General features: G+C 41.2%; 1 protein-coding gene and 1 non-coding gene across 2 annotated transcripts; both read right to left on the minus strand.

Annotated features, from left to right (window-relative positions):
- Positions 1 to 11766: 11766 nt before the first annotated feature.
- Positions 11767 to 53778, minus strand: ELOVL2 (ELOVL fatty acid elongase 2). Its single transcript, XM_060183940.1, has 8 exons — positions 53662 to 53778; positions 32270 to 32333; positions 29970 to 30157; positions 24601 to 24678; positions 22017 to 22188; positions 20624 to 20748; positions 19901 to 20035; positions 11767 to 14596 (listed from the first exon to the last, which is right to left on the minus strand). The coding sequence occupies exons 1-8, from the start codon at positions 53662 to 53664 to the stop codon at positions 14474 to 14476; spliced, it is 888 nt and encodes a 295-aa protein (XP_060039923.1). The 5' UTR covers positions 53665 to 53778; the 3' UTR covers positions 11767 to 14473.
- On the minus strand, positions 34696 to 34830 carry LOC132536317 (small nucleolar RNA SNORA68). The gene has a single exon (XR_009547944.1). It is a non-coding gene; the product is annotated as a small nucleolar RNA SNORA68 (small nucleolar RNA).
- Positions 53779 to 72089: the final 18311 nt, after the last annotated feature.

Consider the following 72089-nt stretch of genomic DNA (forward strand, 5'->3'; position numbering starts at 1 on the left):
ACCTGCTTCACTGCTTGTGTGACCCTCTGCAGGTGGTGAGCTGGGAGAAGAACTGGGATCCTTGTGTGGGTCCTTGTGCTACGTACTATGTGCATTTAACCTGGTGCGTCACCACCCAGCCCCCTGCAGTATTGTTTTGTGTTTGGAAATCTCTCTAGTGTCTAAAATACTAGGTTTTGTCTAAAATCACCGGTTTCTGAGTTTAGTCATGATGTTACTGCATCAGGCAGCCTCTGGAAAACTCCAGTTTAAATCTAGGAGAGAATAAGATAATGAAAAATTAAGGAGTTGTACAATTGGCATTATTATCAAATGGTTTTAACTTCACAGAACCTTTCCAAGCTTAGTTTCCTTGAGAGAAGGGGTCTCCAGCTGCACTTTGAAAACTGCTGCTATATAAGGCACAGCTATAGTGAGCATGAGAGAAGATTGCACTCCTTAGTCTCCTGAAGTCTGGAGAATTTACTCATTTTGACCAAACCGTAATATTCTTCAACTTGTACAAACTACACTGTAAGATGTTACTACTTGCACTCATACCCCTTGACAGCAGGCTCCTGTGTAAATTTAGGATTCCTCAAAGAGCAGCCATTCCTCCTAAGCACACATGAGGACTTCGAATTTGTTCTCCTTCAATGTTCAGAAAGGAGACACCACCGTGTGAGTTCTGATAAGCAGTTCTTTTAGCTGGTATGGGGTGTCTGTAGGGTTCCTGGCTCTGGAAGAAGTGCTTTAAGTGCTCTGAGACCTACTGGCTAATTGCTTTGATTGGGATCACACTGGTTTCCAATGTCCTTTTGTCATGTTTTCATATCATATCAGTGATGTTTTAACATTTGTGAGATGAGGAGATGGTTCCTAAGAACAGATTATTGGGAACAGTGCTTCAAGAAGGCAGGGCCTTGATGCTCTAAATGTAGACATGAAATTCCTCTTCATGTGTTGTGAGCTGTTGGTATTAACAGATGACATATGAAGTCGAGCCAAGGGGAAATAGTCATCTCCCATGTTGGCATTGACCCTCATTGGTCAGCATCACATAATGAGAATATTGTCAGAGAAGGGTGTCAGAGTGGAGAAAAGGGCTAGAAAGTTGGATTAGGGAAGGGAGTAGCTCCCATTCTTATAAAAACAAATTTTGTGGCTAAGATTAACTGTTTACCTCCATCCATCTGCTCCAGGACCCATATGTAAATGCATATTTATGTTTAATGCCAGAGCCTGTGTAACCTCTAAGTTCCTATTGGCCTGAGCTTATAGCTTATGGTCACATCTGAGGAACATTGCAGACTGCACTCATTTCAGGACCATTTTTTTTTCAACTGGCAGGGTAGGATACCCCTAGCCTTACTTCAGAGACTGGGGTTATCCCTACCATCATTGCTTTATAGTAGAGTCAAGGTCCTAGGAGGGCCAACAAGATGCCGTTCCTTGTGGACACAACCAGTGGTGGTGGAGAGAGGGACCCTATAGAGGTCTAGGACCATCATCTGTGTATGGGAATCCAAGGATTCCCTAACTAGAACTCCAGATGATCAGATGGTGTGATATTGACCAAACAGGCCATTATTAAGTGAGCCAATCTCTTGCCCTTACCCAACTTTTGTAGTCCTTTCTTTATCTGATTATCTTAGATTTTCTCTCAGTTGTGTAGGTGTTTGTAGTTAGTATCATTTGTTGAGTCCAGCCAGAGTTAGGTTTGGGGGAAATCTGTCTTCTTTGGGCCTTTCTGCTAGGCTGTCCTGCTAATTTGGTTTAAATCCAATCAATTACAGAACTTATGATGCCTTCTCTAGGCACTTCAACCATTACTAAGCACTTTGACTTTGAGTTATATGATTGCCCCTTGCTTATAGATACGTGTACAACTGTATCCATTGCCCTAAACCCTAGCCTAATCTGGTATCTGTTACTTAGTTAAATAACGTGCCATCTAACTTGGATCTAGGTAGTTCCATGTGTTAGGAAAGGTCTCACCAGATTTGAAGAGTTGTGAGGTTGACTTCTCAGGCTGGTATCTCTGGTTACAGTCCACAGTAGGATTTCAATAGCAGCATAATGCAGCCACCCCAGTATTTTCCTCTATACTTCGCAGTAATGGTTAAGTAATGATTAATGATTAAGAATGATTCTTTCAGATTTGGGTCACTCTACTCCTCAGTAAAGATAAGTAATTGATCTACATTAAGAACTGTGTGAATATGGAGTTACACACAGACGTGTGCTTTTTAAAAAAAAACCCAGAAAAAAGACAATAGTTATAAGTTCACTAGGTGCTTTGAGGGAGCCTCTTGAGAGCTTTGGCAGGACGGATACAGTGCAGCACTTTCAGACAGGTTGGTTGTAGGAGGTTGTTTTGAAGAGGTGACATTTGAGAGGAAGCAAGAGTTAAACACAGCATGGTTGGGCACAGCAGGGCTAACCTCTGAGAAACTGAAAGCTTGTGGGTCACAGTAATGTTGGAGAGCAGTTATGTGAAGAATTTCAATGTATACACTCGAAAATAGGATTAGTGAGGAGTAAAAGAAGCTTGCCTGTACTGTTGGTGGGGAGTATAAATTGTGCAGCCTCTATGGAAAACAACATGGAAGGTCCTCAAAAAAACTATAAACTAGTCTACCAGTTTCACTCTTAGGTATCTGAAGAATACAAAAACACTAAACTAAAAACAAAAAAAGAAAAAAGAAAATGCTTTCTTATGTGTATGGTAGTGCTAGTTGCACTAGCTAAGATACAGAAACAATTGAAATGCCTAGTAAAGAGGATCTTTAACTCTCTCAATTGTAAAAAAAAAAAAAAAAAAAAAAACCTTCCTTTTGTAATATGGATATGTATATTTTAATTTTTTCTTTAATATTTATCTTCTTTTTGTTGCTCTTGTTGTTTTTTGTTATTATAGTTATTATTGTTGTTATTGATGTTGTTGTTGTTGGATAGGAAAGAGAGAAATGGAGAGAGGAGGGGAAGACAAAGTGGGCGAGAAAGACACCTGCAGACCTACTTCACCGCTGGTGAAGCGACCCTCCTGCAGGTGGGGAGCCTTATGCCAGTCATTTGCACCACATGTAATATGGATATAATTGGAGAGAAGTCATGCTAATTGAAATAAATCAGGAGACATATACAGGATTTCATTCACATGTTCTGGAGAAAAACAGACCCGGGTTAAACAAACCCTTCAGCTCCGATCACATAATAGCTTGTTCAAGGATAAAGAGGACCTGGTGAGCTGTGGTGGAATGATATTGATACTTTGGTGGTGGACCTGGTGTGCTATAATATATTTGAAGAGGTACAATCTATACTCCTAAAACACTCTGTTTTCTAAATGCCAGTTGTCACTTGATGGAGACGAGGAAATAAACCTTCCTAAATGATTACTAATTCCATCACGAGGGTTCCACTTTCATGACCTCATATAACTCCTGATTACCTCCCAAAGACTCCACTTGTTAATACTATCACGGGGAATGAGGGGATAGTCTCAGCATAGGAATCTGGAGAGAGAATCAGTCAATGACATAGGTCAGTGGGCTTATAGTCTCAGGAGGAGCAAAAGTTGTAATAGCCGCTGCAAGAGAATGTGAAGCTCTTTTCTCCAAAAAAAAAAGGGGGTGGGGGCAACAAACTAGCCTGTTGTGTTAGACTGTTAAGAGGTGATATGATATGTAATGCCTTCAAAGTGATACAGGTTTAAGACATTCTGGAGGGTGATTTTTTTTTTGTTGTTGTTGTTGTTGTAGGCAGTTTCACAGCACACAGATGAACACAGTCCATGTAAGATGCAGCTTCACTGGCCAGGCTAGGGATGTAGCTTTATAAGAAAGAAGTGTAATTCTTCCTTTTTTTTTTGTTTTTTTAAAGGATGTATTCATTTTGAAGTAGAGAAAGAAACTGGAGCGCTGCTCACCTCTGACATAGGTGGTATCAGAGATTGAACCTGCAGTCTCTGGAGCCCTATGCATGCAAGATTGTGCTCTCAACAGACTGAACTATCTCCCTGCCTCTGGAAGTGACACTTTTATTTGCCCACTGATTTCTGAGCCCTCGAGAGGAGATGGTACAAAAGGATGAATTAATCTCCTCCCCTTTCTACTAGTTTGAACCACTGAAAGAATATAAGGACTTGGATACACATGGGACCTTAGTGCTCTGCACATAGTCACTGTGCTTCACTCCAGATGGAATTCTGGAGAACTGCTAGGTTGGACTATTATAGATTATATTGGACATTTGCAATTCTGCTATTGTTCCTTTGTTCATCAAAGTTAACCTTTTGTATTTACATGTAACCAGACAATAGGAATCTCAGGATGTTAGCAACTTGGAATAGCGTTGCTAGTTAAAAAAAAAATCCATTAAAAGTAAACTTGGTGTTCTTAATGAATGTCTTTAAGTTTTGCCTGGGGTGGTAGTGAGGGGAAATCTCAGAGGCATCTGCACTATTACTTTATTTTCTTGAAGTAGAGTTTAATTTGAATGTGATAAAAAAAAAAGCTTCCAAGAAAATGGGGCTGTATTTTGAAATACTTAATACTTCATTTGATTTGCAAATAGTCTAGTCTCTCCAGCTCCTTAACAAAGCTTCCAAATGTAACAGGAGAAACTATCCCATCATGTGAAACTTTCTAAATGCTTTAGTGAATTCTGTGTGTGTGTGAGAGAAACTGCATAGATAGGTGAGTGTTTGGATTCACTGTTAGAAAAATGAATCCCGTATCATTTAAGGTGTTCTGCAAAGTAACTTTGATCACTCCTGAATAAAAGAAGAGATTGTGGGCTACAGATTACTCATTATTTAATGTATCATAGTAATTTATTTTACATAGATTAGTTATAGTTTAATCTGCCTAAAAGCAAGGCTTGCACTCCCACCTCATATGTTTTACTGTAGAATCTTTAAATCAGCCAGGATTTAGCATGTTTTGTGAACTTGTAGTCCTCTGACTGTCCTTCCACTCTCCTAGTGTACAGGCATTCTTCTGAGGAGTGAGATAAAGCCTGATAGTGTTGCATTTATATGCTTCCCCCCGCCCGTCCCTTTTGTCTGGCAACTAAACTTATATTTTCCCTTCCCCTTTACTTTTGATAATTTTACAATGCCATGCTTTGGTGTAGGTAGTTTTAAACACAGGAATTTTGAGTATATTCAAATTCAAATTTGAGTATATTCTTTGGGAGCATCTGTGGTTTGACCATTTATAAGATTTGGAAAATTTACAGGTATGTCCCTGAATCTTTCCTTTCACCATTCCTATTACCTTAATATTTATTTTCTAGTTGAGTCTAATGTTTTTCATAGGGGGTACATAATATAAGGTTTATGCAGAGAGTCTATGCCTGAGGCTCCAAAGTCCCAGGTTTAATCCCTTCCACCACCATTAGCCAGAGCTGAGCAGTTCTCTGGGGGGAAAGGTTTTTCATGGAGTCGCTACATTTTCCCCCAAACCTTATTTCTCCAATTTAAAAATGATTTGAGGGGGCCAGGTGGTGGAACACCTAGTCGAGCACACATGTTACAATGTACAAGGACCTAGATTCTAGCCCCTGGTTCCTACTTGAAGGAGGAAAGCTTTGTGAAGCTGTGCTGCAGGTCTCTCTCTCTTTAAAATCTTGTTTATTTTACCAGAGCACTGCTCAGTTGTAGTTTATGGTGGTTCTGGGGATTGAACCTGGGACTTTGGTGCCTCAGGCATGAAAGGCTCTTTGGTGTTGTCTCCCCTGCCTGTGCAGGTGTCTCTCTGTTGCCCTCTCTATCTGCCCCCTCCCTCTTGATTTCTGGATGTTTCTAATAGAGATAATTAAAAAAAATAAAAAGCAGAAAAATTATGTAAAAACAATGATTTGAGCAGTTTTGGCCTTGAGCACTGTAATGTGCACTCAACCAGGTGCGCCACCACTTGGCCCCGGGTTGACAGTTTCTGGTGACATTGAATTTTATAATTATTTTTTAATTTTTTATTTATAAAAAGGAAACACTGACAAAAACCATAGGATAAGAGGGATACAATTCTCACCACCAGAACTCTGTATCCCATCCCCTCTCCTGATAGCTTTCCTATTCTTTGTCCCTCTGGGAGTATGGACCAAGGGACATTATTGGGTGCAGAAAATGGAAAGTCTGGCTTCTGTAATTGTTTCCCTGCTGAACATGGGCGTTGGCAGGTCGATCCATACTCCGAGCCTCTCTCCTCTCTTTCCCTAGTGGGGCAGGGCTCTGGGGAAATGGGGCTCCAGGACACATTGGTGGGGTCGTCTGCTCAGGGAAGTCCAGTTGGTATCACGGTAGCATCTGGAACCTGGTGGCTGAAAGACGAGTTAACATATAAAGCCAAACAAATTGTTGACTAATCATGAACCTAAAGGCTGGAATCTTGCAGATGAAGATTTGGGGGTCTCCGTTTTGTAGATAGTAAACAGAATGTGAGCTCAGATCTACAGGGATGCAGAGGTCACATAGGCTCCTAGGCTGAATATGGGCCCGAGATCACATCAAATTGATGGAGTTTACAGTCAACAATATTTATACACCTTTCCCATATTTGGGAGCTATTCTTTTCCCTGATCCAGCTTTCTGGCCCTTTTTCCAGCCATGACATCATCTCCTCAGACTATAATTTGGGTCCACCTGCATATTAGATGTCAGGCTCAGGAAAAAAAAAATTTGTATCATCATGGGCCCTTTGGAATATAACCAAAATAGGCCTACTAACTATGTACAAAACGGAGTTTTATAATTTTTAGGACCACTCCATGGCAGGACTTCACTAAAGGAAATATTCAGCATATCTATGACTTTTAATGATGAGTGAGCACTTAATTTGGAGACTGTTTTCTGTGTGGCCCTGCGTTAGCTCACCTGGAGGGTGTGGGGAGGGATCAGATATGGTCTTCATTGTAGAGAGGAAGGGGAGATACCCAGGTAACTGAAAATCTCAATGTTTACAAAAGTGCCACAAATTGTGTACACTGGATGATATTAAAATGAAAACAGAGGTTATTGGGTGGGGAGGGTAATCAGGGCTGTTTCCTTCAGGGAGTACCACTTGAGAGATTTTGGAGGGAGGAGAAGCGTTTCCTTTGATGAATGAAGAAAGAGGGACTAACATGAAGAAAGGAACAAGGAGAACAATGCATAAGTCGTTTTGAGGCCATGATACTATGGAGTTAGTGGCAATTCAGTTTGGCTTAGGCTCAGGAAGAGGTGACTTTACTGCCTTAATCACAAGGACTTGACTCTGTAGGTGAGAATGAGCCTCTGATGGCTCCATCAGGAACAATACAGTGAACACAGTGGTTTAGGCACATGAGCCTGGTAGTAGCGTGAAGACTGTATTCTTTGTAGCAGGCTAAACTACATTAAAAGCTCATTCATGGCAAGATACAGATTTGAGATTTTGCAGAACACCTCTTTGGGACGATCTACCAGAGAATCTTCAGCATTGCTTGTGCTGCAGATTCCTACTGAGTTCTTACTGTGTGCCAAGAGCTGTGCTTGGCACTAGGGGCTCACTGCCTGCCTCCTGGAGCTACAGTCTGATGGAGAGACAGTTACACAAAGAAACTCCGTCAACAACTTGAGGGCTGTGCCCTCTGAAGAGGTGAGAGGCTGGTGGCACAAGGTATATATGCATTTGGGCTTCATGAGGGAGACTGGACAAGAGATTTCCTGGGGTCAACAGGGAATTGAGGGGAATAACCCTACTCAACCCTAACCCTTTGTATCACCTCAGGGTCCATCCCCAGGCCTGGATCAAAGCTCACTGTTTATTTTTTTGCTTTTAGCCTGAACATTGGCTATTGATGGTGCTGGAAAAACACTCTGGGATCTCTTGCATGTAAGTCCTGGATGCCTCCTCTCTATCTCCAAAGCTCACTTTACTGGAACAGCCTACTCCATCTGTCCAGTACTCCTGTGTTCTTACCTGTCCTCCATGGTAGCTAGGCCCAAGATTTACTTCCATTTACTTCCATTCATGTTCTTTCCACACTAGGTTGTCTCCTGCCTTTGTGCTTTAAAATATAAGCCATGGTATGAACACCCTGCCCACCAATTGACTTCTTCCTTACCCTTCGTTTCCCTTGACAGGAAGAAAGCTGTCCATACTTTTCAGGGTTCAAGGTCTTAACAGGCTTCCTTCAAAGCAGGATTTGTTCAAGGCCATCAGAAGACCATGGGCTATCTACCCACAATACCAGGCTAACTCATCACTGCTCTCTGAGTTCCACTGTGGCTGCATCCATGTGGGTTCAGGCTCATCTTCTCTTCCAGCCTCTGATCCCTAGACTGAAGCTGCCTCCTCTTTTTGATTGGAAACTTCTGGAATGTTTTATGATAGAACTGTCACATCTTAACACTGCCATCTCTTCTGGACACACACTTCACTCAGTTCTTCTCTTAGTGAAACCCCACATGTGTTTCCAGGCTGCCCTTATTCTATTTCCTTGGTGAGGTCCTCCCCATCCCCACTACCCTACCCCCCTGGGGTTAGGTCACAGTGAGCTAGTCCTTCTTTGGGCTTTATGAAGTAACCACACTCTTTTCTTACTCACAGGTGTGCTGGCTGTGGTCTTCCTGCTTTGCATGTATTTTTTCAAGCTGTGCTCACTTGTGCCTCAGCAGAAAGGAAAGATGACTTATTTGCACCTCAGGCAGCTCTCCTGGGGGTGGGGGGCTTCTACAAGATCTCAACACCCAAGGACCAGCGCATTTTGAGAATGAGACTGGGAGCCCTGTCATGTGGGAATGAAGTCACTCAAGAAAGGTAAGAGTTACTTGGGGTCTTGATCATTTACCAAGAAAGCATGTGATGATCCATCTTAGGCATCAGTCTCCTGGACTATGGTCTCTTGTTTGGTCAAAAACTATTCTAGCCATTTCTGCAAAGGTATTTATAGAGGGGATTAACATTTACACCAGCAGACCTTCTCAACAAAGTAGACTGCCCAACTAGTGGGTGGGCCTCATTCAATCAACTGAAGGTCTTAAGTGACTGAGGTTTTCTAGACAATTAGTGATGTCTCCAGTCATTGTTATCTTTTCTAGCACCAGGGCCTCACACATCTGCAATTTCACCATCAAGCCAACACGTTTTATCTTCTAAGTAACAGACAGAGATAGATGGAGATACACCAAAGCACTGAGTTCACCCAGGTACTGTGGCACTTCATATGGTGCTGGGATGCAAACTTTGGCCACATACTTATAAAGGCACATGCCTTCTAGAGTGGTCTCCCTGGGCCCCCCAGTCTGTCATTTTTTTTTAAATCCAGGACTGTTTTGAGCAGCACAGTACTTTCCTACGCAACGTGTCACTGTCCACTTCCCCGCTAGGAAATGTCTATTAGCTCCTTAGAAGAGGCCAGTTTTCTTTACACAGGGCCTGGCACATGGGAAGCATTTTAAGAAATATTTATGAAAGGTGAGTCCTGTGGAATCTTGAGTGTAACCTCTGAACTTTTCCTTGAACAAAGCTCTCTCCTTGTCCATTTGGTGAACTCTTCACCTATCAAAACTTGCTTGGCAGCCATTGTCCCCTTTTGGAAAGTTTCCTCAGTGATCTATTCTTTTTATAACAAAAGACTCTTCCAACTACTTGAGCAGAGTCTGAACTCTTAAGGGCAGAATTCCATTTGGGTCACTGATGTGTCTCTAGCATGGTGCACAGCCTATGACAAAGCAGTTGAACATCTCTGGTTCCCAAGCCTGCAGGACTAAAACTAGATCTAAAAAATTTTTTAAAAAAGATTTAATTAATTAATTAATTATTCCTCCAGGGTTATTGCTGGGCTCGGTGTCTGCACCATGAATCCACCGCTCCTGGAGGCCATTTTTCCCCCTTTGTGTTGCCCTAGTTGTTGCAGCCTCATTGCGATTATTGCCATTGTTGACGTTGCTTTGTTGTTGGATAGGACAGAGAGAAATGGAGAGAGGAGGGGAAGACAGAGAGAGAGGGGGAGAGAAAGATAGACACCTGCAGACCTGCTTCACCACCTGTGAAGCGACTCCCCTGCAGGTGGGGAGCTGGGGGCTCGAACTGGGATCCTTACGCCGGTCCCTGAGCATTGCGCCACGTGCGCTTAACCCACTGCGCCACCGCCCGACCCCCAAGATTTTATTTATTAATGAGAAACATAGGTGCAAAGAGAAAGAACCAGGCATCACCCTGGTATATGTGCTGTCAGGAATTGAACTCAGGACCTCATGCTTGAGAGTCCTATGCTTTATCCACTGCGCCACCTCCCAGACCACTAGATCTAAAAATTGTATACAATCATCCTGTAGGGGCTGTCATGTCATATGCTCTGAGATGACTGCATTGATAGATTGCTCAGTAAGAGGTAGATGTCGGGTTTACTTGCCCTCTGGGTGTTATTCCAGTGTTCCCTCAGTGCAATTTAGGAAGGACAAATGATCTCCAATCAATAGCTTTTATTCTCCCTCCACTCACTGCAGTTTTGTTTTACTGAGCTCAAGGATGTTCTGGCTGACTATAGTTAATTTGGGGCAGCACACACTACTTTTATACAAGTGACACATTCCTTAAACATCAGAATGTGGTTTGGTTCTGGTAATAACCACCACACACTGAACTTATATTTATATAAACTAAAAAATATTGTTTACCATGTATACATATTGTCTTAATTTGTTAAAATAGTCATTAGGCCTTGCCATAGGAACATAGGAATATATATATATATATATATATATATATATATATATATATATATATGTATAATTTTACTATTTTTTATTTTCCCTTTTGTTGCCCTTTTTTATTGTAGTTATTGTTGTTGTCATTGTTAGATAGGACAGAGAGAAATGGAGAGGAGGGGAAGATAGAGAGGGGTAGAAAAAGATAAGACACCTGCAGACCTGCTTCACCGCTTGTGAAGCAACTTCCCTGCAGGTAGGGAGCTTGGGGGTTTGAACTGGGATCCTTGTGCTTTGCACCACCTGTGCTTTAACCCACTCCGCTACTGCCTGACTCCAGGATTATCTTATTTTTAAGCGTGGATTTTTACCAAGTTGGTCCCTCTCTCACTGTTTAAAAGCCATGATGGCATCTTGGGAGGTTCAAAGGAGATTCTTTAAGATGTGCAAATCCCCTCTGCACCTCAAACCATCACCCTCAGTGAGAAAATTTCTGTTCAGTGTCCACTCTCAATTCTATTTTCTTTTCCTATTCTCTTTCCCTCTCCTCCTACCTTCCCTTAATATATTTTTTGCCTATCCTTGTTACAATTCAGTAACTTAAGTAACATCATAAGCTTACTTCGAACAAATTTCTGTTACTTTCTTTTGGAATATTTTGTTCTCCTTAACGTCACACTGATACAGCCCCAGTCTGTGATCGACCCATGACCTTGACCTAAGTCTCTCCAGGTTCACTGTGGCCAGGCCAGCACAGGTGTCCATGTCTCTCCTAGCAGAGCACTGCAGTACTGCTTTGGCTGCCAATCCACATTCCTCCTTTGCTTCATCTTCAGTGATTTGTTAGTCTTTGCTTATTTAACTGGCATTACATATATATATATATTTTTTTCTTGTGAATAACCATTTTCTGAAGTAGTTTAACTTGGTATATGAGTGTTTTGCACAGGTAGTAACACTACATAAAAATCTACTTACCAAAATAACTGTCTAAAAAACTAGTTGCTAAAATACTACTTTATTAAGAAATTCCTGAGTAAGACATCATTTAGAATACCACACCATATGCTTTAACCCTGTTGAACCAAGTAAGACAAGTTACAAGATGCTGTAGTGTAAAAATCAATTTATTATAGAACAGTCACACAAAATGCTTTTTAATGGTTTTACTTATTTATTATTGGATAGAGAAAGAGAGGAATTGAGAGAAGAGGGAGAGACACCTACAGCCCTGCTCCACTGCTTGTGAAGATTTTCCCCAGCAGGTGGGGGCCAAGGGCTTGAACCTGCAACCTTGCAACACTGCAGCGTGTATGCTTAACCAGGTATGCCACTGCCTGGCCACTCAAAATGCTTTTTCTGTCTACCAAAAAAAAAAAAAAAAAAAAAAAAAACACAAAAACTTTCTCCTGTCTCCCTCTCCTATGATCTTAAGATACAAGAAATTTCAAAGGGAATAAAAAAGTGACATCCGTATTTTTCATAAAAGATACGGGAATACTGGAAAGAACTAGAATGGTCTCTTATACACAAAATGCTGCCCTACTCCTCACAGTAAATAGAATCTTACCTTAAAATAAAAATGCATGTATCACACACGAGTAGGGAAGATTTTATCCAAATAGCCTGAATAGTTGAGCACATCACTCTGATGGTCAAAACTGTATGTTGACTTTCACTAGGTAAATGTTCTATTTTGTTAGTTTTAAAAGTTGAGGGTGTTTTTATTCATATGGCTAAGATAAAAATTTAGCTGGAAAAAACATTTTACATCTTTTTTTTAAAGAGTTTGCTATAAGCCATTACCCGTTTTGTTCACTGACATGTTAAAATATTTACCTGATTCAATGAATGTCTGTAGCAAGATTTCACAGCTCTGTTTCTACCAGCCCTTGAATGTCTTAAGGCTATTCGTGTTACATTCAACTTCAATAGAATTAAATACCAAATTGCAAATAGACATTCTGAGTCTTCTGAGGAAACTGGCCTTGCAAGTGTAAACTGTGCAGGATTTTTTTTTTTTCCACTTTGATTTGAGGTTTCAAGCTGCTTGTAGTTCTGCTGAGAATGTTCCCTCTTTGTTGTGTACCTAAGAACCCCTGAATGCTCCCAAAACTGCAGGTAGGGGTAGGAGGCTGCCTTGGTGACAGTTAAGGATAAGCTGGACTTAGTGACCAGTAGTATGTGTCTTTTTTTAGCTTCCGTCTGAGTTGATAATGCACACTGGTAACAGATTTTCGCTCCAGTGTTGAGTTCAAATGTGTTTTATCAGAAGCAGTACTAGTCAGCCTCAAAGCTAGCCCTTGTTTTAAAATACATCTCTGGGGGCAGAACAATGCTTATTAATAGTTATGCGATGGAAGTGTGGGGACCGAGCACCTGAGAGCCTAAGTCTTAACACTGGTTTAGAAAAATCAACCCAAGGACAAAACTGTTGAACAGAACTGGATCTACTCTAGAGAAGACCTACTGGAGGGCAACACACATTCACCAAGGGCAGTCTCTCTTTAAAAAGCAGGCCAGCTTCTGAAAGGGTACTTTACACAAAACATCAGAAACACAGTACCAAAAGTCAGTGTTTTTCTTTAAACAGGGAATAGAATTAAAAAATGACTGTTAAGGGGGTGAATGTGGGAAAAATAAAAAGGCACTTTCAAACAGACTGACTTGCTGGTGGCATGATGTACATACCTTCCTAGCACTTAAACATCTGATGTCAACATTAAGACTTAAAAAAAAAAGTTGATGTGTATCAAGTGCCCATGTCGGCAAGCTTGTTTAAAGGATACTGGCAATTTCAGTTTCATAGGGTGTGTGTGACCTTTCAACAGACTCTTCAAAGATTGTTCTTTTCACAGTTTTGGACCATTAGTATTCACACCAACTTAGGGAGAGAGAAGGTACACACTGAGGCTTCCCCCTGCTTTTTGTGTTTGACCCTAGTTTGCTCTACTGACATTTTTCTTCATGGACTCTTTCCATGCCCTCCCTCTTTGAAAAACTTTAATTTGCAGAGAGTGATAGGTATTTGGGGGCAGTACTAACAGGTAGGCACACAAGAAAATGCTGGCAGATTCAAGGTCCAATTTGCCCCTTTCTATTGGTTCTGATTTGCAAATATGGTTCCCAAGAATACAGCAACGTGGACTGGCATCCTTGTTGAGAAAATGGGCAGCCACTTCAGATGCTACTTTTAATATGAAATGTGGGAATACATGCGTAATTAGGGGAGACATTAAAACTGAGGAATAACTTTGCAAGCCCCTGAGCCATGAGGATTTGACATTTATTTTCTAAATAAAAATGGGTATTCCATGAACAGACTCTAGCTTCAAGTTCTGCTTGCTGTTTCTTTCACTTACAAACCTCTTCCAGTAATTTCTGGGGTTGTTCCTAAATGAACTCACTACTTCATACACAGGCAGTTATTGCTTTAGTATTAATTAGAACCTAGTCTATTTAGATGGTAATTAACATTTTATTTTCAACATTTTAATCTGAAGGAGACTAACTTTTCTTGAGGGAAAACTACTTATGAAAAACAACGCTCTTATATTCCTGGCTCTGTGTGTATATAAGGCATTATAAAGAGATTCTGGTGAGGGGTTCAGTCTGTGCTGGGAGGAGGAGCTGAGGAAGCGTTCGGCTAACAGAGTAACCTAATAGCAATATATTAACACATCCCAGATACAAATGACTTATAGACACAAAAGAAGTTAGTTTATGCTAATATATATATAAAACTTTCAATTCAGTCTTTGCTTTAAAACAAGCGAATCTGTTATACAGTTATGTGCTTTTTCTATTACTGGATGTTCATTGAGCTTTCTTGTCTAGTCCATTAGCTGCAGTGAGATAAGCTTTGGCAAAGCCATTCTTAACTTCTTTTCCCACAGATGCTTCTTCTGTAACTTTCTTCATTGGCTTTTTTCGGTATGTCTGGAGGAAGTGTTCAGATTGGAGACAAAACCAAAAAATTACTCTTTAATATAACCATGTATCTATTATGGCATAGTCAAACACAACTGATGATTTTATCAGGCATTTAATTTCCTAATAGTTCTCGTTCAAAATATGACAACTGTTAGATGTTTGGAGGAAAAATAAACAGGGTAAAAAAGAGATAAATACATGAATTTCACTGAAGATTGCTTCATCTACACTAGGTTCCCTTCACAATACGTAGTTAGCATTCAAATATTTTCTGACTTAGTTGCTTCCAAATAGGATATAGTACTTGTAAAAAAAAAAGCTATATTGAAAATATGGGTACTTGGGATTCTGGCTTGATTTTTTTTTTTTTTTTTTTTGCTATTTCTTTTCTATGCTGACACAATACCCAATCTTTATCTCATCTTTCTCTCTTTTAAAACAATGGTATAGACAAGGATTAAGACTGAAATTATCTGCTCAGTGACCAGTTTTAAAGACCCAAGTTTCCATCTGAACCAACAGTAAGGTTAAGAAGCAGTTTACTGGTCAGCTTCCCACCCTGGCAATGAAACTGCTCCCCAAGTTTCACACCCAACACACTGTCCAAGGCCTTCCATTATAACACTTGGCTTTTTGTTGGGAGGACAGGAGTGACTGTTTGATTTCTTCAGTGGGTATATTTGCTTTGACACTATCTACAGAAATATTTCTTGATAAGAGTTGAGGCCGCCTAGTCTAATTTCAGGAATCAAGGAGCTCAGTTCCCTGTTACATTTTTGTCCAACTCTACTTTTAGCAAAAGAAAGCTAAAAATAAAAAGATTTCTTGTTTGAAGAGGAAAAAAGTAACAGGAGTATACTTCTAAAAACTACAGTTTAAATATGATGGCTCTTTACATTTTCAGGATGTTCTCTATTTTCCCTCTCAAACACCAGGGGCCTGTTACTTTAGGTGAGTCAACTTCTTGCTTGTTGCTCTGGGACTGCATCTAAAATCTTCTATTTAAATTGTTCATTAAGAAGAAGATTAGTTAAGTGAAAAACTTCCTACTCCAGTCTGCCTTAAAAGATTTTATTTTTCCCCAAAGAGTTTTCATCAAAGCAGCTGATAATGGATTTTTTAAAAAAAATATCAAAATCAACTTCGGCCTGAGAGTGAGATCATCCCCCCATTCACTCTCAGGCCGAAGTTGAAAAACAAGATTAGAAAAGAAAACACAAGTCGAACCTGAAATGGAATTGGAGTATTACACCAAAGTAAAAGACTCTGGGGTGGGTGGGTGGGTGGGGAGAATACAGGTCCATGAAAAATGATGAATTAAATAGTGGGGGTTGTATTGTTAAATGGGAATCTGGGGAATGTTATGCATGTAAAAAAAAAAAAAAAAGAAGTAGAAACGCAAAGCAGAAATTGACTGAGTTTGGAGTATGGCACCAAAGTAAGAAAGCAGAAGTACACTAGAGTTTGCAGTGAGTACCTCCCTAATACTTCCTCTCCACTTTTCCAAGCTTTGGGTCCAGGATTGCTCAACAATTTGTTTGGCTTTGTATGTTAACTCTCTCTTCAGTCACCAGGTTCCAGATGCCATCAGGATGCCGGCCAGACTTCCCTGGATTGAAGACCCCACCAATGTGTCCTGGAGCTCAGCTTCCCCAGAGCCCCACCCTACTAGGGAAAGAGAGAGGCAGACTGGGAGTATGGACCGACCAGTCAACACCCATGTTCAGCGGGGAAGCAATTACAGAAGCCAGACCTTCCACCTTCTGCAACCCTCAATGACCCTGGGTCCATGCTCCCAGAGGGATAGAGAATAGGAAAGCTATCAGGGGAGGGGGTGGGATATGGAGATTGGGCGGTGGGAATTGTGTGGAGTTGTACCCCTCCTACCCTATGGTTTTGTTAATTAATCCTTTCTTAAATAAAAAAATTTTAAAAAAAATCAAAATCAGGGAGTTCTTTTCCTGTTCGTATAAATTCATTCTTAACTTCCTTCTTCTAGGAAGTTTTACAGTAAGTCCTTTGCCATAAAAATCATGAAACACTTTTCTTTTTAACTAAAATGTTTTTCTTTCTTTCAGCATATTTTATTAGAAAGGGAGGAGGAGAGAAAAGACCCAGACATCACTCTGGTACATGTGCTGCCGGGGATCAAACTCTGGAGCCCATGGCTTGACAGTCCGAAGCTTTATCCACTGCACCACCTCCCAGACCACGAATGTTTTTCTTCTTAAGAGAGGTGCCAATTTCCAAATATGAAGATGTGCCTTTGTAGTAGCTCATTATCAAGGTGGGAGAGCCTTTTGAACTGTTTTGACAGACAAGGACTGCTGTCGCTCACAGTTGTCTGTGACATATGTTATCAGTGGTACATATGAGCATGCTAAGTTCTTCTATTCCACTACATTATCGAGTCCAAATCCTGTCTGTACCACCCTCTCCACTAAACAGCAAAGAAGTTTCCACCATATGCAGCTATCAAGAACAATGAACCCACCTTCTCTGACCCATCTTGGACAGAGCTAGAAGGAATTATGTTAAGTGAGCTAACTCAGAAAGATAAAGATGAGTATGGGATGATCCCACTCATCAACAGAAGTTGAGAAAGAAGATCTGAAAGGGAAACTAAAAGCAGGACCTGATCAAATTCTAAGTAGGGCACCAAAGTAAAAACCCTGTGGTGAGGGGTAGACATGCAGCTTCCTGGGCCAGTGGGGGGTGGGAGTGGGTGGGAGGGATGGGTCACAGTCTTTTGGTGGTGGGAATGGTGTTTATGTACACTCCTAGTAAAATGTAGTCATATAAATCACTAGTTAATTAATATGAGAGGGGGAAGATTAATTGTATGTCTCGAAGTTTTTCAAAACACAAACTGAATCTTTTCAATATATAGGCTGTGTAATTGATATGCAGACTCTCTCAAAAGCCTAGACCAAGTAGATCAGAAGCATCCAATAGCACAGCTATATACAAGATACTGGGTACTGTACAGTAAACCCTAACAAAAGGACTTTTCAAAGTTAACCCAATTACCAAATAATGTGATGATAACATTAACTATCCATTGTCTTTTTGAACCCTAAGACAGCAGGAACCTCACATCTCCACTATAGAGCCTCTACTTCCCCCAGTCCTGGAACCATTGGATAGGGCCCACTTGCCCGTATGCCTCTCCCAATCCATATCAAATAATATTGCATCTGCCGATCACAACCTAACCAACACAACGATTGCCACCTCAACATGCTTCACTTCAGACTGTGTCCAGAGACTTCAGCCATGGAATGACAACCCTTCAGCTTCATTACTCGGGTGAGACCTTTCCTTTCATAGTATACTCTAATTTCATCTCAGGTAGTTCACTTTCTAACAAAGTCCCAAAACCTAGATATACACCAGTTTCTGTGAGAGAGAGCTTATGTGCACACGTATCCATAAACTACTGCAAAATATATACCTGAAAGCAGAAGTACACTAGAGTTTTCAGTGAGTACCCCCCTAACACTTCCTCTCCACTATTCCAAGCTTGCGATCCATGATTGCTCAACAATTTGTTTGGCTTCGTATGTTAACTCTCTTTTCAGTCACCAGGTTCCAGATGTCATCAGGATGCCAGCCAGGCTTCCCTGGACTGAAGACTCCACCAATGTGTCCTGGAGCTCCGCTTCCCCAGAGACCCACCCCACTAGGGAAAGAGAGAGGCAGACTGGGAGTATGGACTGACCAGTCAACGCCCATGTTCAGCAGGGAAGCAATTACAGAAGCCAGACCTTCTACCTTCTGCAACCCACAATGACCCTGGGTCCATGCTCCCAGAGGGATAGAGAATGGGAAAGCTATCAGGGGAGGGGGTGGGATATGGAGATTGGGTGGTGGGAACTGTGTGGAATTGTACCCCTCCTACCCTATGGTTTTGTTAATTAATCCTTTCTTAAATAATAATAAAAAAAAAGTTTCCACCATTTTCAAGAAACTTGTCAGGAATCATATAGCCCTTCCCTCCATGGGGACAGAAAGAACATGACTTCTTCCTACCAATTTCTTTTCTTTTCTCTCTTTCTTTAAGATATTCTTTGTTTTATTTATTCCCTTTTGTTGCCCTTGTTGCTTTATTGTTGTAGTTATTATTGTTGTCGTTGTTGGATAGGACAGAGAAATGGAGAGAAGAGGGGAAGACAGAGAAGAGGAGAGAAGGATAGACACCTGCAGATCTGCTTCACCGCTTGTGAGGTGACTCCCCTGCAGGTGGGGAGCCAAGGGCTCAAACTGGGATCCTTCTGGTCCTTAGCTTTGCGCCATGTGTGCTTAACCCGCTGTGCTACTGCCTGACTCCCTTCCTACCAATTTCTAACATCTGTTACATTTAGCAGGGAACACACAGTTCTATATAAACTGGCTACAGAATTGATGGCTTCTTGAAGACTGCTAGATGACTAGCCCCGCTTTCAGACTTGCCACACTTGGAAGGAGGGACAAGTGAGCTCTGTGACGGATCTGCACACCAGCATGCCATTGGTCTACCAAAGCGTGCAACCTGGCTTTACACTGGCAGTAAATTTTATCAGATTTTTCTGTCAAGCCATTTGCATATTGCTATCATCATTTTAAGACCACCATGTCTATTTCTCATTGTGTAGACCAAACACTGTTAACCAGATAATTTCTCACTTTTTTTTTCTTTCTTCCTTTGGCCAAAGAGTTAAGTGGCAAGAAAAAAAAAAAAGAAAAAAAAATGCTGCAGAAAAATCTTCTGGTAAGAGCCCTGCCCTACTAGGGCCTATAGGCTGGGAGTATGGATCGACCTGTCAATGCCCATGTCCAGTGGAGAAGCAACTACAGAAGCCAGACCTCCCACCTTCGGCACTCCATAAAGATCTCTGGTCCATACTCCCAGAGGGATAAAGAATAGAGAAGCTTCCAGTGAAGGGAATGGGGTAAGGAACTCTGCTGGTTGGGAATTTATGGAATTGTATCCCTCTTATCCCACAATCTTGTTTATCACTATTAAATCACTAATAAAAGGGGGAAAAAGAAATAAAGACCAGTAATTTTGATGTAAAAAAAATATTCTGGTGAATCTACTAGACTGTGTTTAGTGTCTTACAGTGTGTGTCAAATGCCAGGCTTTAGCGGCATGATGCACACACATGACACAATGTCTGTTTCTGGATGTTCATGCACTGCAGTGTTTATCACACCACCCACTAGACTATTAATGATGGTTCTCCTTGGAGGAACAGGAGAGGCGTGTGCTTCTATACTACTTAAGTGTACAGTTGATAGTAATCACCAAATAATGTACATTTTACTTACCTGAACATAAAAATTTAGAAACAAGAAGACTAATGTGAGCATGTAAGAAGACTGGAAGATGAGGCAGCCGAAGGGGAAGCCACAGGGTTTCACGACAGCGCTCAAGGTGTGTGTGATGGTGAGCACGAACTGCACCTGCAAGGGCAGGTACCCATGAGAAACTGTCCACTATTGATCTGATTCAGAAATTAAGTATGGATAGTTGTTATACTGTCATGGAAGAATAGCAGCTGAAATTATTTAAATAAAATGTTCTAACGTACACGTTAATTTTTTAGAAGTATTTACCTACTTTTTAAAGCATGGCATTTTTTTCCCCCTTAGCATGACATCTTTTAAAAGTTAAAATCATAAATTGTGGGAATATAGATTTACAAGCTCACAGTTGTCTCTGGAATACACTTCCACGCCTTCCAAAAATACATTAGCACACCTCACCCTCTATCAGAAGGCAGTGGACCCCTACTTCTCCATGCCTGCCCCCTTTAGTAGTCTCAGATCTGCAGGCTTACTGTCTTTTCCTTCACAGCAAGGCATTTATGCACAAAGAAAATTTTGACACACATGACTTAAATCTGTAAAAGGCAATTTTAGAGAAAAAACAGGCAGTCTCAGCACATGGAAAAGCCTTTGATCTCTAAGGCTGAGGTTCCCAATCCCTTTCCCCACGCAAGAATGTTTAGTTGTTTCCATGGAAAAGAACTGAGAGGAGGAATAACATACCAGCTGAGCCTGTGTGAGGTACTTCTTCCACCAGAGATACTTGTGCATGGAAGGAAACACTGAAAGCCCATAGTAGGAATACATGAGGATGTGAATAAAGCTGTTCAGTGTCGGACCGAAGAAACCTGTGGGAAGGCAGCAGAAAAAAATCACAGCACTTCTAGCAAGTAGAAAAGTTCACTTTCGGGCAAAAGAGATTTTCCTGTGCATTATGTACTGAAGATGGACACTAAGCAGCTGCTATCAGATTACTGTGCCTTTACCCTAGGACACAGCAACATCTTCTTGGTGGAGAAACTACACTGGCATGATTTCTCAGTGCAACAAAACAGGTGATTTCTATTACAAGGGTTTTTCAACCCTTTTCTCTGTCAGTTCTAGCAGCTAGTTAAAGAGAGAAACGTTTAAAGACGGTGGCTGTGTTAGTAAGACCTGACTCATCATTGTAACTGTTGAAGGAACCTTGATCCACGACACTAAAGTAAATGAATCCTACCTGCAAGTGACCTAGGAGCCAGTGGATGCAGGGAAATATTTAAGAGAAGTGATAAAGTGCTGGGCTGTTGCCTGGGGTTTTAGGACAAAGGATACCTGAAGTTTGATCTTGAGGTATTTGCTGTGTTAGCCTGTACTCCAATACTACATTGTCTTTATAATTCATCAATATGCACGATACATAAAGGGTTTAGCTGCATGAGGTGTAGTATTCAGAAACAAAGTTTTCTTCTTCTTTTTTTTTTTTTTGAAAAGAACTGCTGTTGTTCGGATTAAATAAAAAAAATCAAAACAAAGTAGTCAGAACAGTGCCCAACACTAAGTGAAAGCTTTATAAAAGTAAGGCAGGAATTCAGATGTCTGGTCTGAGTTACCAGTCCTGCGGTCCACCCTTAGCTCTGTTCCTCATATCCCTTAGTGTATGGCTATAAAATTTTATATTATCATTTGGACAATGAGTATGATAATTACCTCTTAAGGTTATGATAAAATTAACCATTAAAAAGCACTGCAGGTATACTGGTTAATTAAATTCTCTAGCTGGTTTCCCAGTTCTGGATTAAAAATATGGGTAAAGGCAAGTAAATTTTAAAAAGTCCTAGGATCAATCCCCTGCACCACCATAAGCCAGAACTGAGCAGTGCTTGGTACACCTCATGGGACACTTACTGCACTGGGGGGAGCTCTGATGCGCTGGTCTCTTTCCTTTTCTTTGAAGAATTTAATGTGCACTCAGGCTTGGCTAGTATCAAAGGCTAGAAATGGAACTGGGATGGTCATGGGTCCTTCTTCCTGTGTACTACTGTTGCCTTCTTTCCTGTCCCCATGTAATGCTCACACAAGAGCCTCAGTGGGAGGTTTTTGCAGGACCCACTACAGAAAACTGAAAAGAACTTACTTTGTCCACAGGGTATCCAGTTCAGAACACACCACCAGATGTTAAACATAGAAGCATGATGGTAAACATGAAGAAAAGTAATTTGGCTGTTTTTTTTTCGCAAAACAAAGAAAATCGTATCCAGGAACTCTACTGATTTGGAGAAGTAGTACCACCACAAGACTTTAGCTACCTACAAGAATTTTAAAATGGAAAAAGAAAAAGTGAATAAGGAAAAGGTTTCATACACAGCTGTCTGGGCCTCATATACCCTTTTGTAAGCAGCCCACCCCACTCTAATGAAAATGACTATCTTTCCCATATAGTTTCCTGATAGTTACTCCTCTGTGCCCACAGAACCAGGACGCTCCATGACTACTGGTTGATAATGGGATCCTCCCTAGCCTCTATAGATTATTTCCCATATTCCATTCAAGCATACCACTGAGGTATATCTCTGGGTCCAATGCCCTTTCCTGAAATTTTATTATTTTTACAATTATTTATAGGTTTATAGGATATAGTTTCATACCATACCCACCACCAAAATCCTGTTCCTTCAGAAAATTTCTATTCCTAGTCATCATCAATTTCCTTTTATCTAGGACTTACCTAACCTTTTGCCAGGCTAAATCAGCTGCTCCCTCCTTCATTTGTATTCCCAAGTCACTTTCTTATAAATAGTTATTAGATTTAGAGGACTGGCTGACTTCAGCTCAAGGTTTTAGGCATATGTCTTGAGTGTTTCTGTGTGCCTGCAGTCTCATCTAGGGGTTGCTTTCCCCTGGTGGTTCAACTTATAGTCCAATGGTGAGTTCAGGTGGTTAGTTGCCTGACAGATCGTATTATGAAATTCACATCAAACTAGAAGTTTTGTGCAAGCCACAGAGAGTCACAGATACTTTCTAAAATATTTACAGGTAGATGCTTTCACATCCTTATTTCACTAGGAGTTACAAAATGGTGTTTTTCTACTTTTCTTGTTAATTCATGTTTTATCTTCTAGAGACCGAAGTTTTGTTGTTGGAAATTCACATACAAAAAGGCAAGGTAATTATCTGATTCTTTCAATTCTTTTCCTAGGTAGTCGGGTCTTTTAAGCAAATAATGAGATGCTTTTTAGTATTCTAAACTTACAGTTTGTTTGAAAACCATCCAATTATGTAAAATTTTAAATTATTCTTGACTTAAAGTTGCTTTGTAAAAGTTTGAGTCCAGGTTGTAGTTTCCCAGGTGCACATATGACTCACTGCAGCCCCCACTCTGATAACCACTACATAGTGCTGGATCATAAGATACTGTCACTGAAGAGCCAGCCAATATTCTTCTTGATATTCAAACTGTGCCATCTTTAACAATGGGAGTCCCTTCCAAGTGGTTCCGATATGTCTTATTTACTGCATAGACACACAGGCAGCACACTGCTTCACCACTCACGAAGCTTTCCCCCCTCAGATGGAGACTGAGGCCTTGAACCCAGGTCCTAGTAAATGGTACATATGTGTTCAACTGGGTGCACCACTGTCTGGCCCCTTCCTATGTGTCTTTTTGTCATGACTAATCTTCCAGGATTTACCTCCCAACTTTTTAAGAACCCCAATCTTTTTTTGAAAATTAGACTTAGTGAGTGCCATCTGGCATTTAGTGTTCCTTGTACTAGGCTGTCACACAGATTAACTGGTTATTTTCTGTAAAGAAAGCTAAAAAGGGCTGGGTGGTGGTGCACCTGGTTGAGCGCACATGTTTTAATGCGCAAGAACCAGGGTTCAAGCCCCCGGTCCCCACCTGCAGGGGGAAAGCTTTTACAAGTGGTGAAGCGAAGCTGTAGGTGTCTCTCTGTCTCTTTCTCTCTATCTCCCCTTTTCGAATTCTGACTGTCTCTATACAATAAATAAATAAAGATAATTAATTTTTTTTAAAAAAGTCAGAAAAATATATTCAAATAAGATAAACCAATTTATCCTATTATCAGTGATAGCTTTAACACAGTTATATTATTAAACAATGCACCCAAAATGCTGACTTCTGTTAGGACATATCCTAACAGGGATGTCCAGTCAGAATGCTGTTTTAAAGTCACTTCAAATCATTCTTTGGAGCTGATTATAGCACCGACTTACATGCTAGGGTGGAGCAGTGCTCTAGTCTTCTCTCTTTTATGGTAAACCTTAAGAACAAAACTTCCTCAGGCGTTGATATCACCAACTCAATACGTGAGAATATTCTCAACTTTAACTAGGCTAATACTTGAACTATTTAACAGAAGACATATTCAGAGACTAGATCTAGTGTCAACTCAAAAAACTCAGAAGCACCCATATTCTTAACTCCTGCACAGAAGAGAGTGCAGTATCAGTGCAGTCTGCAGGTTGCTTGACAGCATTGGCCACTTCCTTATTCCACTCTGCCAAGGTACCTGTTAATGGAGACCCTGGTTTACTCAGTGAGTGACTGATATTGGAGAGGCAGAAGATGTTTTCTTAGGAGTCATTTCTCTTACCACAGGATCCTTTCTTCCTGCTTCTAGCCCTCATCCTCATATCTAAGAGAAAGCTTTGCAGTAAGAAATTGTTACTGATGGTTGATTTACTTCTCATCAACTCACCCGGACATCGGCTTCCCCAGCACTGGAAAGATTTTGACACTGTAAGTTGTAACCTCCTTCCCAAGTGGAGAGGATAAGCTGGTGGGAGGGAGGAAGCCAAAGAAACAGATGAACAAATTAACCCAGGAATATGAATTAGAACTGCATTTCTTATTCATGTTTCTGACTGGCATTCATGTGCTGTGGGGGATTGAACTCGGGACCTCATGATCAAGAGTCGAGTGCTTTATCCACTGCGCCATCACCCGGAGCACATGGACAAACTTTTTAAAAATAAATATTTCTTATCACTTTACAGATATGAAAACCAGGCCTTTTAAAGTTCTTCTTCTTCTTTTTTTTTTTTTTTTTGATGAAACCAGGGCTTCATTATTTCACTTTTTCCAGATAGAGAGAGGGAAAGATACTGCAGTGGGGGCTGGTCTCAAACCTGGTTCACATGCATGACAAAGCAGCACACTTCCAGGTGAGCTATGGAGATGAACTTTCTTAATCCTTGCTACAAAAAAACTTTCTCTTTTTCCCCACTATGACTATAGAAACTCAAAATTCTAGAGCATATGGTTTTAATTAACATAAGGTATCCCCCACAAAGGGCTATTATACTTCGCTGTGCTTCCCCAAAAGTGAAGCTATGGATGTTAGTGATATAAACAAACAAACAAAAAGACCCACTTAGAATGTCTTAGAACCTTTATCTAACAAATCAAGAAAAGTAAATCCTGTTAAGGTAAAAAAAAAAGTTTGTAGTTTCCTGATGAAATCTATTATATACTGTCACCAGGGTTTTCTGTGAAAAAAGATTGATTAAAAATCTTCTATTATTAAAAATGTATTAATAGTTTAAACCCAGTGTTACAAATCACCTATAATCTTAGACCAGAAACAAGTAGTCTTGTCAGTATATAAGATACCATTACTTATAACTAGCATTAAACCATGGTAAGGTCTTGTATGGTACAGTAAAACCTAACCATGGGATTTTAAAAGTAAACCAAGTTCCTAAATAATAACAATTGTTATAATAACAATTATCTATTGCCTTCTCTATGACAGCTAGGAACCTTTTCTCTATACAACCCGTATTTCTCCCAGTCCTGGAACCTCTGGAACTTAGCTCACTTTCCTTCATGCTTCTCGTGACCTCTCAGACTATGTCCAGAGACACCAGGTCTGGGATGTCAACCTTCCAGCTACAATAACCTGGTGAGACCTTTCCTAGTTCATAGGACTCCTTAATTCCATAAACTAGATATAGACCAGGACACATGCATCCATAAGTTGGGGGGAAAATCTATACCTCAAAGTAAAAGTGTGCAATAATCTACAGTAACTCAATATGTACAGCAAAGAGATCTAAAAAAAAGAAAGACACCACAAAGTTTTGAGGCCAGATGGTGGCACACCTGGTTGAACCGGCATTGTATATTACAATGCATAAGGAGCCAAGTTCGAATCCCCAGTCCCCACCTGCAGGGGGGAAGCTTTGCCAGTGGTGAAGCAGGGCTGCAGTTGTTTCTATGTCCTCCTTCCCTCTTTATCTCTTGCTGTCTCTATTCAATAAATAGAATAAAAAAGTTTCTACTTAGACCTAGATACTCTCACCTACTTCCTATTTTACTTCTCTCAATTACTTTAAGTTTAACCCTGTCAGATAAAGTAAGGACTATAAAAGCTGGATAAGAGGCTGGCCCTTTTGGTCACTACCCAGATGATAGGTCACCCTAGGTCACCCTATCATCTGGGGCCCTAGTCAGGGAGTCCTGGGATTCCCACATACATATGATGGGCCTAGACCTCTAACAGATCCCTCTCTACACCATCACTGGTCATCTCCATCAGGAACAACATCATAAGCCCTCTTGTGGGCCTTTACAGGATTTTGCTCTCAATGTAGAATAACAGTGGTAGAAATTGCCCCACTCTCTGAAGGGAGGTTGGGTCAATATACTCGGCTACTTGAGGAAGACTGATCCTGAAATGAGTGCACTCTAGAATGTTCCTAGCTAACCATGGAATTTGACCTCAGACCAAGAGGGATGCAGTGGTCACAAAGGCTCCTGTGCTAAGTATGAATAGACATGGGCCCTAGGTCAGACTGATGGAGTTTAAAGTTAACAGCATTTTTCTACTTTTCCCATATTTGGGAGCTACTCTCTGCCCTGATCCAACTTTCTAGTCCTATTCCCAACTCTGACACCATCATCCCAGACAATACTTTCAGAATTAGTAAAGTCATGGGCTCCTTGGAATATACCTAAAATAAAAGACTTCCTAGCTTCTTCCAATAGGAAGACCCCAAATTTCATCTGCTATACTCTTACCTTTAGGTTCCTGATTACTAAACAGTTTGTTCTCCTTTATATCTTAAAGCTTTTCAGCCACTAAGTTGTAGATGCTACCATGACGCCAACCTGACTTCCCTGGGCAGATGACCTCCCCGGAGCCTTACCACACTGGGGAAAGACAGAAACAGGCTGGAGGTATGGATCAACCTGCCAACACCCATATCCAGTGGAGAAGAAATTACAGAAGCCAGATCTCCCACCTTCTGCACCCCATAATGATCTTGGGCCTATACTCCCAGAGGGATACCAAATTCTGGTGGTTGGAATTGTACCTGTCTTATCCTACAATTTTGATAAAAGAAAAAAAAAAGATTAAAAAAAATCTATTGTTAGACTGTAGTTCTATATCAAGGAACTCCAGGTTGCCTCTTCCTTATGACATCTTTATAGAACTCCCTGACAATTTATACATAAAACAGCAGAATTAAGCACCGAAATTCCAGAATGCCTTACTTCCTTATTCTGGGTCATTCCTAACCCCCAGTGAACTGGTGTATAGGAGAGAAACTATTGCTGAAGAATAAGAAACCAGATCATTCAACAAGGTTAACTCCCTCCAAAGAATGTCTCCGTCACCTTAATCCAAACCATTATTACCTACTGTCTGTGGCACTGTGGTCATTCCCTAAGTGGACTGATTCCATTCGTGACCTCCAACTTATTCTCAGTCCATTTTCTATGTAACTGGTGGATGAGCCATTTAAAAGAGAGATTGTACCACTCTCCTCCTACAGTCAGTCCTCCAATTGCTTTCCATTATAGTTAGGCCTTGTTGAGGAATCTGGCTTTTATTCTCTGTGCCCACCTCAGCTCGGCTATGTTGTTGCTGCTTATGGTTTCTGAATGTTGCAAGTCTCAAAGTAGTTACATTTTCTCTCTGCTTGAACATATTATCCCCAGGTCTTTATATGCTTGACTTATTACATCGTTCAGTCTCAGCTCAAATATCTCATAGAGATCTTCCTTCCAACCAGCCCTTCACTCTACAAGGGCAAAGGCTATATAGCGTTCTAGAATCTGATACCACTGAGAAAAATCAACACTTTATTTGTTGAGAACGCTAGTAATTTTAGTAACAACTAGGTGAAAAACAAGCATTTTTACCTGAGTATAATACTCAGTTGTTGGAAAAGTCATGATGCATTTTTTTTTTGCATAGAAAAATACATGATTGTTCTGACAACCCAATATTTAGCAAGATTAAATCAACCTTTCACTTTAACTAGAGTCTTTCAACTACACCTCAATAACTAAAATTTGCTGCCTGTTCTGAAGTATGTTATAACAGATGACAAAGAGGCAATCAACTAGTAATTTTGAGGCAAAAGATTTAAAAGCGAGAAGAGAAAAATACAGGCAGTAGGAAAAGTCTTAGAGGGAATAAGTTCCTATAAGTAATGTTCTCCCTAGAAAAGGAAAAACAAATCTTGACTTTTCAAACCGCAAACCTACTAGTCACCACCAACAAAAACAAGGCAGATACTCACTTCAGAATACATAAAGCGCCTTTCCACATCATTAACTCCTGTAATGCACAAGTTTGTGAGTTTTCAGGGACCGAAACCAGATCTTACTCATCTACTAGCAGGTACTGAATTGTTGCTCCTACTGCATCTTCACTACTCTCCTGAGTTAAGGACAGCAAACATCTCACAGTAAGTTCCCTAAGTAACTCTTCTAAAATGACATGTGGATTTATTTTTCTATGCAACCCATTACCTGGTAGTGAATCTAAAAGCCCTCATTTTAGAGCCAGGCAGATTATGAGTACATATAGAGATGTTTTTTGAGTTGTTCACATGACCTCTTGCACACTCGTGTCTAAAATTTCCTTCTAAGAATTTGACTTCAGTAAGGCAATGGTGATTGAACCAATAGCAGAAAGGGGTATGTTAGAGTAATGCATAGATTAAATGCTATGGGTGTAATCAGTGACATTGGGATAACTACTGCAGTTTCCAAAAGAAGTAATGGGGACACAGAACTCTGGTGGTGGGAAAGGTGTGGAATTTATACTTGTTATCTCATAATTTTGTAAATCAGTGTTAGCTCACTAATAAATAAATGCTATAGGTTGACAGGACTTAATTTAAATAAGGATCTTTTTAAAAATTTAAAGATACCATGAAGGCAGCTATATGTGTACCATTTATAACTTATATGATTTTGTATTTGCTTGTAACCAATAATACAAGTTCTTCTTCTTCTTCTAGAGTTTGCCCTTCTTCCGTAGCCAGTCAACAGCGTCAGGTTGAGCCTGATGTAAAGTTTCGAGACCTCCTTTGAATCTGGAGAGGTGGCAGTCGTTGACTATGTGGGTCATAGTCTGTTTATTCATTGGAACATTTGTTATAGTAAAATAACCTTTGGTTTTATAGGTAGGGACAATCATTCTTTCTGCAGTATTACTTGGATTTGTCACTCTATGTCAAGTGTCCCTATTCTTTTTGTAAGCAGGGTGGCTACAGCAGGACTGTCAGCTCAGTTTGCAGAAGTCACCCTGAGAAATAGCTACTGTCATAAGGCTAACTTTCAAAGATGGGCAGAGAACTCTTCCAAGGGCTATATATCACCATTTGAATGAAACTGCCTTTGATATTTAGGTTAATTTTAAAAGTGTGTCATCTAACAAGCTGTCTATTCTTAGGTGCATAATCAGCAAAAGGAGGAAATTATAACACCATTCAAATTGTGCTTGAGTAACAGTGAAAAACTAAGGATTAATGAAAAAGGCCTGAATTGGGATGAGAAAACACTCAAGTCATAAACAGAGATTTCAGAAGGAATGACAACAAACACTGAAACCCCAGTTCTTGGGATGGTGATGAACAGCAACCTTGGACAGTTTCAGCATTTAGATTTAATTCCTTCTAGAAAATTTCTGTTTCTGGACTTGAACAGTTTGGTTCGGGTTGAAATGTGCTGACAGCTATTTTGGGGAAAATATGTTTGTTACACAAAACCCTGTAAATCAGTGTCTTCAATAAAGTGCTATTTCAATTGGAAACAGTAAACACTCACCTCTGCCAGCATGTATCCAGAAAGAAGTGTGACTCCGAGATTATACAAAGTGAGGGTGCCCCTGAGGGAAAAAGCAGGCCTGTTCTTCATGTATCTGTTACCCAGCCATATGGAAAGCAGATAAATTACAGTAAGAAAAAAGGTGGGAAGATACGAGTCTAACAGGAACCAGCCTCTGACTCGAGAATCTGAAAAGAAACACAATGGAGATTCCTGAGGAATAATACTTGTGTATAGTTATACACTTGCCATATGTTCATGTCTAATACAACAGGACACCATAACACTGCTTTAGTAAGTGGAGCGTGGGTTGCAATTGAGAAGAATTTAGCAGGACAGGCTTGCTAAGGAAGGGTTTATGGAGTAAATGGCTTCAGTGAAGGAACTATTCTGGACCAGTTACCGTTTATTTATTCCAACTGAGTATGAAGTAAATATTCTTATTTTATTATTGGATAGAGAGACACCTGCAGACCTGCTTCACCACTTGTGAAACTTTCCTTCTGCAGGTGGGGAGCAGGGGCTTGAACCTAGGACCCTGCACGCTGTAATGTGTGTGCTTAACTACCTGGCCCCAATTATGCCATATTATGAATGACAAACAGTCCATAACACTTTATTAACTTGCAAAGTCAAGACTAGAATCCATCTGTGACAGATACCTTGCTGCTGCCTCCCAGGGAGAAGATGAGATTGGTAGAATGAAGTCATACATAGCTGTAGATATATAATACTTAAGACCCACACACCTCAGAATTTGTGTAGGACCAATGAGCAGTACAGGAGGGGACACAGCTTTCAGTGAGCCATATACTACACCGTGCTTGGGAAGCTTATGAATCAGATAGAACTGAGATGAGAAAAACAAACCAGGGGCCCAAAGCTGACCATGGCCAAGACGTACAAATAGCCTGGAGTCAAGAACTCAAATACATCAGGTGCTCTTCATTTTGGAGGGAACATTTCAAAACTCAAAACATCTGTAATCTGAAAATAGTTAGAGGCATTATTTAGATCCTACTCATCCCTTAACAACCAGATAAAGGTCTTGCCTTCTAAGAATGACTTCCTACTGCTTTTTTCCTGACTGCATTAAAACAATGATACAACTGGCTACAAGACTGCTACCGTTGAGGTCAAGGGGGGAGGTACCTGCAAACCTGCTCCACCGCCTGTGAAGCGACTCCCCTGAAGGTGGGGAGCTGGGGGCTTGAACTGGGATCCTTATGTCGGTCCTCGCGCTTTGTGCCACCTGCGCTTAGCCACTGCTCTACCACCCGACTCCCTGCCCTGCCCCTTCTATATTCCCCCCCCCCCCCGCCCTTCTCCTCTTCTCCAGGTCCTGATCGAATTGGAGTTCAGAGTCCTCTGGTCATCTTCCCCTAACATTTACCCCTCTGGGAATATGGAACAAAATTCTTTTGGTGATGCAGAAGGTGGAAGGTCTGGCTTCAGTAGTTGTTTCTCTGCTGGACATGGATGTTGACAGGTCGATCCATACCCCCAGCATGTTTCCACCTTTCCCTAGTGGGGTAGGGCTCAGGGGAGGTGAGGTCGTCTGCCCAGGGAGTTCAGGATACAATCAAAGTAGCCTCTGTAACTTGGTGGCTGTGGATTAGTTTGTGGAGAAATTCTGGTTGTATTTTGTTGAGTTTTCAGGTGATTTTTTTCATTTTTTTCTAGTTTATTAGAAGCACAATCTGAAATGGCTTCTACTCCCTAGCCATGCCCAAATAGGAGATTTCTAGCAAGCTCTACTGAGGCATAAGTGATATATAGAAATGTGCACATACTGCATCTATACCATCTGATGCCTAGTCTATGTGCTTAATCTACAGCACAAAACTAGGCTTAAAATATTTTAGCTTATATTTAAATAACTGGAAGAGGACACTACCTCGGTGGTCTAGTGGCCAATGAAGGAATGATAGACTCAGTGACTGAGCTCTGAGTCTAGCCTACCAGTGTGGCTAGAAACCAAGAAAGAAAAGGACTGCAATAACTGTGTGAGTGGATGGTGGAGATTGGTGAGAAAAAGCAGCACTGTGGCTTGTGAGGAAAGCTACAACCTGGCTTTTAGCCACCAGAGACGCATCAGGAACAAGTACTGCATTACTGTCTATTCCTACCTCATATTCCCACAGCTGTAGTCCCAGGAAATACTGAGCATAGTCCTGGGAGAAGGCTACCAAAAGGTGAGGAGGACTGTTAAGTCTCTAAATGTTAACACTCAAGACAGCAGAAATGCCATACTTTTCTATTATTAAATAATATTTTAAGTTCTCAAGTAGCACACTTACCTCGAGGTCCAAACATATAGTCCAAAAAAGCATTGACTCTGTCATCAAAGGCTTTTAGATGCTCCTGAAAGGATAGAGAATATTAATGTGTTTTTTTTTTATTAACCCTCAAAACCATTTGGTGTTATTAAGATTATATCTGCAGGACAGTATGTAACTATCCAGTGAAACTTCAGCTAACTTGTATTCTACAATGTTGAATATATAACTTTAAAGATGATTTTTCCAGTTACAAAATTAAGCACAAAAGGGTTAACTTTTCTATTACCTTCATGCTGCATTTACAAAAGGTTTTTATATTTCTGCTTAGTATTATAGCAGTAACGTCACTTGGATACAAGAGATAAATTATTGCTACTCTAGTTGGATTCAGGTTGGGACTGGAGAATTCATGCTAAGAATCTTAAGTTTGACAAGTTGGCTGCAGCACTCAGACTCACTTGCTGCTCTCTACACCCACCGTCTTCCCTGCTCCTTCTATTGAGGTTTAGGGCACCGCAGGTAGGTGGATAAAAATACCAACCCCCTGCCAAGTGTTCCTAGAAGGAATTTTCCAAGAAGGTTGGGCCAGTTAATTTGGTTCATGATCATGTGCAGTTGAGTCTGACAACACTAAGAGCTGCAGGGCAGTCAGCATCCTGGAAGCATTTCACTCTCAAAGTGAAGTGGTAATGGCGTGAATTAATGTTCTGGCTACTAAAAAGTGCGGCCCACTTGGTGGTCTTCCTTATTTGTGACTTTGTCCCTGAAAATTCTTAAGGAATATTAGGCCTTTGGAAACTTGAAGCTGGGAAAAGAATATTGGAATGAGGGACTGATATATATTAGCACCTAGTATAATATATATGATGACTAGTGTTATCAGAAGCTTCCCTTCATTATGTAAATATCTAGGTGAAGCTAAGCTTGAAAGTTTCTGATTTTGATGGAAGACACTTCAGGACATCTCCTGACTTCAGAAGGGTCGTGTCTTGGCGTAATGCACCAAAGTAAAAGACTCTGGGTTGGGTTGGGGTGGGGGGGAGAATACAGGTCCAAGAAGGATGACAGAGGACCTAAAGGGGGGGGGTTGTGTTGTTATATGGAAAACAGAAATGTTATGCATGTACAAACTATTGTATTTACTGTCGAATGTCAAACATTAATTCCCCAATAAAGAAATTTAAAAAAAAAGGTCAATTATCTACCATCTTAAATAGGGTTGTGCTACCATTAGAGGACAGATCTATGCAGTAGCATCTCACACATGGCAAAGAGTGTTAGCTCAAGGATGCACCCAACCACATTAAAAAAAAAAAGGCACTCTTCCTTTCATTTCCATTTACTGGAAATGTTTAAATGTTTTCGCTTTGATAGGTTCAACATCCATCTTCCAACTTCTATTGAACTAAGGAAACCTAGATAATAGGAAACTAAGATTGTATTTCTACAGTCTTGCAGAAATTTAATCACAGTTGAAGAAAAGCAGGAGTAAAAGAGGAAGGAGGGTGAGCAAAGAATGAAAGGGTTGAACAAGGAGGGGGCACTCCAGTCTTCAGGCAGACTGACACATCTTCACTGATGTGTTAACTGACTTGAGCATCTTGTGCCAATACTGTGTGAGGTGCTGAAACACAAAGACACAACAACCAAATGATCCTTCTCTTTGCACAGGATGACTCAAGCAATCAGTAACTGCAGACTGTGTCTTGATTTTTCAAGGAGTGATACAACACAGATGAAAGAAATACTGCTCAGTCCTAAGAAAGGAGGAAGTGTTATCATCTGTGAACTCCTGAGTGGACCTAATGGGGATTAAGTGTAACGTGGCTAAGTAAGAAGCCTCAGAACCAAACCCTGCATGATACCACTATGTCAGATGACTCACTTATTGCTGCATTATTCACAATAACCAACAAAACAACTTAAGTACCTATCAATCAACAAATTGATAAAGATGAGGTGTTTATACACAATGGATTAAGCGATAAAGAAAGATAAAATCCAGTTATTTGTAACAATACAGATGGACTGAGAGGGCAATATGATAACTGAGTAAGTCAAATGAAGAAACACTGATTTTACTCATGACTACAGAGAAAACATGAACTAAATAAAGAAAGAAAACTTTGAGTTTAGAAAAACCACTTAAGTATAAAGAAAATAATCCAATATAAAAAATCTAGCAGTTCCTTCAAGAACAGTCGCCTTGGTGATGTGACATTCACTTCCCAGGCCCCACGATTGGATCACCGGTTACTCCTGCCCCAACCACTAAGAACAAGAGTTATAAATGGCAACCCTAGCTTGTTTTCTCCTGGGATGCTGAACAGGATTCTCAACTAGTCCTAAATGCATCAATTGGAGCTCAACATAAGCTAGGCAATCTCACATGGAAGGCCACTTCCTCATCTATTCTTTTAATTTTTTTTTTCTTTTCCCACAGTATGTGTAGAACCACTAAATTCATTTTGAAGGGTATAGAAAGTCCTCCAAAGGTGACAAGACCACCTTTGCTGTTAGCACCTGTGTTTGAATTATTTTTTCTCCCAACCAGGGCTATCACTGGGGCTCAGTGCCTGCACTACAAATCTACTGCTCCTGGTGGCCTTTTTTTTTTTTTCTTTCTATTTTTAGTAGATAGGGCAGATAGGAAGGGGGGGATAGAGAGGGAGAAAGAGGGACACCTGTAGACCTGCTTCACTGCTCATGAAGCAAGCCCCCCCTTCAGGGGAGGAGTAGGGGCTCAAACTCGAGTCTTTACTCCTGCTAATGTGTGCACTTAAACAGGCACGCCACCGCCAGGCCCCTTCCTGATCTATTCTTGAAGGTCTGAACTCTGCGATCCCTAGGGGAACAGCCTAATCCAGAACACCTGGATGGCTCAGATTTTATTCTCAAAGGCAGTAGTGCAATCACTGTAGCTATCATTAAGGATTATTTTACAGAAGTGGAGTCAGGAAGCAAGGCAGAAATAAAATCTATCACAACTCTGTACGTGCTTTTTATTGTCTCTAAATGAGGAGGCTACTCATTATGCTTTTTTCCTGTCTTGTCATGTTTTCCCTCTCTTCATCTTTCTTCCCTTTTATTTACTCATTCCTTCTCCTTGTTCCAGTCATTCTGTGTTTTCTACTATTTATCATAGGCATTATGCTGTACAAAAACAGAAAACAAAAAACACCACCAACAAAACACCTGCCATTCAAGACTTTGTTTTTTTAATGTTTGTCTTATTTTGTGATAGTTTTACAGAACACCTTCACGTTACTGTAATTCAATCAGAACAATTACTTCCCACCTCCAACTCCTTCCACACTGCTTTTTAAAACATCCCCCAAAGCATTAATATCACAAAATAGACTGTCAAATCTGAAAGGCAGTTCTCAAATAAGATTATATATAAAAGAGAACCAAATCTTGAATTCTTGAAACCAACCTCACCAGTTCAGAAATAAATAGCTCAGACTAAGTTGATAACTCTGGTAACTCCTGAGAGCCTCAGGTTTAGAGGTTGGCTATAGTGGACAGATAGGATTCTTTGGACTTCTGGCAGCTGAAGTCATGTACGCTCAGGCCTATTTTACACTGCTATCCCTAACCTGCCTTTGAAAGAACTATCCTCTCAGCACATTGATCTCTCAACACTGTTTTGTGGGGCAAACGCTAGAAGAAGAACTGTTTTGTGCAGGGAGCAACAGACAAGTTATTTGTAAGGTAGACAGTAAGAATTGAAGCGTGTATCCAAAGTATTGACTGAGTCATGCTTTAAGAAGATAAAAGTGGAGACATCCTTATAGCTATTTACTTTGTGTTTCCCCTTTCTGTTCTTATTTCTCATTTTTTTTTTTAACCAGTACACTGCTCAGCTCTGATTTATGGTGGTACAGAGGATTGAACCTGGGACTTTGGAGCCTCAGGCATGAGAGTCTCTTTGCATAACCATTATGCTATTAATCCCTTCCCATCTCTCAGCTTCTGTCCATGAGTTAGATTATCCCATATTCATCTTTGTCTTTCTGGTTTATTTTACTTAGCATGCTTCTTTCAAGCCCCAAGATGAGGTGGAAAAGGTGAATTCATTATTCTTTTTTGTTGTTGTTGTTGCCCTTGTTGTTACCCTTGTTGTCATTACTGTTGCCATTGCTGTTGGATAGGGCAGAGAGAAATTGAGAGAGAAGGGGAGACAGTGAGAGGGAGAGAAAGATAAGACACTTGCAGACTGCTTCACCGCTTGTGAAGCGACGCCCCCCCCATGCAGGTGGGGAGCTGGGGCTCCAACCCGGATCCTTATACCAGTCCTCGCTCTTTGTGCCATGTGCGCTTAAATCGCCAGACCCCTGAATTCATTACTCTTAACAGCTGAGTAGTATTCCATTATGTATATATACCACAAATTTCTCAGCCACTCATCTGATGTTGGACACCTAGGTTGCTTCTAAGTTTTGGTTATTATTAATTGTGCTGCTAAAAGCATACGTATGTACCTTTAAAGTTTGTTTTTTTTAATTATCTTTATTTGTTGGCTAGAGACAGCCAGAAATTGAAAGGGAATGGGGTGATGGAGAGGGACAGAGAAAGAGAAACACCTCCAACACTATTTCACCACTCACAAAGCTTTCCCCCTGCTGGTGGGGACCAGGGGCTGGAACCTGGGTCCCTGTGCATTGTAATATGTGTGCTCAACCAGGTACAACACCATCTGGCCCCTGAACATGTATGTATACACAGATATTACTGGATGGGTGTGTTTGGTTTCCTGGGAGAATTGCAGGGTCACAGGGTAGGTCCACTTCTAGCCTTCTGAGAGTTCTCCAGACTGCTCTCCACAGGGGTTGGACCAATTCACATTCCCACCAGCAGAGCAGGAAGGTTCCTTTGCACTCACAACCTCTTCAGCATACAAAATGCACTTTAAATTTAATGCCTTGTCATCCAACTAGCTGGGTACTGCAGGATGAATACACATTCTGTTTGGCATAAACTCTGAAGAATTAAAACAAATCAAACAATTGTTACTGAGTTCTCTCGTTGGCTGGGCCAAAATTCAGTGGCCACTACTGATTTTTCTAAACCTCGTGAAATTCTCCTGAAGCACCTTGCTCTCGCAGTACAACTTTTGCCAGGATGCTTCCTATTCATGTTTTGCCTCTCTTCGGGCACCGTGCTCCGAACCTAGTCAGGATCTTCTGTGCCTGGCGCACAACAGACACTCAATAAGCACATGTAGAATGCATTTAGTGGTTAATGAACAAGCATACAAAGTATACAGGAATAAAATTGGCATATGTCAGGGCTATCTCTTGACATGTATATTTTGGCTTATTCTAAGAGTTATCAGGGCTAAAGCATGTAAGAATATATGTGGATAAATTCTCAGTGTTATAAGGCAGTAACTAAAAAAAAAATCAGGGTATACTGAAATTCACATATGATCATGAACTGTGAGAGGAATGCTTTGCTGTCTTTAACATGGGATAGGAGATGGGCATCTTCTCAAGTTTTCTATACCGAGGAGAGAAAGGAGACACAAGCCAGCTTTGGTAAAGTACCATAATGTTTTTAAAACACAGAGAAATAGTAATTCCAAAATTGTAGAAAGCCATGACTCAATGGTAAACGGCAGAACTTAAAACACTCTTTTTATTCTACATTTCTGAGATGCACACTGTTCTTAGTTGTGTGCTTTAAGTAGCAGTTTCCTCTCAACAGTATCCTCTTGCTCACTTGTTTTAATTTGTGGTGCTGCTGCTCACTTGGTGGTGACTTTTAGTTTAAGAATCCTCTGTGAGGGAGTTGGCGGTAGCGCAGCGGGTTAAGCGCATGTGGCACCAAGTGCAAGGACTGGTATAAGGATCCTGGTTCGAGCCCCCAGCTCCCCACCTGCAGGGGAGTCACTTCACAGGTGATAAAGTAGGTCTGCAGGTGTCTATCTTTCTCTCCCTCTCCCTTTCTTCCCCTCCTCTCTCCATTTCTCTCTGTCCTATCTAACAATGACGGCACCAATAACAACAATAATAACTATAACAATAAAACAATAAGGGCAACAAAAGAGAAAAAAAAGATTAATTAAGAATCCTCTTGAATGGACAATCCTCCCACTTGGCACGAGGGCTGAGTCTGGGTGAGAACTATCCTCCAGGACTAGTGGAGCACTAGAGTGCTCTGATAGTGACCAGGTTATTTTGATCACACAACTATGGATGTGAGGGGACTCAAGTGACTTTAGCCACGAATCTGGTCATTGGCATTCTTCATGGCTTCTCAGTGGGTTCTAGAGAGAAATGAGGCAGTGGTTTAAGACAAAAAGAGAGTGCACTTACGTGCACATACGAAGATGGGTTGCAAGGGAGGAATGCTTTTCTCTTTAACCCTGAGTAGCAGACAGACATTCCCTCAACTTTACCAGAGAAGCTGGTGGCGACTGGGCTCTTCTGTTTCAGTGGTGCTTCCTAACAGAATCTAGATTCTTGACTAAAGTAGTTGAGAACTTCCAAGCAGGTGACCAGCCTCTGCAGCTGTAGTGGTGCAGTGTTCCATGGAGATGGTGATATCGATTTACCCAGTGTGGGGGTGGGGAGGTGGGGGCCAGAAAGAGGACTGTCCCCACCAGAACTACCTATCCACAACCTATGTGAAAAAAGTGGGTGTGAGTACATGCTGAAGGGAGGGGATGGTCTGGGAATAAATACATTGAGGTGCCGAGGAGAAAACAAAAAGGTGAAATACAAACTACATACTCATGAAAAGTACTGTGAGCCACTCTTCAGATACTGTTATAACAAAGACATACATGCTCTCATTTGCAAAATCTTAGAAATCAATTTTAAACACTTTTAAAAACATACTCACAAGGTTAAGTGAGGGAGAAAACTCACCAGGCATATCAGTCTGCTACATAATCGCTAGTACTATCTCCCTGGAAGAGCAAACTAAGATACATCTCACTGAATTGCAGTTTCAACCCTTGTCTCAGCCAACTGTAACAGGTGATCTGCATAAGATCTTTCCCTTCCAGGGCCAAGTAGTGATGCACTTGGTTGTGAGCACATGCCACCATGTGCAAGGACCTTAGTTCAAGCCCCTGATCTGCACACCCCCCTGAAGGGGGAAGCTTCACAAGTAGTGAAGCAATGCTGCAGATGTCTCTCCTTCTCTGTCTCCACTTTCCATATTAGTTTGTCCTTATCCAAGAAATGAGTATATCAGAAATATTTTTTAAAGACCCCTCCCTTCCTAAGGTAAGGTAGCCTTGCCTGAAACCCTACAACATGTCCCAAACCTTCCATTTTGAACATTCTCCAGGAACTCGCTTATTTTTACTATTATCATTATTAAAAAAACCATTTTATTTAAAATTTATTTATTGGATAGAGAAACTAAGATGGAAGGGGGAGAGAGGGAAGCAGAGAGTAGTGTAGCACTACTTTACTCAGGAAGCTTCCCCCTTGCAAGTGAGGACTGGGGGCTTGAACCCAGGTCCTTGTATATGGTAACATGTTGCACTCAACTGAATGTGCCATCACCCAGTCCTTAGGAACTCCCTTCTATCAGCTAGATGGAATGCCTAATTCAGGAATTCTTAAAGCAATCTAATCAGAGCTTCCATTGTACTCGAGTTTTCTTTAAAGAGCAGTCATTTTACAAATTTTGTCCTTCTTGTCAAGAATACGAAATCAACACTTAAATGCATTTATCTCATTGATTCTAGTCTCATTAAAATACATCACACAACTTGCCTCAATTTCAAATAAATAAAATTTGCAATACAAAAAAAAAGAGCCTCAATCTCACAATCAGAATAAAGTACTTCTATGAGTGAATATTGTATTTCTGAGGAACAGAATATAGCTGACTATGTGGCTAAGGCTGTAACCCAAGATATTTGCAGTGATTATCACCATTTTTACTTCCACAGGAAGTAGTAAGAGAATACAGAACTCCTTGGAGATTTAATCTTGAGCCAGATAGTTGTATTCAGGACACCTTGGAACTGGACCAATTTCTGACCTTGAGAACAAGACGAATAATAAAGCTCTTTCACAATTAACAACAGCCATGAAAGGAGATTCTGTTTGTGTGTGCTCTGGGTATCAAGGGTGGACAGAGGGGAAGCAGGTTGACTCTCCTGCATGTACAAGTGGTATAGCCTTTTGACTATGAGAACAAAGAAAAGCTTTTAATAATTTCTTGGGAAAAACTTGGGTCAGATTTTTGTTTTAGCAATAATCACAAATGCTAGAGAGCTAAGACCGTACATGTGTGTGGTAAACTCGAAAACTGTGTTCTTTTTCTGGCAATACTAAGAGACTCTATGAGTCATAGGGATAGGCTTTTGTATTTTCCTTTTATCAAACTAGATAAACCAACCAGTGTGGGGTTCTGTTGAGCAACCTAGTGTTCTTCCTTACTGGAAGAAATTCTTATCACATCACTTCTTTGTTTGACAGTATATTACCACTAAAATGATGGTTGATTCAGATTTCATTGTGTAAAATCTTTTTGAAGAAGTGAAGGGAAATCAGATCTTTCCCTTGGTGTTTCAATTCAGATAGTGTCAAATCAAACTAAGCATCATTAAGAGGCTCCACGAAGTAAATAATCAAAAGGCAGCCTGAGATGTGTGAAAAATAAACATAGGGTAATGGAATACTACTCAGCTATTAAAAATGATGAATTTCACCTCATCTTGGATGGAGCTTGAAGGAATCATGTTAAGTGAGATAAGCCAGAAAGAAAAGGATGAATCTGAGATGATATACTACTCAGCTATTAAAAATGATGAATTTCACCTCATCTTGGATGGAGCTTGAAGGAATCATGTTAAGTGAGATAAGCCAGAAAGAAAAGGATGAATCTGAGATGATCTAACTCATAGACAGAAGTTGAAAAACAAGATCAGAAGGGAAAACACACAAAGCAGAACTTGGCCTGGAGTTGGTGTACTGCACCAACCTACAAGATTCTGGGGTGCGAGTGAGTGTTCACGTCCTGGAACATGATGGCAGAGGAGGACCTAGTGGGGTTGAACTGTTATGTGGAAAACTGACAAGTTTTACACATGTACAAAGTATTGTATTCTACTGTTGACTATAAACCATTAAGCCCCCAATAAAGAAGTAAAAAAAATAATAAAAATATGACTTGTATGATAGAATTTTATAAAAATAATTTTAGACCTTTGAATCTTTTTTTTTTTTCCTCCAGGGTTATTGCTGGGCTCAGTGCCTGCACCATGAATCCACCGCTCCTGGAGGCCATTTTTTCCACCTTTTGTTGCCTTTGTTGTTGTAGCCTCGTTGTGATTATTACTATTGCCATTGCTGATGTTGTTGGATAAGACAGAGAGAAATGGAGGGGGGGGGAGAAAGACACCTGCAGACCTGCTTCACCGCCTGTGAAGTGACTCCTCTGCAGGTGGGGAGCCGGGGGCTCAAACCGGGATCCTTACGCCGGTCCCTGTGCTTTGCGCCACATGCGTTTAACCCACTGCACCACCGCCCGACCCCCAGACCTTTGAATCTTATGTTACTCTGAGCAGCTTCTGGGATAGTAGCTTAGTCCATCAACATTCAATCGGGGCTGATGTTGAAGGGCAGACAATTTCACGGAGAGGGCAAAGGAAGAGTGACAAGTATTGTCTACTTTGCAGATGAGAAAAAGACAAAATGATACCCCTGTTATCTTATTGTTTTGTAAATTAATATTAAACCACTAATAAAAAAATTTTAAAAAGACAAATGATTTTTTGCAATTATCTATCATATGATAATTAGTTCACTGTCTTTGCCAAGATATATCCCAACAAGGGTTTTTTTTTTTTTTTACAATTATTTTTTTTAAATTTCTTTATTGGGGGATTAGTGTTTTACAGTCGAGAGTAAATTTGTCAGTAAATACATTTATTAGTTTTCCACATAACAATAAACCCCCCACTAGGTCCTCTGCCATCAGGTTGTAGGACTTGAACCCTCCCCCCAGTGAGGGATTTTATAGTAACTTATGTCTCTTAACACTCATTTATTTTTGGCCACCAATTACTGCTGGGGTGAAGTGCCTGCATTGCATGACTGCACCACCTCTCCCTCTGGGCTTTTTATTTTGTCTTTCCCTTTCGGATAGTGTAAATATCTTCCCCCTCCCAGCATCATTCCGCCACTTGTGAAGCTTCTCTGTTATAGGAAAAATTCCTTTGTGATGATACAGGGCTCAAACCCAGGTCCTCATGCCTGGTTGCGTGTGTACGCTACAGGATGAACCAGACCTCCTGCTGTAGGTCCCCAGCTCTCATTTTTTACTATCACTCTGTCACGTCATATTAGCATTTCTGCAGGTTCTTCTTGAGTTATTATCATGAATCCTCATAAATGAGCACTTTCATGGACCATTACTAGCCTTTTTTCATTTTATCTATTTATTTTGTTTTTGTTTTTTTACCAGAGTACTGCTCAGCTCTGGCTTATGGTGGTGCAGGGAACTGAACCTGGGACTTTGGAGCCTACAAGAGTCTTTTTGCATAACCATTATGCTATTTACCCTCTGCCCTTATTTATTTATTATTGGATAGAAACAGAAAAATTGAGAGGGGAGAGGGAGATAGAGAGACACCTGTAGACCTGCTTCGCCAGTCGTGAAGCTTTCCCCCTGCAGATGGGGACCAGGGTCCTTGTGCACTGTAATGTGTGTCCTTAACCAGGTGCACCACTGCCTGCCCCCACTAGCCTTTTCTTTTCTTTTTTAGCATTTTTTAGTCTTTTTATTTTATTTTATTTATGATTGGTTAGATCAGAGAGAAATTGAGAAAGGAGAGGGAGAGAGAGAGGGAAAGAGACAGAGAGACAATTGCAGCCCTGCTTCACCACTCATGAAGCTTTCCCCCTGCAGGTGGGGACCAGGGGGTTAAACCTGGGTCCTTGCGCATTGTAATGTAAGTGCTTAATCAGGTGCGCCACCACCTGGCCCCTAGCCTTTTCTTTATTGATACATCAGTTACAGTGAATGAAGAATAGAAAGCATTTTCTTTATTCTTATATTTTAAATGAATCATTTTTATTGCTTAACTTTATTTGACAGGACAGAAATTGACATTACCATTTATAAGGGAAATGCAAAAAAAGCTGATAGTGAGACTATCACACCATTCCTGTAAGAATGGCATATATCAAAAAGGACAGAAGCAAGCGACACTGGAGAGGGTGTGATAGTATGACCCAGCTTTCAGCTTCCAGTCCACACAGCACTAGAGGAAGCTTTGATGCTAAGGTGTCTTTCTGTATTGTTCTATTTCTAAATAATAATAATAATAATAATAATAATAAAAGAGTTAGCCTGCAATGGTGAAGCCTAGGCAATTAGGAAAAAAAAGACTCAAGGAGAAAAATATTGCTGGTTGTTAGAAACAGAAAGAAACTGATATACAGTACTGCACTGTCAGGCTCTCACCAGATTTCTCAGCAGAAATTCTACAAATTAAGAGAGAATGGAATGACATATTCAAACGTCATATAAATTAAAATAAGAACTGCCAGCCACAAAAACTGTACCCTGTAGAATTATCCAAGTATGATACAGAAATAAATGACTTATCAGACATACAAAAAGTAATGGAGCTTGTCCCTACCTGCCTTACAAAAATTATTAAAAGCAATTCCACAAGGAAAGAACAAAGGGACGTAAAACCAAGGTGATAACAGTAACAGGCAGCAGTGGTATGAGACAATGATAAAATATAAAATATAAAAGGAGAGGGAAAGCAGAAGCAGTTTAGTCAAATGATAATGAGTTGACACCAGTGTGAAAAGACTTGATACAGCAAGTTGCATAAAACTCTCATGGTTATAAAAGAACAGTAGAAGGAAAAGACAGGGAAGAAGGAGTAGAAGGGGAAAAAGAGCAAGAAGAGGAGGAGAAGGAGGCAGCAGCAGTAGAGACTCAGAGAAGAAAAAACACAGAGCCATGCAAAATGATTATGTGAAAAAGCAAATGAGAAAGGAAGCAACACACACACACACACACACACACACATATATAAACTAGGAAGGAAACGATGTAAAATAGAATGGCAGTTAGATAACCCACATGCTAATAATCACCCTAAATGTAAATGGCCAGAAATCATCCATCTAAAGATAGAGTAGCTATCATTTATATTATGCATATAACAAACTTACATCAGATATAAAGAAGAAAAAAGTAGGCTTGGAGTGAAAGGTGTTCCAAAGTGAAGCAAGATACTCCAAGCCAAGAACATAGAAAGAAGAGCAGGAATTGCTACTCTCTTATCAGGTGAAATAAGCTTACAATCAAAAAGAGGTAAAGAGGGATAGAGACTGACCAGATAATCAGTCCAACAAGAAGATAAAACAATCGCTATATGTAATGCACACAAGTGTTTACCCAAATGTACAGAATAGGTACCCACTGAATCTCAAGTGACTCATCGACAGAAACGTGGTAATAGGAGAGGATCTTAACAACTTGTAACAGAAGACATAATTATCTGGACAAAAATTATCAACAGAGAAATGGTGGCCTTAAATGAAGCAGAAAATGAGGTGGATGTAATGGATATATATATGTATATATAGACAGAAACCTCCATCCCCAAAGACATAGATGCACATTCTTCTCAAGTGCACGTGAAATATTCTCAAAGGCTGACCATATGTTGGGACACACAAAAACAATCTTAAGAAACATTAAGGGAGTCAGGCTGTAGTGCAGTGGGCTAAGCGCAGGTGGCGCAAAGCACAAGGACCAGCATAAGGATCCCGGTTCGAACCCCGGCTCCCCACCTGCAGGGGAGTCACTTCACAGGCGGTGAAGCAGGTCTGCAGGTGTCTATCTTTCTCTCCTCCTCTCTGTCTTCCCCTCCTCTCTCCATTTCTCTCTGTCCTATCCAACAACGACAACAACAATAATAACTACAACAATAAAACAACAAGGGCAACAAAAGGGAATAAATAAATAAATAATAAATTTTAAAAAAACCCTGAAATCATAAAAGGCATTTTTAAAAAATCATAATAGTACAAGGTGAGAAGACCACAAAAAAAATGAGGAAAATTTCAAACATACGGAGACTAAACAACATGTTTCTGAAAAATATTTGGGGTCAATGAAATCAAGAGAGAAAACTTATCTAAAAATAGCAAAAGCCTGAAGATGATCTCTTATGTCCTTTGGAGTTCAGTAAAAGTGGTATTAAGAGGAAGTTCATAGCAAAACAAGTTAGCACTAAAAAAGGAAAACCTCAAATAAACAATATAACCTTACATTGGAAGGAACTAGAAAGGAGCAACAGACAAAAAACAAATGTGGGGAGTCGGGCGGTAACGCAGTGGGTTAAGCGCATGTGGCGCAAAGCGCAAAGACCAGTGTAAGGATCCTGGTTCGAGTCCTCAGCTTCCCACATGCCAGGGAGTCACTTCCACAGGTGGTGAAGCAGGTCTGCAGATGTCTCTCTATCTTTCTCTTCCCCCTGCCTGTCTTCCCCTCCTCTTTCCATTTCTCTCCTATCCAACAATGATGCCATCAATAACAACAATAATAACTACAACAATAAAAAAACAAGGGCAACAAAAGGAAATAAATAAATAAAAATAAATGCACAGAAAGAGCAAGATAATAAAAACCATAACTGTAATTAATGACATAGAAATGTATATTGGAAATGGAAGCAAGCCCATTTACAACTGTACCAAAACAAAAAACCTAATACCTTAGTGCAAACCTGAAAAGGTGAAAGACCTTTATAATGACAACTAAAGACATTGTTAAAAGATATGTTAATAAGATCAATGAAGCCAGAAGTCGATTCTTTAAAAAGATAATAAATTCCTCTCTCGACTAAGAAAAAGAAAGCCTTATCCTACTCTTATCCTATGGTTTAGTCAAGCAAGTCATGGTAAAAAGACTCAGAAATGAAAAGGGTGACATTACAGTTAGTAATAACAAGAAATTATGGACATGGATATATACAAACCAACTGGACAACACAGAAGGAGACAGTCTTAGAATCATACACTCTCTTAAAACTGAACCAGATGTGACAGTTCACTTGGCAAGGTGCCTCCTTTGCCATGCATGTGACACAGCTGAGAGTCTCTAGACTCCACAATACTTGCTGAGAGGGGTTAAGTTTTGGTGATGTGGGAAACTTGAAAAACAAAAACAAAAACCCAGCTTGCAGCAGTAAAGTGCTGGCAGCCCCACTCCCCTGTATACAGGACCGAACTAGGGAGAAACAGGCTATTTGCTTATAGTACAGAAACCAAACCAGTAATCAGAACTCAGGAACAAATTCCCAGTTACAAGTTAGATCTTAAATGACCCCGGAAATGATGAATGAGGCAGATACCAGGTCAAGATGAACACATAAAAGACTTTAAAGCATAAAAAAGGGACAGCAGCCCTAGTGTTGGCAGCATGGGCTGGCTCCACTAACCCCCTGTAGTGACTCAGTGGTTCCTTTCACTTTTGAATTCCAGTCAAAATTCTGGGGTTCTCTTCCATTTGGTGACTTATTGCCAGGTCAGAATTTAGCTCTGGCAGCAAGGGCCAAGTGTCTTTGGTGCCATGGAGTAGTCTATGACTGCCTTTCAGCTGCCCATCATCTTTGAGAAGTTACACAGCTTTGCTGCAGCACTACCTGAAGACAGAGACCAGGTATTAAGACCAGTGGTTTTACATGAGAACTGGAGATAAGAGTACCTCGTATTGGATGTGTTGCTGTTCTCTTGATTTTGTGAAGCTGTGTTCAGTTAGTTACTTATGGAAGCAGAGTTAAAGTTTACTGTAAAACTTTATATACTTATGGCAGAAAACTGTGAACAACTCAAACAAGGGAGCCTTCTTCAAAACGAGTATGGAGGCACACAGTCAGCTGTATAGAATGCCAATTTCGGGGGTCAGGCGATAGTGCAGAGGGTTAAGCGCACATAGTGCAAAGCACAAGGACCGGTTTAAGGATCCCGATTTGAGCCCCTGGCTCCCCACCTGCAGGAGCAGTCACTTCACAAGTGGTGAAGCAGGTTTGCAGGTCTTTTTCTTTCCCTCTCTGTCTCCCCATCTCTCTCAATTTCTCTCAGTCCTATCCAACAACGACGACAACAGTAACAATAATGGCAACATCAAGGGCAACAAAATGGGAAAAAAAAATGGCCTCTGGTAGAAAAAAAAAAAAGATGCCAATTTAGGAAGAATCCATCTCTTAAATTTTGGAAGCAATCAAAGCTAACTATAAACGAGAGGTTGTGATATTTGCTCTATAGTTAAAAGAAATTTAAACATCCCTGATGATGAATTGATAATGATAACAGATCAAAAAAGAAGCTAGTTCTGGAGGAGGAGGGAACCAAAAAAAACCCCTAACCTTCAACTCAAAAGACAAAATAACCTTCCAAATATTTCAGATGATAGTTAGAAAAGATGCTATGAATAAAAATGCCCAGCTCTGAGAAGACCAAACTATTATCTTCAGTTCTTTCTATCAGGCAAGTAATGATTTACAAATCAGTGGTCACATGGGTGCAGCTTCTCATCTTTCCACCCCAGGTGCATTATGTAAAAACAGTAACGGAACCTGGCCCCATCTACAAATCAATATAATTACAGGAATGCATATGCATTTTAGTTATTTTAGTTTTTGTAAATACTGATGATAAAATAGAAGCTTGTTATTTAAAAATAATGAGATAATCTGGCCCCTTCCACAAATATCACCTAAGTTATAAATACATAGGAACACATACATACTGACTTCACCATTCACTAACAGTCTACACGGGCATACGAGCATTGCTCAGGCCTCCTTTTATTGTTGAAATTGTGATGATTATCTGAAATGTATTGAGGCGCTGTTATTCAAAGGCATCATACAGTGAATATGTCTGTGAAGCAAGTACATTTATGTCCCAATTCACGCTTCATGGATGACAAAGAGGTGCAGGAACTAAAAAGCGCTGAGAAGCAGACAAGTGTTAAAGATGAACCGTACACGTCCAGTACCAGCCCAGATACTGACACATCTGACTAAACAGCCCAGACAAAATTCTTTGTCCTCACAAAGCTTACATTCAGGCAGAACTGACAATCAGATCACTTATCATGACATATAAATTGCTGCACGATTCTCTAATTTTATTATAACAGAGAGAGAAATAGGACAATGGGAGTGAGGTGGGGAGTGGAAGAATGAGAGACATCCTCAGCCTGTTTTACCTCTCCTGAAGCTCCCCCACCTGCCCACAGGTAGGGACTGGTGACTTGAACGGACCTCCTCAAGTTTGGTTAACGTCTGCTTCACTGGCTATGCCACTGCCTGACCTATAATCATTACATGATTCTAAGTGTTATGTGAGTATACTGTTGGGTTTAAAACAGTTTACTGTTTTAAAAAGTTGCAGTTGAAAACCCAGAGCAGTAAGTAAAGGGATCAAGCACACGTGAACATGGCAGAGGTCTTGAAGATGGAATAAGATAGCTACATATGGGAAAGACCCATTCAGAGCAAACAGCCCATGTAAAGGACCCACTTGATTCTGATTAAATAATCTTGTGTAAAAGGCAACACACTGGGGCTGGGGGAGCTAGCATAATCATTCTGTAGAAGACTTTTATGCCTGAGAATCTGAGGTCCCAGGTTCAATCCCCAGCACCACTATTAAACAGAGCTGCAACTCTGGTGTATGTGTCTCTTATCTCTTCCTCGGTATATATATCTCTCTCTCTCATTTAAATAAAATGTTAAAAATAAATAAAATGGCCCATTCAGGAGTGTAAACAGTGTCACATGGTGACTTGCTGAAGGAAACATATCTTGGAAATAGCAAAGTTAGTGCTAGGTATTAGAGTTCTTGACTTTCGCTTTAATTTTTTTTCCTTTTTTTTTTTGGCTCATCAGGAACACAGAAAAGTACTAGAAATTTCCTAGAAAGCACTAAAGAAATGCTAGATGTCTGCACTGTGGTGCTTACTGTGAGTGTTATCATTAATGAGGCTCAAGGATACTTCTTGAAAGACAGACCAAGTTCAAGAAATGATTCCACTTCTCTTTTTCAGCTTCTTTTCCTCTTCCCATTATCAATATATAAAGTGAATTGTTTCAGTATCAGATTGTCAAAGTACTTCTATTTCTTTGGACATATGATATAAGCAAAGATATTAAACAGAGATAAGCGGCAACATGGGAACTGTTTATGAGTTATGCTGAAGAGCTGATGAATGAACAAAGAATCTGGTTCAGTGATTCACTGATCAAGAACTACAAGTTTCGAGGGATGCAGAAAAGGAGAGCAGAAGTAGAGGACTAGGAGAGAAGAAAGGGGAGACCTTGGAAACATTAGGGACCCCCCCAACTCCCAACATTAAGCCACCCAGTGAAAATAATTCTGGTCTTGAAAAAAGAAATTTCAAGTAAAAAAGTTAAACAGTGACTACAAAGAGCTAAGCTGTCAAAGAGGCAACAGCAGAAAGAAAGTTTGAGAAAAACATTTTCAAGTAAAATATGAGAATATTATACAATAAATAATAAAATGAAAGGACAGTAAGAATCCTCCGATTTCAGACACAGTAGACTCAAGAGCTGGTGGAATTACTAACAGCTAAGGGAACAGAGAGGAGAGTCTGAAAGATGAGCTTTCTTTTTGAGGTGCTAGGTTTAAGGTGGCAGTGAGGTTCTCACGAGTGGAAAGGGTCTATCAGATAAGAGGCAAATTTGGAAGATGGTATCACCTAGAGCTGTTTTGTCCAATACAACATTCTGAAAACTGGCTGCCCAGCATCTGAACTGTTGCTAGCCTGGACCAAATATGCTCTAAGCATAAAACACATACCTTTCAAGACTTCATGCCAAAAAAGGTTAAATAATCTAAGATTTTTTTTACATGACTCGCACATTAAATTAATATTTACATGGGTTGGGGTACATATTACAACTAACTTCAGCCGTCTTTTTAATGAAACTACTAGAAAATTAAGACACAGGCAATTTAAAAACTTTGAACTGGACAAATGTCAGAGACCACCACCAGATCTCAGATAACATTAGGGAAACACAAGGTGACTCAGACACAGGGTTCACTCAGATACAGGAGGATTCTACATCACCATACAATGTCTCCTGACCGCTGTGCCAGACAGATACCTCCAGTGCGTTCCAACAATCTTCTGAAACAGTCACTCAGTTTTCACTTTTAGAAGCAAAAATTGAGATCTGAACAAATGAAGCCCCCCCAACGTCACACAGGTAAATGATGCGCTAGGACTTTAACCTGTGACTGACTCCAGATGACAAAATCAAAACTGTCACATTTGTTTCAGACAGTGTGCATTTTGTGGTTATTAAGATGGCTATAATTATTTACTAGAATTGTTCACTGGCAGTGTTAGGGAAATGCCAGTGACATCATAAGCAGACTAAGAAAAAATACAACTGTGTGACTGTGTAACTTCAGAATTATGAAACTCTACCAATGTTGAAAATTTTTCACCAAGCTGGGAGTAAATAGTTAGAAGTGCAATTTTCTGCTCAATGGAATTGATTTTGGGCACAACTTGAACAGCAGGGCCCTGTTGTCTAAATATAACTATATTCACATACTATTGATACGCTGACTTTTTAGGGGCCAGGCGCGGGTGCACCTGGTTAACAGCAATGTAAGGGCTGAAGTAGTGCTCCAAGTATCTCTCTGACTTTCTCCCTCTCTATCACCCCCTTCCCTCTCAATTTTTGGCTGTGTTTATCCAATAAATATGTAAAGATAACAATAAGAAATAAAAAATGAAAATGATTTTTAAAGATGCAGTTTAAAATTGTTGGGTTTTGTTGTTGTAGTTATTATTGTTGATGTTATTGATGTCATCATTGTTACATCAATAAGACAGAGAGGGGGAGAGAAAGATAGACACCTACAGACCTGCTTCACCACTTGTGAAGCGACCCCCCTGCAGGTGGGGAGCCTGGGGCTCGAACGGGGATCCTTACGTAGGTCCTTGTCCTTTGCGCCACCTGCACTTAACCCACTGCGCTACTGCCCGACTCCCCAAAATGACTTTTATACAAGTTGAAAAATACTACACTTTCAAAGTGCAGAGGAAAAAACAGCCTCAATATTTTGAAAACAATCATAACACCAAAATCTACAAAGGTAAAGTGAGGAGTCTTTCATTTATGTTTGGTTGGTTATTTTTAATTTTCAAAGAAACTTATCTTTTTTCCTTCTTACTGGTTTCTGCTACCTATATGAGAAAAGCAGAAACCAATGAACTACTAAATGAGTACACTGGTGGTTAAAATTACACGATTCAGAAATCTGCTCTGGTGAAGTTTAAGGAATTTGGTTCAAATTTTAAGGCATACTTTACCAGGTTAAAACAAAAAACCACCACAAATTTACACTGTGCAAAGAGAAAAAAATGGGAAATTTGAAGCAAAAATTATTTTTGGAATAAGATTAGTAGAAACACCACAAAACTGTTCATACTGGACATAGATGCAAAGAGGTGTCTCTGAAGCAATTTATGACTTTAATGCCACACCCATCCCACTCCCTGCTTACTTTTTAAGTAAGATAGTTTGAATTTGAATAGATTTATAAACACATCTTTTCTGAAGTTTAAAGTTTCTGGAAAAGTTTTGGCCATAACTATAGAATTTCTAAGAACTTAACCTTTATTTTTGGTGCTTTTAGTTTAACTTAACAGTCTCTTAAACTGGTGCCAGGGACTGAACCTGCCCTATCTCTGTGTCCTCCAACTAAGAAAAGAAGAGCTTATAGACGCTGTTCCTTCATTCACTACAGTGTCCCACAACTTGAGACAAAGGTTCAGATGTGGGAGGAGCGGCAGGTGAACTCTGGTTTGTCCACCCAGGTACCAGAACATGAGGTGCCACGCAAACTCATATCTCTGAGGGCTCCAGACTTGGGACTTCCAGGCTTAGATCAATCCCTTCTGCTCAGAGGTGACTTCACCTGAGATTCTTATTTGCCTACTGGGTAGAGAGAATCCCCATAGTGGCATTCCCACTTGTAATTAGCATTAGTTCTCTGTTTTACAGATTTTTTTTTTTAGTGCCTACTATATGCAAGACACTGTTGGAAGTACTAGAAACAACACAGTGAAGAAAATGACAAACATCTGTGCTACTGAAACTCACGGGAGGGAGGGTAGAGTGAGGGGGAGAATGCAGGATAAAAAGAGGCAGGATAAAAAGGAGATGTAGTGCGTTGAGTAACAGATGCTGAAAGGAGGAGGAGGAAGAGGAGGAAGAAGAAGAGGAGGAGGAAGAGAAAGAAAAGGAGGAGAAGAAGAAGTAGAAAGAATGAATGAATAAAAGAAAACAAATCGCGAGGTCAGCAGCAGCTGGAGCTTAACCCGGTGGGCGGTGGGTGGGAGGGAAAGATGAAGCGATTAGAAAAGGCTTCTTCCCCACAAAGAATAGCGGGAGCCGAGCCCGAGCCGCAGAGGGAGAGATCCGGACAAAGCAAAGCGCGCCGGCCGGGCGGGGCCACCTGCTCGCACCCTGGGGTGCACGGCGTGGGGGGCGGGACCGGGGCCCTGAACACCCGCGCGGCTCACGTTTCGTTCAATCCAAGGAGCCTTTCGCGGCCAGAGCCCCGGCTCTGCAGCCACCCGGCTCACCCCCTCCCACGCGGCGGACACACCCCCTTCGCTCCTGGAGCGCGAACATTTCTCAATTGGGGCGGGAGGAGGGGTGCAGAATGAAAATCGCACACAGCAGAGGGCCCCACCGCGGGTCAGGGGACACCTGCCCTGCACCCCCTGCACCCCTGCACCGAGCCGGGGAGCCCCGTCGCACCCACCCCCGAGGAGCGGAGAACTGCGGCTGGGGTAGGGGGTGGGGGTCCGCGCCGGCGGGTGGGAGCTCGTGCACGCGCGGGGCGTGCACGCGCGGGGGCGTGGCGGGAGCGAGCACCGCAGGGGCCGGGGGCTGAACGCGCCGGGCGCGCGCGCGCGCGCGCGAGGAGCGGAGGGAGGTTGGGGGGGCGCGAGGGGAATGGCCGCCGAGGGTAGAGGGGGTGGAGGGAGAGGAGGGAGAAGAACAGCGGGAGGAGGAGGAGGAGGGGTCTCCGCATCCCCCCGACCTGCCGGCAGCGCGCGCAAACCCGGGGCTGGCCGAGTGGGTGCCCGGAGGCGCAAAACTGGGGGGTCGAGTCCCGCGCCCCAACGTGCGCCCCCTTCCCCATGGACTTCTCCCCGCTGCCCCGCCGCGAGCCGCCCCCTCCTCTCCGGGGCTCCTCCTCGAGCCCCTGCCTCGAGCCCCCCCTCCCATCCCTCGAGATCCCGCCCCGAATCTTCTCTGGGCGCCGGCCGGGAGCTCCGAGGCCGCAGGTTCCAACGTCGCCCCGCGCCCTGCCCGCCCGAGACCCGGCGCGAGGCCCCCCGCTCACCATGTCGGCGGTGGCGCTGCGCTGCTGCCCCAGCGGCCGGCGCCTCGGTCTCTCCCCGCGACTCCGCTCACCGCCCCGCCCAGTCCGCGCGCCGTACCCCGACTTAGGGCCGTTTCGGGCCCCGCCCCTCTCCGGAGCAGGCACGCCCCTGCCACGCCCCCTTCGCCCCTGCCACGCCACGCCCCTCTCCACCCCGCCTCCCGCGGCCTGTTCCCACCGCGCCACCTGCCGGCGGGCGGGAGATTTGCAGGCCCAGCTGTCCGGCGTTGCTGTTAATGCTCAGGGCCAGGGGAGCCAGACTGCTTCTTCTTCTAGCGTTTGCCCTTCTTCCGTAACCAGTCAACAGCGTCAGGTTGAGCCTGATGTAAAGTTTCGAGACCTCCTTTGAATCTGGAGAGGTGGCAGTCGTTGACTATGTGGGTCATAGTCTGTCTGTAGCCGCAGGGGCAGTTCGGGTCTTCTCTGGCTCCCCAGCGATGGAACATAGCGGCGCACCGGCCACGGCCTGTTTGACAGCGATTGAGGAGAGCCCAATCAAACGTGTGAGGTCAAAGCCGGGTTGATGCTTGCAGGGGTCTGTGATGAGGTGTTTGTTCTTTACCTCAGCTGACTGCCAACTCTGTTTCCAAGAGACTGGAACAGAGAAGTTAAGTGTAGGCGTAGGGGACCAGATTGGATGACGAGACGTCAATCGTTGGACAGGGTGGGTGAAGATATCCGTGTATATTGGCAGGTCCGGTCGAGCGTAGACGTGGGAAATGAACTTAGATGATGCCACATCCCGACGAATATCTGGCGGGGCGATGTTGCTAAGAACTGCCAGCCATGGAACCGGGGTCTTAGCCAGACTGCTAAGACCCCTTTAAGAAGTATTTATTATAATGGAATCACCAAATATTTAGTGTCTCCTGCAGTTAGAGTGCTGAACACCAGGTACATATTTGCTTAGAAGAGGTGGATTACTTCAAAGCATGAGCAGGTGGCTGGCTATTTTTTAACCAAGTCTGAAATCTCAGTAGTCAGTCTACCCACAAACTGGTTGTGTGATTGATTTCTCTTCCTAAAACTTTTTTTTTTTTTAATGCGTCATTGGGCTAAGGAGGCAGCCTAATAGTTATGCAAAAGACTCTCATGTCTGAGGCTCTGAGATCCCAGATTCAATCCCCAGCCACAACATATGTCAGAGCTGAGCAGTGCTCTGGTTAAATAAATAAATATTTAAATTAAAAAATGCATCACTGATAGTGGTTTACAAGACAGGATATAGTTCCACGTTGCAACCACCACTGTGCCCCCCACACCCTTCCAACGATAATAATTCTCACAAAGTTTTAGAGACAGTTTTTAGAGTAGTATTCCAGAGAGTATATACATATCCCATACCTTCTTTATCCAGCCATCCATCCGTGGGTATTTAGATAATTTCCACTCTTTGGCTATTGTGCATAATATACGTATGAACATAGAGGTACATATGTCCCCTTGGATTAGTCTTTTCATTTGTTGAAATGCTTAGGAGCAGCATTGCTGGATCATAAGCGGTATTGCTGGATAATTTTTAATTGTTTAAGAACTCTGGGGCTGCACTACTTTGCATTCCCACCAGCAGTGTAACAGAATCCCTTTATTTGGTTGTGTGGTATTGGGTTAGAAACACAGCATCTTCAGCCATAACATCATCTCTCCAGACAATAACTTGGGTCCACCTGCATATAAGATGTCAGGCTCAGGAAAGAACTAGTATAGTCATGGGTCCTATGGAATATAACTAAAATAGGCCTACTAGCTAGCTTCAAAATGAAGACCCCAAATCTTCCTTTGCAATATTCCAGCCTCTAGGTTCATGATTAATCAACAATTTGTTTGGCTTTATATGTTAATTCTTCTTTCAGCCACCAGGTTCCAGATGCTACCGTGATACCAACCGGACTTCCCTGGGCAGATGACTCCACCAATGTGTTCTGGAACTCTGATTCCCCAGAGCCCTGCCCCACTAGGGAAACAGAGAGAGACAGGATAGGAGTATGGATCAACCTGTCAATGCCCATGTTCAGCAGGGAAGAAAATACAGAAGCCAGACCTTCCACTTTCTGCACCCCATAATGACCTTGGGTCCATACTCCCAGAGGGTTAAAGAATAGGAAAGCTATCAAGGGAGGGGATGGGATATGGAGTTCTGGTGGTGGGAATTGTGTGGAGTTGTACCCCTCTTGTCCTATGGTTTTGGTCAGTGCTTCTTTTTTATAAATAAAAATTAAAGAAAGAAAAGAAACACAGCATCTTTGTGCCCCAGTTACCTGTTCTTTAAAATATGGATAAAATGGTATTTACATATTTAAGATTAAATTATTATGACCAACACACTATCTCTCTATTTTATTTTTTCTTTCTTAAATTTTATCTACTTTTATTTATTTTTCTTTCTTTTAAAATTTATTTATTGAAGGATTAATGCTTTACAGTTGACAGCAAATACAATAGTTTGTACATGCATAACATTTCTCAGCTTTTCAAACAACACAACCCCCACTAGGTCCTCTGCCATCCTGTTCCAGGATGTTGTATTTTTTTCTTTCTTTTATTTGGTAGGACAGAGGGAGACTGAGATGGAATAAGGTGATAGAGAGGAAGAGATAAAGACACCTGCTAACCATTGGATTATCATAAAAAAGCCCAATTAACCTGGCTATAATAATAAATCATTGCTATTTTAAACTCTTTCTAAGACAAAAAACCCTTTTCATTCTCTATAAGATCCTCATTTCTCCTAGTCCTGAAACCTCTAGGACTATGCCTGTACTTCTTGATATTCTTCTCTCTGATTCCTTACTGCCAAAGCGCTTCTTTTGACATCAACCAAATTGCTGCTAGTGCTGCCATCCCACATTATGCTGCTACTGAACTCTTACCATGGACTATAGCCAGAGATATCAAATTGAAATGTCAACCTTGCAACTCCTCAAACCTGGTCAGATCTTCCCTAACACATGAAACTACCTATGTCCCCGTTAGATGGCACAAAGTTACAGATACTAGATATAGGCTAGGGCTTAGGGTACCGCGTACAAGTGTACATGTTTTTTTTTATTCCCTTTTGTTGCCCTTGTTGTTTATTGTTGCTGTTATTGATGCCATTGTTGGATAGGACAGAGAGAAATGGAGAGAGAAGGGGAAGACAGAGGGGGGAGAGAAAGACACTTGGAGACCTGCTTTACTGCCTGTGAAGCGACTCCCCTGCAGGTGGGGAGGCGGGGGCTCGAACCAAGATCCTTATGCTGGTCCTTGTGCTTTGCGCCACTTGTGCTTAACCTGCTGCGCTACTGCCCAACTCCCACAAGTGTACATGTATCCATAATCAAGGGGCAAATATAAAATTCAAAGTTAAAGTGCTCAGTAGTCCTCTGTGATTACACTAAAACCTAATAAACCTGGAATCCTAGCTGAAGTGCCCAAAGAAGGCATCATAAATCATCTGATCGGTTAGACTTAGATCAAATTAGCTTGGCAGACTAGCAGAAAGGCCCAAAGAAGATAGATCCCAAAAAACTAATTCTGGTTGGGCTCAACAAGTGACACTCAATGTTTAAATAACTGGGAGGAAATCTAAGGTCATCAGATAAAGAGAGGACTGCAAAAATTGGATAAGGGCAAGAGACTGCCTCACTTAATAATGGCCTTTTTGGTTAATACCACACCACCTCATCATCTGGGCCCCTAGTCAGGGAATCCTTGAATTCCCACACAAATAGGATGGACCTAGACAGCTAATGGATCCCTCTCTCTACCACCACTGGTCACTCCTATCCGCAAGTTCATCATAAGCCCTCTTGTGGATCTTTCCAGGACCCTGCCTTCACCATAAAGCATTGATGGTAGGGGGTGCCCCAGTCTCCAAAGGGAGGCTGTGGTATCCTGCTCTGTTGCTCAAGGAAGACTGGCCTTGAAATGAGTATAGCTTGCAATGTTCCCAGCTGTGACCAGGGGCTGTGAGCTCAGACCAATAGGGACTTAGAGGTTACACAGTCTTGTGTTAAATATAAATATATATGGGCCCTGGGTCTGTGGATGGGGCTAAGTAGTTAATTTTATTCACAGAATCTTTTCAAGAATGGCAGCTACTCTCTACCCTAATCCAACTTTCCAGCCCTTTTCTCTACTCTAACACCATTTTTTCTCAGAAAATATCTTTAACAAACTTCATGTTAGCTATCAAACTCAAGCAAAAACTACAATAGTTGTAGGCCCCTAGAAACATGCCTAAAATGGACTTCATAGCTTCCTTCCACCTTAAGATCCCTAGTCTCATCTGCTCTGTTCCAACTTTTTGGCTCATGTTCATTTTGTCCCACTTAATATCTTGCCACCTTGCAGACACCAAGTTGCAGATGCTATCATGATTCCATCCTGACTTCACTGGGCAGATGACCCATTGTGTACTGGAACCTCACCTCTCCAGAGCTTTACCCCACTAGAGAAAGATGGAAGCAGGCTGAGGATATGGATCGATCTCCCACTGCCCAAGTCCAGTGGAGAAGGAATTACAGAAGCCAGAACTCCTATCTTCTGCATCCCGAAAACTATTTTGATTCATACTCCCAGTGGGGGTGAAGTGATAGGAGGAAGTGATAAGAGGGCTCTGAACTCCAGCTCCATCAGGACCCAGAGAGAGAGGAGGAAAAGGGAGGGACATTTGAATATAGTAATAGGGTTATGTGTGGCTTAGAAGGGAAGAGAAGACTGGACCTGGAAGAAAAAGGGGGCAATTATGTACAAATACAGACAAATAGTTGTAGAGATGATAGTTAACTCATATCTGCAATCTTAGGAGAATTGCAGTGACTTACAATGGAGGGAGTGGAGATTCAGAGCTCCGATGGTGGGATCAGTATGGAATTATACTCCTGTTGACATGTAATTTTGCAAATCAATATTAAATCTCTAATAAAAATAAAAACCTGTTAATTGAAACAGTAAACATATCAGGGTACAAATTAATTTGTGATTCTGATCTTTCTTCTTTTTCACCAGAGCACTGGTCATTTTTGCCTTATAGTGGTGAGGGAATTGAACCTGGGACTTAGGGAAACTCATGTCCAAGAGTCTTTCTGCATAACCATTAGGCTATCTCCCTCATCCAATCTTTTGCCTCTCTAGACTGGTGATTGTACCTAACTATAAAGGGTTGATCAAAACATAAATCAAGTAAGAATACTTCATAGAGGGTAGTGCATATTTCTGTCAAGGACACATATTTATAGTTTTTAGTGACATAAAAGATGTCAGTTCACTCAAATTTGTGTTATTCTAGCTCTATCATTAATTATGTATTAACTAAAATTCTTTGGGACACTTCCCCTTAAATATACTTTGGTTATCTATGGTACAGTTCACATAGGAAATACATGATAAATGACCATTTAAAATGCTAGCAATGTAAAATTTCAGACAGAGTTCAAAATATAGATATAAAGACATGAATAAATAGCATTTGGAAATCCTTATAGTAACTGCCAATATCAATAGTACCACGTCACTATTGTTGCCTAACTTGTTTTTTCCCATCTAGCACATTCTACCTAAAAATATAGTGACTTGTAAAACAAAGGTTTTTTTTTTTTTAAAAAAAAACTTATACAAGCTTCTAAAGGGGAAAAATTAATAGAGGCCTTCAATAGGATTAGTTTTTCTCAAGGAAGAAGGTTAGATAGAACTCAGAAGGAAAGTTAATTATAAAGTTTTGAATATAATATTTTTTTCAGTCTCCCATTAAACTAGTTGGATGGAAAAGTATATATGATCTCACTCATAGGATTGAAAAAGAAAACACAAAGTAAAGCTGGGATTGGGCTAGGTGCATTGAACCAAAAACAAACAAACAAACAAACGGGTTCTGGGGAAAGACATGAGGAAGGAGTCAGGGAGCGGAGCTTTCTTGCTAGTGCATAATGATGGGAAAAGACCTAAGCTGGGGTGGGAGTATTCTGCAGATACCTGTCATGGGGAGATGAGAAGCTGTACCCATGTGTCAACAAATGTACTGTAATATATTACTCCTCACCCCCCTAAAATGATGAAAGAAAGAGAAAATTATAGATGACAATAATATTAATTTGGTCTTAATTCCATTAATGGCAATTTTTAATCATGTAGTTCCACAAATATTGAGCTTAAGTAAGAGTATGACTTTAAAATACTGATTTGGGGGCAGGGCAGTAGCACAGCGGGTTAAGCACACACTGGACGAAGCACAAGGATGGGTGTAAAGGTCCAGGTTGGAGCGCCCGGCTTCCCACCTGCAGTGAGGTTGCTTCACAAGTGGTGAAGCAGGTCTTCAGGTGTCTATCTTTCTCTCCCCCCTCTGTCTTCCCCTCCTCTCTCGATTTCTCTTTGTCCTCTCCAACAACAACGGCAATAACAGCAATAACAATAACAATAGCAGCAAAAAAAAAAAAAGGAAAAAATGGCCTCCAGGAGTAGTGGATTTGTAGTGCAGGCACTGGGCCACAGCAATAACTCTGGAGGCAAATATATTTATTTGACTGACTTCATAGTTTGTGACACAGTGATGTGACCAATTATACAATGTCATCTAAGGTATCCGTGACATTCTGATGAAAATCTTATTTAAAGGTCTTTGAAAAGTATATTATTATTAGCTAATGGAAATGTATTCCCAGAATAAATTCTATTCAATTTTATCGTAAGGAAATATGATCATCATTATTACTTTAGATAGAGACAGAGGGGGGGAGAAGGAAAGAGGAAGAGAGAAACAGAGAGAGAGAGAGAGAGAGAGTGAGAGAGAGAGAGAGAGAGAGACAGAGAGAGAGAAATAGATGTGATGGGGACCAGGCGTGAACCTGGATAGCTACATGGCCCTTGATCATTACTTTTTCAAGATCTGCATTATACCAGCATGGATGTATTGCTAGAGTAAACTGGAAAATGCTGTTTCAAGTGTCATCTATGAAGCATGATGGCTGTGTGAAGTTCGTGTTTCTTAGGTTCTGGAGTCCTCCCTCTGTGTGTTTCCTGTGAAGAAGTTGAACCTGATTGGAGTTTATGAAGAAATTCTACCTGATGTGTGCTTACTCAGTGTGTTGATTCTAATCACAGATGCAACTCACTTCAGAAAAACTTACAGATGGTATAGCTACAGATAAGATGTGAGCAAGTAATGCATTTCTCATCACCAATGGGAGAAGTGAAATTTAGCTCACTTGCATTGTATATCCTTTGATTATTATTTAAATTTCTTTATTGGAGGGATCAATGGTTTACAGTCAACAGTAAAATGCAATAGTTTGTCCATGTGTAACATCCTGAAGTTCTGGTGGTGGAAACTGTGTGGAATTGTACCCCTCTTATCCTATGGTTTTGTCAATGTTTCCTTTTTTATAAATAAAGTAAAAAATTAAAAAATAAAATAAAAATAAAATATGATCTGCCAAATTGCACAAAAAAATAAAATACTTCCTGCCAGAAAGTCTTTACTAAGGACACTAAAGATCCAACTATTGTACCTGAGGTATAATAATTGGGGGGGGGGTAAAGACCAAATATTCATCACCCTTCATGCTGTGGATGATGACTTCAGATAGTGAGTACATTTCTGCATTCAATCTAGGCTCCAGAACTTGCTGCCTGGCTCAAAGTTACCTTCAGGTTCTGCTCACATTCTGTGACTGGCCAAGTAAGAATAGAAAGGCCCTTTTCACCCCAGATCACATCAGATCGATGAGGTTTACAGTCAACAATATTTATACACCTTTCCCATATTTGGGAGTTATACTCTTCCCTGATCCAGCTTTCTGGTCCTTCTGCCAGCCATGACACCACCTCTCATGACAATAGTTCGTATCCACCTGCATATCAGATTTCAAGCTGTTGGTATGTTTCATATTGGTTTGGTCTCGCTCTCCCCCCGCAAGGAGAACATTTGGCCCTTGCTAGTTTCGCGCCCCTCCTTCTCCCCGCCCCCGGGACTCCTACAGAGTTCCAGAGTTCTTGGCGTGGCCGCGTGAGGAGAAAGATGCAGGAGAGATCTGTGTGGTGATTAGTTTGGGTTAGTTTATGAATCATTGTTCGTGAATAAAGAAATACAGCTTCCCGGCCCAGCCGTGTGTCCGCGAGTCTCCGTTCACCACCGCGAAGCTAGCCTGGCCTGCTGGCACCCCGAACTTTAATGACACAAGCCAAAAAAACCCAAAAAACACTAGTATAGCCACAGGCCCTTAGGAATATAACTAAAATATGCCTACTAGCTATCTACAAAATGGAGGGCCCCCCAACTCTTCATCTGCACTATTCCAGCCTTTAGGTTCATGATTGGTCAACAATTTGTTTGGCTTTGTATGTTAACTCTCTTTTCAGCCACCAGGTTCCAGATGCTACCATGATGCTGACCAGACTTCCCTGGACACATGACCCCACCAATATGTCTTGGAGCTCTGATTCCCCAGAACCCCACCCCACTAGGGAAAGAGAGAGGCTGGGAGTATGGATCGACTTTTCAATGCCCATGTTCATCGGGGAAGCAATTACAGAAGCCAGACCTTCCATCTTTTGCATCCCACAATGACCTGGGTTCTATCCTCCCAGAGGGTTAAAGAATTGGAAAGCTATCTGTGGTCCGGGAGGTGGCGCAGTCGCTAAGGCACTAGAATCTCAAGCATGAGGTCCTGAGTTCAATCCCCGGCAGCACATGTACCAGAGTGATGTCTGGTTCTTTCTCTCTCTCTCCTGTCCTTCTCATTAATAAATAAATTTTAAAAAAATAAAAAAAAAAAAAAAAGAATTGGAAAGCTATCAGGGGAGGGCATGGGATATGGAATTCTGGTGGTGGGAATTGTGTGGAGTTGTACCCCTCTTATCCTATGGTGTAGACAATGTTTCCTTTTTATAAACAAAACATTAAATTAAAAAAAATGAAAGGCCCCTTTCCCTTAACCTAATTTCAGATGATTCTGAATGTCACCCTTTCCTCAGAGCACTGTGCAGGCTAGGATGGATTCTTCTCTCTGACCCAGAACTATATAATCAGGTAGACAAATAGTTATGGAAACCCCTAGAATTTCAAATGAGTAAACTGCCAGTGTACTCACAACACAACCCATCAATATTTTAAGCATTGGTCAACTCAGGACTTTTTTTTTTCTTTTTTTCTTTTTGTATGGAACCCAGACCTTCACACATGTGCAATTTTATCATTCCCAAACCAGTTGTTTTTTTCATTCAAACAGACAGATGGAGAAGGAGAGAGCTTCCTGAGCTTCCCCCCAGGTGCATGTATCATGGTACTTCTATGTGGTGTTAGGATTTGAACCTGAGCTATGTGCACAGCCAGGCATACACCATAGCCTGAGAGCTGTCTATCTTTTAGTTATCTTTTATCTAACCCTCATGCACTTCCCCACTCCCACCCTAGCTTGTTTTGACTCAAACCCCAGATTTTGTCAATTTTTTTTTTGGTTTTATTTATTTATTAATGAGAAAGATAGGAGGAGAGAGAAAGAACCAGACATCACTCTCGCACATGTACTGACAGGGAACGAACTCAGGATCTCACGCTTAAGAGTCCAAATCTTGCAGAAGGTAGAAGGTCTGGCTTCTGTAATTGCTTCCCCGTTGTACATGGGCGTTGACTGGTCGGTCCATACTCCCAGTCTGCCTCTCTCTTTCCCTAGTAGGGTGTGTCTCTGGGGAAGCGGAGCTCCAGGACACATTGGTGGGGTCTTCAGTCTAGGGAAGCCTGGCCGGCATCCTGATGACATCTGGAACCTGGTGACTGAAAAGAGAGTTAACATACGAAGCCAAACAAATTGTTGAGCAATCATGGACCCAAAGCTTGGAATAGTGGAGAGGAAGTGTTAGGGGGGTACTCACTGAAAACTCTAGTGTACTTCTGCTTTCAGGTATATATTTTGCAGTAGTTTACGGATATGTGTGAACATATGCTCTCTCTCACAGAAACTGGTGCATATCTAGGTTTTGGGACTTTGTTAGAAAGTGAACCACCTGAGATGAAATTAGAGTATACTATGAAAGGAAAGGTCTCACCCGAGTAATGAAGCTGAAGGGTTGTCATTCCACACGTGAAGTCTCTGGACACAGTCTGAAGTGAAGCATGTTGAGGTGGCAATCGTGTTGGTTAGGTTGTGATTGGCAGATGCAATATCATTTGATATGGATTGGGAGAGGCATACGGGCAAGTGGGCCCTATCCAATGGTTCCAGGACTGGGGGAAGTAGAGGCTCTATAGTGGAGATGTGAGGTTCCTGCTGTCTTAGGGTTCAAAAAGACAATGGATAGTTAATGTTATCATCACATTATTTGGTAATTGGGTTAACTTTGAAAAGTCCTTTTGTTAGGGTTTGCTGTACAGTACCCAATATCTTGTATATAGCTGTGCTATTGGTTGCTTCTGTTCTACTTGGTCTAGGCTTTTGAGAGAGTCTGCATATCAATTACACAGCCTACATATTGAAAAGATTCAGTTTGTGTAATTACAGAAGCCAGACCTTCTACCTTCTGCAATCCACAATGACCCTGGGTCCATGCTCCCAGAGGGATAGAGAATGGGAAAGCTATCAGGGGAGGGGGTGGGAAATGGAGATTGGGTGGTGGGAATTGTGTGGAATTGTACCCCTCCTACCCTATGGTTTTGTTAATTAATCCTTTCTTAAATTAAAAAAAAAAAAAAAAGAGTCCAAAGCTTTATCACTGCGCCACCTCCTGGACCATGATATTATTAATTTTAATCTATAAATGCACCATGGTGTATCTTTAAGACATAAGAACTTTCTTTAATATAGATGACTAAGATAAAATGAACTTGAAGAAGATCAAAGAAGGGAGCCAGGTGGTGGTGCACCTGGTTAAGTGCACACATTAAAGTGTGAAAAGATAGAAGTTCTAGCCCCTGGTATCCGCCTGCAGGGGGAAAGCTTCACAAGTGGTGAAGCAGTGCTGTAGGTATCTCTCTGTCTATCTCCCCATCCCATCTCAGTTCCTCTCTGTCTCTATCCTATAATAAATAAATAAATAAATAAATAAATAAGATAAAAGAAAGGAATGGAAAAATAAAATAAACCTGAAGGAAAGAAAAGAAAGCAAGGAAAAGAAAAGGGTAACCAAACGGTCTCTTGGCTATTGGGAGTACTAAAGTGATTATGGGGCCCCGGGAAGGAGAGTGAACACAGACATTCGGTGAAGGGTGTGGTGACCCCAACACAGCATGTGTGGGTGTGAAATATACCCCTGAAATCTTATAATTTTGTAAAACACTGTTAAATCATTTATTGAAACAAAAAAGAGCCTTGTAGGACTGAAAATTAACAGACATCAACGATACAATATAGAATATAGCAACTTGGGCATTATATTTCACACATGGTATACATTTGTGTAAAGTGACACACTTACTTGTCAGTATATTATAGAAAAGCAATAAAGCTGCTAAACTTAAAGCAAATGACCTAACTGGGCCAAGGAAATAACACCATTGGCAGAACAACAGCTTTAATCCCTGCTACCACCATCAACTAGAGATGAGCAGGTTAAAAATATTAAGGGGTTTCATTCACTGTTATGTGGAATCTAGAAAATTGAAACACGTAAACTTGCAAAAAAAAAGGAAAGAATGAACTATGGTTATTGTTGGAAGAGTGGGGGGTGGAGGCAGAGAACTTTTGTGACTACTAGTCACAAATAAATTTAAAAAATTAATGAGATGGTGGTCACACATGCCATAGAGCTCACACTTTACCATGCACATGAATCAGGCTTATAGGTATTTTTCTTTCTCTCCCTCTTTTTTTTTTTAAGATTTTTTTTATTATCTTTATTTATGTATTAGATAGAGACAGCCAGAAATTGAGAGGGAAGGGGGGTGATAGGCAGAGAGAGAGACAGAGAGACACCTGCAACACTGCTTCACCACTCGTGAAGCTTCTCCCCTGCAGGTGGGCACCGGGGGCTTGAACCTGGGTCCTTGCACACTATAACACATGCGCTTAACCAGGTGCGCCACCACCCGGCCCCTCTTTTTCCCCCTCTTTATGTCTCCCGTCCTTCTCTCAAATTTTCTCTGTTTCTATCAATCAATCAATCAATAATGTCTACCAGGAGTGGCGGATTCATTGTGCAGGCACCGAGCCCCACTGATAAACCTGGTGGTGATAATACTAACAACTACCACAAAACAGTAGAATTGCAATCCATAAGTTTAAGAATTAGTAAATCATTTTAGTTTTACAATATTTTATTTAAAAGTTAGCAAAGTAGCTTAATGACAACAAACAAAGCCAGTTTTTGATCAGCATATGTATAAGCAACCCAATATTCCAATGGATTCATCTTTTAATTTCCTTTCAATCAACAGGTTCACTGTATTTCTCATCAGTTTCTAAGCTGATTGCTTTTTTCCCCTTCTTTTCTTTCTTTTTTTTTTTTTCTTTTCAACACCGTGACCTTGTATGTGTGTGAATCTCCTGCTCTCAGGCCAATTTTTCTTCATTTTTTTTTTAAATTTCATATATAGAGACACATAGAAAGTCAGAGAAAGGGAGAGACAGAAAGGGAGAGATGACACTGCCCTCTTCACCATCTGTGTGGTGCTTCCTTCAGGTATTGTGGCTCTCCCATGTGGCACTAGGGCTCACACCAGGGTCTTCACACATGGTAAAGCACACGTTATCTGGATTGAGTCAACTTTGGAGACCTGAGCTGTATTCTTTTGGACATTTGTGAGTGCTGTCTTTGGAGGTTTAGCCACAGACTAGAAATGTAAATGGTAGTGATTCAAGGTGCTGGGGACAGGGGGTATATTTGTAAGTCAGGCACTGTGGCAGGTGCTTCGAATTTTTTCATCTCTCCTAATTTTTTCAACATACCCAAGAGCTAGGCATTTGCAGTTGCTAGCAGTCAGGTGTCTCTGACTTACTTCTGAGGGTTAGAGAGATGAAGTAATCTAACCAGGAACACAGTTAATCAGAAACAGAGCAGAGATGCAAAGCCACGTCATCCTCATTCCAAAGTCCATGTCCTTAACCTCTAGGCTGTATTGCCTGGGCAAGCAGCTTAGAAGCAATTAAGCCTGCCTGATTGTGGAATAGGTTTCATTCCTGGGGCTTTCAAGGATATTCAAAATCATTCTTAGATTAAAAAAAATTTTTTTTAAAGAGAATTAAGGGGCTGAGTGGTGGTACAACCAGTGCACATGTTATAAGACATAAGGACCCAGGTTCAAGCCCCCAGTCACTAGCTTGCCTGGATTGAGGGCTTTCCAAGTAGAGAAGCAGTGCCACCGATGTCTCTTTCTTTCATGTACTTTAAAAAAAAGTGAAAGTGAATGGCTCAACACATGTCCATGCAGTGAATCTAAATAAGTGGGCATGGATTGAGGACTGTATCTACTGTGTAGGCAGAGTGAGTAGGACCAGGCACTTGGAGCAGATGAGCACATTTTCTTACCTCCTTCCAAGTGCTCAGAGCCCAGAGATTTCAGTGTGGGAAATGGACAGAGGTGCACAAGTAGATGCGATGGGAAGTGGATTGTGGTGAGTACTACCGTAGAGCTGCAGATCAAAGGTGTGAAGAACAGAGGAAGAAAAAAAAATCTCATTTGGGATATTAGAGAGGCTTTTGGAGATTAGGAGGTAGCATGACCCTTGCAAGATGAGAAAGATATAAGAAAAACCAAATCAAACCAAATTTAGGTGGGTGCAGAGGGAAGATAATGGCTCTCAAAATATAGCCTGTATTATGTTCTAATTAAGTTCTTCAGGACTTTTGTTTGCACTTGCTGACTGTTAAAACTCACAAAGTGTCTGCAGTAGCTGTTGTATGAAGGCACCTTTCCCCACTTTGTGTGATAGGACAGAGAGAAATTGAGAAGGAAGAGAGAAAGAGAGAGAGAGAGAGAGACCAACCCCAATACTTGCTTCACATCTGAGGTTCCTATTCTCTAGGTGGGGGCTAGGAACTTGAATCCAGGTTCTTTCAAATGATAATGTGTACACTATTTATATATTTTTTAATTTAATTTTTCTGAAAACCTGTTTCTCTGGATTTATGAGATTAAGCCAAACAAAAAACAAAAACAAAAAACAAAAAACCAAAACAAAACAAAAAAAAACCCAAAACCAAACCAAACAAACAAACAAACAAAAAAGACAATCGGGGGTGGGGGTGGGGAGTGCTGAGTAGCCAGTTGTGGTTTCTATTTTGTTACCCAAAGCAGGGAAATTTTAACATTCAGCTGTCTGACTCTTTTCCCAGGCCTGTTTGTTCTTCTTCTCATCTCCTCCCACAAACAGCAGTTACTATGTTCTCAGAAAGACAAAGAGGTTTTGACCCTAATCTAAGCAAAAACTAAACAGAAAAGTAAATTTATCTACTCCTCCCCTCCAGACCACATGCAGCAAAGAACACGAAGGCCAAGAGCAAAATACTTTATCTATGTTATCACTTGTCACAATTAGAGAACATAGTGAACATTAACAGAAAGTTTCTGCAGGCTCTGAGGACATATTGATAATGTTGGCATTATTGTTGCTTTATTATTCACAATGACTTTGACTATTCCTACTTGCGGAACATGCAGTAACGGCTAGTGCTGTCTATGAAATATCTCTGACTTTCCTTGCAAATGTAAGACTGCATTGTATCCTTGAACCCTAAAAGATAGGTTTTTGCTGGAGTTAAAAATTATATATGAATGAAGGGGCTGGGAAATAACACAGTGGTTTATGCAACAGACTTCCATGCCTGTGGCTCAAAGGTTCCCTGGTCAATCCTTGATACAAGCATAAGCAGAACTGAGCAGTGATATGGTTTTAAAAAATGAATGAATTAGGGGGTCCGGCGGTGGCGCAGTGGGTTAAGCGCATGTGGCGCAAAGCGCAAGGACGGGCGTAAGGATCCCGGTTCGATCCCCCGGCTCCCCACCTGCAGGGGAGTCGCTTCACAAGTGGTGAAGCAGGTCTGCAGGTGTCTATCTTTCTCTCCCCCTCTCTGTCTTCCTTTCTCACTCCATTTCTCTCTGTCCTATCCAACAACGAACAACATCAACAATGGCAATAATAATAACCACAACGAGGCTACAACAACAAGGGCAACAAAAGGTGGAAAAAATGGCCTCCAGGAGCGGTGGATTCATGGTGCAGGCACCGAGCCCAGCAATAACCCTGGAGGAACAAAATATGAATGAACAAAAGAAAGGAACAAAAAAGAGAAGAAAAAATATGAGTGAAAGTGATCAATGCCACTACCAACAATCTATCAGAGTCCATGCCTGAGTTCTCATAGTTCGTCTTTCTTCTTCCATCTCTCTCCCCCCTCTCTCTTTCGCTCTCTCTTTCTATAGAAATTGAGAGGGAAGAGGAAGCTAATTCATGGTGATACTCATGATTTCTTAAAGTTGTCTGAGAATTAAGCCCATGAGACTCTAGGTCACCTTGAGAGTGAGCCTTTAACCTGTGGATTCTAACCCTATCAGCAGACAATGTCGGATTGAGCTGCAGTTTTGGACACCCGACTGGTGACCAAGAATGCTTATTGGTATGGGGATCCTACACACATACACATTGCGAACTGGGTTTGGGAGCCCAGGACTCTATGATAAGCCCTCCCCCACCCCCGGATATTGACAGTTTTATAAGTGGCAAGGCAACAGCTATGGACGAAATTGTGCTTGAATTAATATTAAAATTTTTTTTTTAATTTTTAAAATTTTTTTAAATATTTATTTTATTTATTTATTCCCTTTTGTTGCCATTGTTGTTTTATTGTTGTAGTTATTATTGTTGTTGTCGTTGTTGGATAGGACAGAGAGAAATGAGAGAGGAGGGGAAGACAGAGAGGGGAGAGAAAGATAGACACCTGCAGACCTGCTTCACCGCCTGTGAAGCGACTCCCCTGCAGGTGGGGAGCCAGGGTTCGAACCGGGATTCTTATGCCCATCCTTGTGCTTTGCGCCACCTGCGCTTAACCCACTGCTCTACAGCCCGACTCCCAATATTAAAATTTTTATGTTTTGAAAACTTTGGCCCTAAAATGCCCTAAATCTAAATAATACAAGACTAATCTCATTTGGATGTGTGATTAGCCGGGTACCTGCCAACACAGAATGGGAAGATCCTTCACCCAATCAAACGTGGGGAGCTTCAGGGTCGAAATGATCTTTTAGCATCCTCTGCTGGACAAATGGGTGCACATCTGATAAATATAGGCGATTCCTCCAGATGAGAAATATGACTGTCCTTTTCACTGTCAGACCCCTCGCTTATACTTCCTAACTCATTGCTTTAAACATAAATGCATTTAGAAGAACTATTTTCTCATACCTTTCATTATACTGTAAACAGGCAAGCATTATGAACTCCATCTTGTTTTCCATACAGGTACTCTTCCGTAGACTGAAGAAACTTAAAAGTAGAAGCCAGCCATGCAGACCTGCAGGAAGGCATCAGCCTGTGTCCTCCGGGAGCAGGCACTGCATATTGATTTTATTTTAAAGTTTTAGAGATCACTAAGCTCCAGTGATTGATTCTTCACCCCAGGCTCCGTTTTCACTGGACACACAGCCTCTTGACAAGATCTTTTATGTCAGCTAGATGCCTGTGTGATCTGGCCCTTCGCCTCTACAGACCCATCACCCCTTAAGTCCCTGAGACCCAAATAGTTTTTGAGTCTACCATCTCAGAGGTTGCTATCTTGATCAAATCTGCTTTTCTCCCACCAACTTTTTCCTCTCTGTTAACTGACTTTCTGAGCAGCAGGCAATTTGAACCTTTGATTTGGTAAAATATCCCCTAATAAATTGGATTAAAGGTACCATATATGCAGTAAGAAAATTCAAATATAAGGAAACCAATATGTTAACTGATCTTCATTTGTGGATCATCAATTACATAACCACTAAATTTGGAGAGCCCTTATTTTTGTAATGTGTCACCATCACATGATTTTTTACTCTGTATCCTTTTGTTTTCTTTTCTCTCTCTTTTCTTTTCCTTCTCTCTCTCTCTCTCTCTCTCTCCAGAGTACTGAACAGCTCTGGCTTATATTAGTTTGGGAAATTGAACCTGGAGTTCAATTGACCTGGGGAATTGACTTTGGAGTTCTTTTTGCCAACTCTGGGACTTCACCACTCTGGGATGACATTTTAAAATAGTGGAACAAAGAGAGAGAGAGAGAGAGATCAGAGCACTGGAACTACATTTCCCACTTCTGTCTTTTATGGCACTGGAACTTAAGATAGCATGTCATCACTAGAGTGATATGAATGTACCATATGAATGTTTGGATCATGAAGGAGTTTTCTTGTAGCAAAATTTTAAAGATAAGTGGCACATTTCCTACCCACAATTTTAAATGCGGTGTCAGGTTGACGGTAAAGCCCAAGACAGCACCTGCAGGATGGTTAGGAAGGCATGTCCTTGGGTTTAACATGAGTAGAAAGATCTTTATATGGTAAGTAAGTGAATTGATAAAAAAAAAAAAATGTCTATACCTTGCTTCTACGTCTTCAGATCTTTTTGTGACATCTTTAAAAAATTAATTTTACTTCAAAAGAGAGAGAAAGAGAGACCGAGAGACACCAAGACCAGAGCATTACTCAGCTCTGGTTTATGATAGTACTGAAATGAAAAAATCTGCAGACAAAAAAATGAAACGAGGAGAGAAAAGTCGCTGCAAGTGATGGACGCATACCAGTGCCCAGGATGGAAACCTTGGGGGACTGATTGCAACCAGTCTGCTGGCAGATTGTTTTGTAATCCATCAGACAGTACCGTTTTCGAACCTGCTCTGTAACCAATCAGATTGTGCCATTCCATTTGCAAAGGATAAAAGCTGCTTGCCAAAGCTAGTGTGGTATGAACCCATCTGATTGCTGCCCTCCATGTGGTCTCAGTCTTGGAGCAGTTAACCACTCCACTGTAACAGCAGTGGGGATTAAGTCTATGACCTGGAAGCCTCACTGCCCTCAGACCTCAGTTTGAACTGAACCCCCACTGCACTGAAGGAAGCTTTGGTGCTAGTGTGTGTGTGTGTTTCTCTTGGCCTCTCTGTGTCTTTCTATCTGAAAAAAAAATGGCCCTAGTGTGGTGAAACCTCAGGGACAATCAAAGAGCAAAACAGCAGCTAAATATTAAAACAAACTGAAATTATTTTGTTGAGATGCTTGATCTCAAATTATTAAGCACTTTTAAATTATTATTTTTTCAAATAATGCTGAATATTGTGTGATTGCTCTGAGTTGAACTGTAATATACAAAGAGATGAGTTTAAAAAAAAAAACAGCTCATCTTCACTACCTTAAAATGATCTTATTTAAAAACAGGGAAATTGCCGGTATAATTAGGTAAATTAATACCTGGTGTCGAAGGCAAATGAGAATCTGCAGAGACCATAATGCGTTAACT

The sequence above is a fragment of the Erinaceus europaeus genome, unplaced genomic scaffold (genome assembly GCF_950295315.1).
Source record: "Erinaceus europaeus unplaced genomic scaffold, mEriEur2.1 scaffold_516, whole genome shotgun sequence".
In the NCBI taxonomy this organism is placed as follows: Eukaryota; Metazoa; Chordata; class Mammalia; order Eulipotyphla; family Erinaceidae; genus Erinaceus; species Erinaceus europaeus.

Excerpts from the sequence above, each read along its gene's own strand:
- ELOVL2 (XM_060183940.1), bottom strand. Across the intron at positions 30,158-32,269 it reads CTATATGTTTGGACCTCGAG|ATTCTCGAGTCAGAGGCTGG; the intron begins GTAAGTGTGCTA and ends GTTTCTTTTCAG. Across the intron at positions 20,749-22,016 it reads CTGGATACCCTGTGGACAAA|GTTTCTTCGGTCCGACACTG; the intron begins GTAAGTTCTTTT and ends GCCTTCCCACAG.